The 72,089-nt window shown below is 33.3% G+C and overlaps 5 protein-coding genes across 6 annotated transcripts; 2 read left to right on the top strand and 3 right to left on the bottom strand.

Moving 5' to 3' along the window:
• Positions 1 to 6,727: 6,727 nt before the first annotated feature.
• On the bottom strand, positions 6,728 to 36,304 carry LOC129804818 (protein kinase C). The gene is made up of 9 exons (XM_055852447.1): positions 36,033 to 36,304; positions 35,355 to 35,548; positions 30,737 to 30,791; positions 30,472 to 30,664; positions 25,400 to 25,431; positions 24,789 to 24,859; positions 18,599 to 19,769; positions 14,143 to 14,282; positions 6,728 to 14,040 (listed from the first exon to the last, which is right to left on the bottom strand). Exons 1-9 carry the CDS (start codon positions 36,181 to 36,183, stop codon positions 13,879 to 13,881), a joined length of 2,169 nt encoding a protein of 722 aa, XP_055708422.1. The 5' UTR covers positions 36,184 to 36,304; the 3' UTR covers positions 6,728 to 13,878.
• A 5,957-nt stretch (positions 36,305 to 42,261) lies between these two features.
• On the bottom strand, positions 42,262 to 52,434 carry LOC129804833 (protein HBS1). Of its 2 annotated transcripts, XM_055852481.1 has the most exons (6): positions 52,181 to 52,406; positions 51,874 to 52,115; positions 51,672 to 51,765; positions 50,096 to 50,592; positions 43,005 to 43,410; positions 42,262 to 42,940 (listed from the first exon to the last, which is right to left on the bottom strand). In XM_055852481.1, exons 1-6 carry the CDS (start codon positions 52,221 to 52,223, stop codon positions 42,309 to 42,311), a joined length of 1,914 nt encoding a protein of 637 aa, XP_055708456.1. In that variant the 5' UTR covers positions 52,224 to 52,406; the 3' UTR covers positions 42,262 to 42,308. The 2 variants fall into 2 exon arrangements, with proteins under 2 accessions (XP_055708456.1, XP_055708448.1); XM_055852473.1 differs by having other exon boundaries at positions 51,672 to 52,115; positions 52,181 to 52,434.
• LOC129805492 (uncharacterized) lies at positions 46,240 to 47,586 on the top strand. Its single transcript, XM_055853447.1, has 2 exons — positions 46,240 to 46,910; positions 46,980 to 47,586. Exons 1-2 carry the CDS (start codon positions 46,701 to 46,703, stop codon positions 47,469 to 47,471), a joined length of 702 nt encoding a protein of 233 aa, XP_055709422.1. The 5' UTR covers positions 46,240 to 46,700; the 3' UTR covers positions 47,472 to 47,586.
• Positions 52,435 to 52,451: 17 nt separating the features above from the next.
• LOC129805582 (iron-sulfur cluster assembly 2 homolog, mitochondrial) lies at positions 52,452 to 53,107 on the top strand. Its single transcript, XM_055853606.1, has 2 exons — positions 52,452 to 52,636; positions 52,697 to 53,107. Exons 1-2 carry the CDS (start codon positions 52,581 to 52,583, stop codon positions 53,067 to 53,069), a joined length of 429 nt encoding a protein of 142 aa, XP_055709581.1. The 5' UTR covers positions 52,452 to 52,580; the 3' UTR covers positions 53,070 to 53,107.
• Positions 53,073 to 54,784, bottom strand: LOC129805252 (uncharacterized). Its single transcript, XM_055853036.1, has 2 exons — positions 54,525 to 54,784; positions 53,073 to 54,464 (listed from the first exon to the last, which is right to left on the bottom strand). Exons 1-2 carry the CDS (start codon positions 54,591 to 54,593, stop codon positions 53,127 to 53,129), a joined length of 1,407 nt encoding a protein of 468 aa, XP_055709011.1. The 5' UTR covers positions 54,594 to 54,784; the 3' UTR covers positions 53,073 to 53,126.
• Positions 54,785 to 72,089: the final 17,305 nt, after the last annotated feature.

Genomic DNA, 72,089 nt, shown 5'->3' on the forward strand with positions numbered 1-72,089 from the left:
AGGTAACTGTCCTCAGGGTCCTCAGTCTTTAGTGAGTGAGCATCAGTTGCCGTGGATGGTTCACTCTCTTGAAATGAAAAATGGGTGGCACCTACAGTTCTCCAAATTCCCTCTATAAATTTGTAATTTTATTTATAGGTGAGACCCATCAAGGCTTACATTGCTTTTGGTCTAGGCTGTGAATAGTATAATTCAGATTTTCAGAAACTGATCCAAATACGATTTTTTTTTATTAAAACTTATCAAAATGAATGTATTTCTGATTTATATCTGAAGTGCAAGAATTAAATAAAATTGTGGTATAGATAATGGATAAAAATTTAGTACCGTTGTTATTAAGGAAAAATTCTGGATTTCCAATAGGGGGAAGTGGGGCACCTTTAAAATTGGGATTTTCCATCTATTTTTAAATAAAATTGAGCATTATTTTGATATAATTTAGCTGCACAAACAGATCGAGAAGCTAAATTATATCACGATAAGGCTTCAATTTTATTTAAAAATAGGTGAAAAATCCCAATTTCAAAGGTGCCCCACTTCCTCTAAGGTGTTTGAAGACAACCTATTTGATTTTAAGCAAATGCCGCATTAGATCTTTCTATGATTCTAAAACAAACATCACTTAGAAGTTTAAGACTCAGGAACGGTGCTAAACCTTCAGTCTAAAACCCGTGTAAGGGAATAATCTGACGAGAATTGCATGTTTCTTAACCCTTTAAGGACGATTGGAACACCGGTGTCCCATAAAGAAAATTATTTTTCCTGACTATCTAAAGTTATTTTTTCCTTATGTTTGTACGTAATTGCAAAGTAGAAGGTTGAAGGAATCTAGGATATTTTTTGCAGGTCTCTAGCTATTTGCTATACAGTAAATTTTTAAGCTAAAAAATGACGAATTTTTAAATTCTCATCTTGAAAATTAATTTTAATTATTTTTTATACTTCCAATTTTTTTAAGCAAAACCGTTTCGGAAAAAGAAACTACAATACACAAACATAATATTTTTCATTATAGTGAAAATTATCATTCATTGTTATTGTCAGAAAAAATACTTCAATTTTTAGGCTATTTTTGGCCCTATCGCTCATAGTGGTAAAAAATACACCGAATCACACACTGTTGGATTATCTAAGGTTAGATGTAAGACTTTTTACTGATTTTGTCTATCGGTTTCATTTTTATTGCGTATTTTCGATCCGCGAAAACTATCTCGTCGTTAAAGGGTTAAACCTTTTAAAATTCGATTTCTAGCTGTTTGAAGCCAAAACGCTTCATTTGTCACACGGATAGCTTCATTCTGCTTCTTGTACCTTTATGATAATGACCAATCAAATAAAAAAAACACAAGTGTATAATTTTTTTTAGTTATTTAGTATATATTATTTATTAATTGCGACATTACATCAATATAACTTGAACCTTGAAAGGTATTATGATTTATGTGTGTTATTACATTTTTCCTCCTTATACCTTCATTTTGTTAAAATTTTCCTCTTACTCAAAGATTGACGTCGAATTTTTTTGTGAATATCTTTTTTCTTTAATAAAATAAAAAGATATTTAAAAACAACCAAAATCCCCATCATTTTACACAAAAGAAAATTTATTGAGAGTTTTTTTATTCTCTCAAATTATATTCAAATATTCTTCCCACTTTTATTTTAATTCTTATTCCTTGTTTTTCTTATTTTTTTTTTGTTAATATCTAAAATGTTTGATTTAAAGTGTATAATTTCTTTTCCTCAACTTTTCTTTTATTAAAACAGATACGTCTGTTTTATCCATCAAAACTTGCATCAAAATGAAGAACCTAATTATTTTCTAAAATGTGTTTTTTTTTTGTGTGTAGTTTGATGAAAATGTAACTTTTATAAAAATCCTTTTGAGGATTCTTTTTTGAATGTCGAAATCAAGAAATAGACAAATTTTTCACGATTCACATAATTTTAGTTTTTTTCTTTTTACTTAAAATGTAATGTTTGAAGATTTTTAGGTGTATCCTTTTTTTTAGTATTATATTAATAGCTACCTAAACAAATTTTTACTAAAATTACATTAATATTTTTTTGTGGCTTTTTTCTGGTTTTCTTAAAACACTGACAAACAGGGGTCAAAATTTTCATTTTTTTTCTTTCTCCTTTTGGGTTCAATATAATATTGTTTGTTTTCTTTTATTCAACAGGTTCTATTTTTTTTCTTTAGCCGGGGATGTTTTTTATTATCTTACTGTTATACCATACGACTGCTTTTATGTTACTAGTTCTTTTTTTACTGAAGTTTTTTTTTGTATTATGGTGGGAGTATATTTCTCTGCATATTGTTTATGTCTTACATTTATTATGTTTTGTTATTTTCTATTTTATATTACACCAAAATGGATTTTTATTTCATGATTTTTCTTCCTTTTTTTGTATAGTTATTATTTCCTAAAGGCGGGACTAGAGTTGGTTAGTTTTCCTTTATTTTGGGGCAATTGTGTTGCTTTACAAATTGCTTTAATTTGCCAAGGTCTAGATTGATTATCCGAGTATATATGAGAAAAACTCTGGACAATTAAAAAAAATGTATTAAAAAGAAAAAAAATATGAGATCATTTGGGAAATAATACAACAGAAGTAATATTTTAAAATAAAAAATCTCCAAGACTTTTTGGCAAATTGAGCAATTTAGTATAAGAAAAAGATCTTCATAAAAATTGATATTTTAATTCTTCTTTTTTTCATTTTAAAATTTCTTTTTTTTTTGGGGTTTAATCAGCCGTTTTTAGATAGTAACACAATTGTCCCAAAAGTTCCCATGCATCTCCCATTCATTCCCTTTGGTTTCTTTTTAATATTTCTTTTTTAAAGATTAGAAATGAGCACGAATGAAAGGAACATGGGTTATAGTATATTCAGTGGACCCCTGCTGAATAATCATTTTATTTTTTACTTAAATTTACTAATATTGTTTAAGATTTTTTTGTTCACTATCAAGATCTTGTTTCTTTGTTTTATCATGTTATACACACATTTAATTTACAAATAATCTTTTTCTTTCACTATTAATTATTCACTATTTTTCTTTAATCATTTCTATATTTCTTTGATTTTTTCCATTTTTTTTTTAAATTTGACAAACAATTTTTTTTTCAATAATCCATCTGTATCTCTTTCAATTCCTCAAGTTTTGTATTTTTTGCATCTTTTATTTTCTCTATCTTAAACACAGACACACTCTAACAGTTAATATTAATCCCATCGTCCACAGTTCTTTTTTCTTCTTTATTCTATTCTATAATTATTTAGTTTACATTCTTTGGCTAGTCGAAAGCAATAAGTGTTCGTCAATTTATTCGAATATTGGGTGTTCTGATGAAGATTTTTTTTTTGTTTCCAATCTTAATATGAGTCCAAATATTTGATTTGAAATTCTTTCATCGCCTTGCAATAATCCTAAATTTCTCTTAAGCTTTCTATTATTTTCTTTTTTTTTCAAAGTTTTGTTGTTATTCTTTTTCTGTCTAATTGAATTCGACTCGGTCACTTTGCAGTTTTTTTTCTTCATCACTTTTAGCAAAGTTTAATCTCAGTACTAGGATAAAATGAGGTGAGTCATCCTCTATTTAGTTTTGTTTTCTTTTTTATTTGTTGAAACTGCACTCGCATTGTAAAAAAAAAAAAATTAAAAAAACTACTGCAAAAAATGAGGATAAAAGAAATTTCAATGTTCAGAATAAATTTTCAGCAAAAGAAATTCAAAAATAGTTAAGAAGTTAAATTAAAAAAGATTGTTCAAAGTTCCATAACCTAAAATAATAGGTTATGTGTTGGATAATGCCCAACGCACAATATCTTTTATTTAGTAAGCATGTTTTTGACATTTCAATGAGAGTGAGTGAGACCTATATCTAGTCATCTCGCTCATTCTCATGGGAAATTTATAATACATGTTTACAAACAAAAAATATTGTGCGATGGCCATAGAACTCTCATTGCGATGTGAATGAAATTTCCAAAACAAACAAGAGGTTATGTTATGCAAAGTGATGACCAATTGAAATAATTACATAACTCATTGCAGTTATTTAGGAGAACAAAAAATCTTAAAACAGAGCAAAATGTTAAAAATTTTAATATGATTGATATAAGTATTCATTCGAAGAGTAGGTTATGTGAAACCTAACCTAAAAATTTAAAACATATTTCTTGTGACAACCATTGGAGAATTTTTGATGAATAATTCCCACAGAGAACAAAATCTAAATTTACTCTGCTCTCACACTATATTTAAAATCTGTAATAACTCGCTTTATTTAACGCTAGACGTTTATTATTAAAATACATAATCTTTGAGTAAAATCAGCTATTTTTGGAACACATAAAACTGGGTCCCGGTCAAAATCCCGAATTCTTAAGTGTCATAGCTACTCCCACGATTGCACCCGCGCTTGCTGGAGGCAAAGGGATATTTTCTGTGTCTTGTGAAATTATTTTACACAATATTCTCCATATAATTTCATCCCTTTCAGGATTTTGAACATTCGGGAATTTGGCTTTCGGGATTTTGGTTTTTGGGATTTTGGCTGCCACTGCATAAATCCAATTTACTATTAAAAAAAAACTTTTCTAGGTTATGTTATTTTGAGTCTGATTGGAAAATTTTAGGTTATACTGACCCCAACCTCAAAAATCAAAATTGAAATACAATTCACTCAGGGAAAACTCATCAACTTTTTCCAGAGCTTTCGGTTCGGTATCCAAGACGTTTATTATTAAAATACATAATCTTTGAAATGAAATTCAACAGCGGTCAAGTTTATCAAATCGACCGCTCAGAATAACAGACGAATATCGCGCAGAAGGCAAATTTTACAGGAGAGCGATTTGAAGCTGAGATTCTACATGCAGAGTATAGGATTTTGAAAATAACTTTGAAAATACACTGGTAAAAATAAAAGGGTCACCGATGATCCTTTAAAAGGCTCACTGTTTTGAACCCTATTTAACTCTGGAATAAACGATAAAAAAATGAAAAAGTCATCTTTGGTGTTCGCTCAGATGAGAGAAATATGATAGGAGTAATAAATTTACAATAAAACATAATCTATCGTGATAAATGTACATACAAAATTTCAAAAGATTCAAGTGAGCCTTTCAAAGGGTCAAATATGATCCATTTTTGTTGAAAAGGGTCAAATTGACCCTTTTATTTTTACCAGTGTAATTATCTTTCAAGTATAACATTCACAGGGAAGGTAGAGGGTATACAGAAGTATCCAAAAAGCGAGTAAAACGATTTTTTTTTAAATCGAGTTGTTCGACTTATATTCTGAGTCGTCGAAATGTTTTTTGAGATTCGTTCATTAATTGTGTTAGGATTTTCACAGGGCATGTAGAGGGAATGGGGCACTTTTTTTACAAGTTTCTAGAAATTATACAAAATTTTTGTTCACTTTTTTTCACTTTTCTTCTTTCTTGGCCTCTCTCAGGGTGTCTAGAAGCTTGTCTTTGTCCGCACCAAAAACAAGCAGCTGCCATGTGCAGCTTATGTTTGTCAGCACATGTCTGAAGCTTATCTTTGGTGCGGAAAAAGACAAGCCGCTACACACCTCGATAAAGCCCAAGAAAGAAGAAAAATTATGAAAATGGTGAACAAAAATCTTGAATTTCATAAAAATTATAAAAAAAAGCGTCTCCATCCCCCTACATGCCCTGTGAATATCCTGACCCAATTAATGAACGTATCTCAGAGAACATTTGATAGACTTGACCGCTGTTGAAGTCTTGGAGACCGAGCCGAATGCTCTGGAAAAAGTTAATGAGTTTTCCCTGAGTGAATTGTATTAAAAATTCACAGTAAAATTTGTGAATATGAATGGATTTTCGCTTTATTTGGAGCAAAATTAACTAAGTAATGAAACTGTGGTTATAATTTAGTACTGTATTTATCATGAAAACAATGACGTTTCCATTTGGAGTAGCGAAAAATTTCCATTTGAAGCAGGTTTTGAATTAGCTTAATTTACCCTAAGTGACTGAACATGTAAATAATAATAATAATAATAATAATTTATATGTCTTAAAATATTTATTTTTCGTAGTATATAGGTATATTTTTCTCAACTTAAAATTGTGGCATCTGAGTCTTTGAGTTAATGAATGATAATTTTTAAAGATATTAATTTTTTTAATCCCATAAAATTTTTTGGAAGAAGTAAATCAGAAAAATATGCTTTTTGATGAATAGAGTATTTTCTGTTTACTTAAAGCCCCCACATAAAGAGCAATTATCATCAAAAACTGCAATTTTGACAGAATTTTGACGTTTCAAGGCAATTTTTACTAGAATTGCTCTCAATTTGCAGAGGCCCTTAGTTTTTAAATGTTGACGATTACGAAAAACTCAATTAATAGGTTCACAATTTTCGAATCTTAATTAGAATTCGCCTTTTTAGGTAATGCTATATTCAACATAACCTCACTTTGAAACATAACCTTGCTGCGTATTAGAAAAAATCACCACAGATTTTGCTATTTTAGGCTTTCTAGGAATCTTTCTTTTAAAAAACTGGCAGTGGTTTAGTTATTGAAATTGCGGATTGAATAAAAAATAAATCAGTAAACCGTTAATGCAAATGCAGTTCCTTTACGCATATTTCCGTGCAAATATATTTGTTGTATAGTCGATAAAAATTGTATTTGTTCTTTTTTTTCATGTGGTAATGCATTACTGATGTCTCATTCACTATTTTTATGGTAATATTTATATGACAATATCTTCATTTTTTTTTTTACTTTTTCTTTTGAATAGAATATTACACCTTATTAGTTATATCTCATCAACACGAAGCAAAACATTTACACTTATGTATACATATTATATTTTATATGGGATTTTTCTTTTTCTTTTTTATCTTATGTCTCAAATAATATTTTTCTTAATAATTTTGATGTATTTTTCACTTATTCATCTCCCTTTTATCTATTTTATTTTCATCACTATTGACAACACAATATTGGTAGTTTTTTCCTTATCATTTTTTTTCTTCTCCATCAATAACATTCCACAATACATATGTGATTTTAGTGCTTTTTTTTTAGAGTTTCTTCTATGACGATTTGATTTCTTTCCTTTCTTCCCAACACCTTCATTCTCAAAAAAGGACGAAAAGGAGGGACGCTGATTGAGAAATAGGAATTCCACAGTAATTATAATACAACAAAATTCTCGTATCAGTCATGAGTAATTTGAAAATAAACCAAAATAAATTTCTCTTTAGTTCTTTTTTCTTTATCAAAAGAGGAAAATGAAAATATCGCAATTTTATCCAAAAAAAAAAATTAAATTATCTACATCTCTGAAAATTTGCGCTATTTCCACAAAAATTCATCGTCAATTACACAAGCTATTTTTTTCCTTTAATATCTGGCACCTTAAGACAATAAAAATAGATTCATTTTCTTTTTCATTTTCGCTATTACCATTGTGGACTCAGTTAATTTTCATTAATAGGATATCTCTTTAATAGATTAGATAACAAACAATAGTTTTTTTTTCAAAATAAATTCTTTTTATACTGCGTATTTTCATTTGCACTAATTTTCTTCTAAAAAAAATGACCATTAAAATTTCAAAAAATCGTTCAACATAGTATTTATCATCTCTTTTTTTTCTTTCCATTTCTTTCTATCTTCTCCCCCTTCGCTATATAAAATACTATTTTTAATGCTATATTTATAAATATTTTTCATTTCTCTTTCTTCTTGTAATTGGATTTCATACTTTATAACAAGTTGAATATAAGATAAAACATTGTGCTCAATAATTGTTTCATATTTTTTCTTCTTTTTTTTTTTAGTTTTACATGTAAATATTCTTTTTTTTTCTTTAATTTCATATAAAAGGGATTTTATTATATAAGATATATTATTCGAAAAAAAGAACTCAAAACCATCTTTCAATCATTGGCACAGAGATTACAATAAACAGATCATTCAGTTTTTTTTTCTTCGATAAATTAATACTATAAGAAAGTAATAACCATTTTAATCTCACATTTTTTTTTGTCAATTTGGTGTTATCCTTCATTGTTCTTTTAGCTTTAATATATCAGCAAAAATCAATTTAATATGATGAGGATATTTGAGACAAACTTTACTACTATTGAGCACAAAATATTTAAGATTTATATTAAACAAAAAAATAATAATAATAATAACAACCTGAACAAATCGATATGCAATAGAAGCACTTTTAAATCGAAATCTTCTCACAGTAAAGCATAATTCCACATTTAAAATATTATTCACTAAATAACTAAGTAAAAAAATAATAAAACAGGAAAATACAACAGTTTTCTCTTACTAAAAAATAGTGACTAGAAAATTCAAAACGTATCAAATACTACAATGTATTCCAAGTGCGATAGAAGCGTATACTGACTGAGAAAGATTCTTTTTTTGTTTTAATTTCAAAAACAATAACATTTCTTGTAAATCATTATCCACATGTAATTAAATATTTAATCTCTTAAAATATTTTAGTTCTTACGCATTCCCTGATTGGGTAAAACTTCATGCTTTTAGTCATTCAGACAACGCGATTGCCCTAAAATATTTAATTACATGTGGATAGAGCGTAAATCAAAACAAGTAAAATCATGTGCTATATAAAACAGCAGATTGTTCTTAACTTTATGTGGTGCACAGATCTACGGCTTAAGCCGAAATACGGCTTGACGTAATTATAATCAAAATAATGATTAGCCTAATTCCCATAAGTTTCCCACTATCTAATCCGTTTCTCGGCTTAACCAAAGAGACAGTTTGGTCAGAAACTGGTGAAAATATAATCTAATCATTATTTTGATAAGAATTATGCTAAGCCGTTTCCCGTCTTAAACCGTAGGTCTGTCCAACATATTTCCGTAACTCTTCTTCAAAGTCTCATATTTTGCAAAAAGTTCCGCCTTTTTATGGGAATATTTCATTCCGATGGAATGTAGCAGATAATAGACGAAAAAAAGAGAATTTTGTTAACAATAAAATTTGTGATCTTGTACAAGTAGGGTGAAAGGAACGTCTATTGACACTTTAAGAATTCGTCTCAGCACCTATTGACACCCTACTCTGTACCATTTGAGATATGAATTTTGAACATCTCTGTTTATAGTAAAAGGTATATTAAAGAAAAAACGTTATGTTACGCATATTTTACTAGATACATTAAATAAATTTCAATATTTTGACAAAAGTGTCAATAGGGGTTCCCTGTCGAACAGACGTTCCTCCGACCCTACAGTGTTTCCACTTTTCTTCTCTAAGTGATTTGCCTAGAGAACCGCTTGTCCCCGAAACATCGTAAAGAAAAAAGGAACTTCCAGAGAAGTCTAGTTTTTTTAAACTGTTTCCCACTGTAAGCTCCGCCTACAAAACATAGTAGTCACGCCTTCTTACGGGAAATATAGGAAAGCTTTTCTTGGATTCTCCTGCAAACCTGTGCAAACCTTAAATAACTCACTCAAAACTGCTAGATTCATTAAAACAGGCCCTACCTTCAGAGAAGTACTACGGTCAGGATGATTTTTTTTTGCCAAGAACTGGAGTGAACAGTGTTTAGTGATAAAGTAGGGGAAAGCGCGCTAAGTATCTTCACATGACTCAAGCCTCGGACAAATCAATTTTTTGTCTACTTTATTAATGGATTTGACCAATGGTTCCTTTTATAAATTTTGAGGCATTGAACTATCTATTAACATGTTATATTACAGTGGGTCAAATTTATTTAAAAAAAAAAAAACATATTGAAAAAAGGAGTTGTCCGAAGCTTGAGTCGTCCGAAAGTAGTGTGCTTTCCCCTACAGTGCTATGGAGTGTAAGAATAAATTTCCATGATCAGTGAAAAGCTCGAATCTGAGGGTTTCTTTTAGTGAGTACATCTTAAATTTTCCTTTTATACTGAGTCCCGGCATTAAGTCCTTCGGGATTATGCACCTGACGGAATTATGCACATACAATTATGCAAGTTTGCCTACTTTTGGGAGTCAATTTATGCAATTATTTTTTAAATACGCCTAAATGTATACTATTTTGCGACGCGGGAAATTTGAAAACATTTTGCTACCTTTTCAGAATAAAACTTTAATTTCTTTTATTAGGGTAATTTTTTTTTAATATTCTAACCATTTATTGAACAACTCTGGCCAAAAATTACTGTTTGTTAATGCATTTCTATTAAACAGTTGAATCTTTTTATATGAACTACTTTTGCTCCGCGCGAAATTCGTTCTACGGCTGATTTATTCAAAAGACAGCCCCTGTGGCTAGGCAAATTTTCTCGAGGCATTATGCCATTTCGCGCGTTTTTTTCGATCCTGAAAATGTGCATAATCCCGGGATTGAGTGTAGATATCCAACCACCCAAGGCCTCTATAAAAAAAAATGTTCTTCCACAAAAGGAAGAGGATTTCTTAGAATTCTTGGTTTGCCCCACGCAATTTGACATCTATTTGATACCGAGTTATCAATTAAAAAAAAAAACGTCAAGTGATTCAATTCCATATAAAAGATCGTTCATCGCCCGAGAAAACAGTTCTAGTTATACGCATTACATTCAATTTGAGGAAAATTATATGAAAACTGGAATAGATTTTTTATGCGAATGTGCTCTCCGTAGTATTACTCTGAGGCCCCGCCCGTTTTAGATTTGGCTTTTCACAGTAGAAGAAACATAAAGACAAATATGATTTTAAGCTTCTAATATAAAAATCGCATTGTGGTACGAAAAATAGAAGACTGTCAGTTGTTGAGTATCAGGAGATAAAAATAAGCTCCGCCTTCTTTTGGATTGACCATTTTTTAACTGTATAGGATTAATAAAGACAGACGGAAATCAAGTTAAACTAGTCTGTATTTTAACAAAAAAGAAATTAGAACGGAATTAAAACAGAATAGAAAAATATCTAGAAAATGGGAAAATTTATTCAAGCCCCGCCCTTTGAAATGCTTTTGTACAAATCTTTCAAATTTTTAATCTCTCCTCTGTGAAATATGACAATGAAAAGAAAAATGTTGGTAAATATTGTATAAAGATAGCGTTTCTCCCCTACAATTTTTAAGTAAGGGTCATTGAGCTAATTTTTTTGTAAGCAATGTATTTTTTGACCCGCCCACACTTTATAAAATATTTAGAAGAACGACTGTGTTATTTTTTAAATTTTCATTAGATATAAATTGCATTTCAATTATCATTTTATATGGCTTTTGAGGAGATTGCAATTCTGGAAACCTTAGCAAGCATCCTCGAAATTAAGCTAATAAATAATGTGAAGAACAGTGGTGAGGTAACAAAGCGTCGAAATATCAATTAATTCTCATTAGCCCAAGCCATTCTTCCGCTTGACCTTAAATCCGGGATTTTCACGAGGAAGCTGCTTTTTAGACCCTTTGAAATTTCACTTTTATTATATTTTCGGAGTTCAATCTCGTTGTAACACAATCATGTGTCCTTTCCTCTATTTTAGATTAATGCAAATCCTAATAAAAATTATATTACAACAAACAATCAAAATCATGGCTTCTTCTGGGACCTCTAGCCAAGAATAAGACCACGCCCTTTTTAGGTTTATATACAGCCAAAACGAAGGAGAGGATATAATGTGGAGTCTTAGTGACAGTCGATTTTTGCAAATTCAATTTTGGGTGGAGCCAAAAAGATACTGCCCATAAAATTATAAGCCACGCCCACCAAAAAATTGTATTGAAAACAAAACTGTCAAAAACGTTTTTTTTATTTCCATAAACTTTTGGCGATTTAAAAACCTAGCAGGATTCCCAGCGAGCTCCAAATGTTAACCTACTTCAATTCAGCTGAAAACATATGTATTTTCAGCTGAATTATGCTAACCTTAAAACGACATTAGAGAGGCAGTGCCATTTTTATATATTTGGTTAGCACTTTTTGTTCGAGTACTGCTGATCTATCAGCATATTTTTGCTGATCAACTCAGCAAAAATAAGTTGAAAACCCTGCTTTTTTTTAGCTAATCGTGCTCGCTGGATTTTTATACATAATACTGTGAAAATAATGAAAGTATCTGCCTCCCTCATAACAAGCTTTTTTTGCAAAATATGAGATTTAAAGTGACGGCAAGTCAAGGTATTCTTTTTAATCGAGCCAAAAAAGCAACCAAAAGTAGACAAAGAGGACTATTTAATTTCACGATATTCTTCGTAGCAGTCTGTAGACAAAAGATTTGCCATATAACATTAAAAAAAAATCTTCATTTGCAAATATCGTAAACACAATTTCTTATCAAATTCGTAACTTATATGACATTTTATTAAGCATTTCAGAATTTTGTCTGCGAAGAAAATAATTAAATAGTCCCCCACAATTTGCATTTAATGCTAATACAAAAAATATAGACAATCATCAAAAATAGCAGATTTATGAAAAATATTTCATTTTTTTTGTACTTCCTAAACACCTTATTTTTTTTTTAATTGCTTGGAATAATAAAATATTAATAGTAATAAAATCAAATGAGAGTTTTTTCTCCTAATGATGCTAAAAAAAAATTCGATTGGGATATTTTCACAAAAAAAAAAAACTTAAATTTTCTCTAAAAAGAAACAATTTTTTTTGCAAAAAAATGGCAAAAAAAAAGATTAAAAAAATAGCTAAAATTTTGTTTCTTAAAATCTCAATTGCAGGACTTATTGATTTTTTTTTAAATCCTAAAAGACAGTTCAAATAGAAAATTCATCATTGTAGTGCAGGAATATTATGTTTGTAGGTCTCAAAAAGGTGTAGAATTTTGAGAGATGTGACGTAAAATTTTTGGTGATGTGAGTTTTCTTAAAAAATTTTACAAAATATCAAATATAAGATTGAGGTGTTGAAATTTTCTCTTGATTAGTGGTATTCAGTGAGATGATTAACGCATGAACATGGTAATTTCTTTCTTTCTTGTCTATTTATTGAGATTAGACACTTTTCGAAAAAAAAGTCCAACACTACATTTAAAAGTGAAATTAATCGCTGAGAAAATGTAGTTATACTTTTTTTTTTCCTTTCAGAGTCATGCAACGGAAAACCTAAAGAATTGAAAATGAAATTTTGGCCATGTCACAAATTTTCTTGTATATATAAAGATTTTCAGTTATTACAAAATGTTACACACTCATTTAGTACGTAAAATATGGCCAAAAATACAAATCAATTCCAATCATTTTTTTTTTAAATATTTTTCTCTTTTCCCAAGTGAGATAGTTTTCCTTTATCTAAAATTTTCTTCTACATTTGTCTCGCATTTTTTTTAAAGTCCTTCTAATAAAGGATCCTCTTTGTTCTCTAGTTTTTGTTTCTTCTTTTAATATTTTCCTATTTAATCTTTTTAATATATTTTTTCTATACTGTTTTTCCATTCCTCATATTATTTGCGCTATTAATATTTTGTTTTACTTTTCATCGACTGTTTCTTGTGTCTCTAATCTAATTGCTTATATTTTGTTCTTCTTTTAAAATTTTCAAAAAAAAATCTCATTCACTTTTTTTAATAAAGACAAAATAAAAAAAAAAGACATCCTCTTTCCACGACAAAATAAAATTTGACAAATTTTTCCCCTAACACAATTTCACTAAATCCCCCCATTTTTCCACAATCAATAAGGATAAAATCATTTTTTCCGATTTCTCACAATAATTTTTTTTTACCTAACATGCTGCACATATAAATTAGTTATATAGATTTTGGTAAGAGGACGACTTCTTGCCATAACTTCGTACGTCAACACATTTTTTTTCTTTTTCAATAAAATATTCAAAAATTTTCTTTTTCAAAAAAAGAAAATACGTTTAAAAAAAAGTAAAACAAAACAAAAACTCAATTTGATTTAGCAAACTCTTCGTTCTGGACCAAAATCCGCATTGACGAATGAGAAACCAGCAAATTCATCTTGATTTATGCAACGAATTGTATCTACTGGAACAGGTGTTAATACAGGTTCTTCTTTGGTAAATTCGGCATCGAAATTTAATGCGTCTCTTGGACTTCTCTGTGATGTCCGCATTAAAGTTTATTTTTTTAATGGCAATTTTTTAATATTAAAAAGTTATACATAAAAATTAAAGAAAAAAAAGAAAGTGATTGTACTTACAATTTTAGGCCTGAAGGGGGGTCTCACTTTTCTCACTTCCAGCGCATCCCAATCAAGATCTTTGAAAAATGCATGACTTTTTATTTGATTCTCATTTCCTGTGCATCCCAAACGTCTCGCTGGGTTCTTCGTCATAAAACCTATAACAAAGATTTGAACTTAATAAAAATGCCCTGTCAACATGGAACAATGCGGCTTTGCAGAACGGATCTTATACAAAAAAAATAAATTAAAAATTAATTATTTATTAAAAATTATAACTAATTAATTTTATTGATTGAACCGCCAGACGATCCATTCTGCACCTGATTTAATGTGGGCGATGCCATATTCACAGTAATTCTTTCAAAATATAACTATTTTCCTATTCATTTATCTAAATAATAAAAAATGAAATTAAAAGATAATAGATAAATGGAATACTAGAATCTCAATTTACAAAACCATGTCAAAAAATGGTTTAGAACCTATATTTTTTTAAGCAAATTGTAATTTTTCTCTTAACTAGATAATCCCCACTTTATTACCTATTATACTTATTAAATCGTTAAAATGTTGGTAAATAATTCTACGATTGCTTGATACAAATGATTTTTGGGACTGTAGAGATAGAGCTGCAGTCGAGAAGTTTTCAGCGATAAGTTGTATTATCAATTCAATCTTCGCTAATCATAGCAATAAAAGTTCATATATTGACTGGATTATAATATCTTCTGTAGGAGTAATAAAATTCACTAAAATGAAATTTCTAGAGATTTGATTCAGATTTTTCCCAAAATGACCAATATTTCAATAATTGCCTACACACTGAACAAATTGACTTCAATATTAAAACTTCAATATTAAAAACACCAGTCTAGTCAGAGATTCACAGATCTTCTGGGATTTTCTTCCGTATTTTGTCAAGCACACCCAAAAATACCCAAGTTGGTCAGAAGATTGCTCCAGCTTCCTCCAGGAATCCCAGATCTTCTGGGATTTTCTTGTTCATTATGTCCAAAGCACTTCAGATACATTCTGTGGTCAGAGGATTTCTGGAGCTTCCTCCAGAAAATCCCAGATCTTCCACCGAAGATTTCTTCAGACGACCACCGAACGTATCTGACTGGTTTTTGAATTAATTTTCAAAAACCTGAATCCTCTGACCACAGAAGGTATCTGAAGTGTTTTGGGCGTAATATTCAAGAAAATCCCAGAAGTTCTGAGATTTTCTGGAGGAAGCAGGTGATTAGTGCTGACCAAGTTGGGTTCTTGAGGAGATTGAACAAAATACCAAATTCCAAGAACTGGGATTTTCTGGAGGAAGCAGGAGAGATGTGTCTTGACTTGGATTTTGATCTTGGATGTGTTTTTATTCATGAACAAGGAAAATCCGGCAGTTCTGTGATGTTCTGAAGGAAGAAGATTCCTGACTCCTGACCATTAAAAAATATTGAAGAAAATATCAAATCAATTTGATATTTAAAATTTCTTTGAAAAAAAAATTGATGCACTGGTAAGTATTTCCTAAATGATTTGGATTCTTTAAATACGAAACCACTATCTATTTTAGAATTTTGCAAAGATTCTTTTCTCCAGAAATCCTTTTATTAAAAATGACCAATTGGGGTAAGAAGTAACAAAAGGTATGGAGCAAAAAGTAACAAAGACCGAAGCAATTTCTGATGTCTCACGGCGAGAAGAAACGTCATTTCTGCGTCTCGCCGCTTTCTGTTTGCATTCGTCAAACGATTAGCAGTCTCTTGTGTGTTTTTTCGAAAATAGCTTGAAAAGCGCTTTTCTCGTTCAGATAGAGAAAACTGTGTTTTAAAAAGGTGTACAGGAATAAATTTCTTATGAAAATATGTCACCTAGCTATTTTTTTTTTAATTTACAAAAGCTCGTAATAAAGCAAATCAAAATGTGATAATATCCCATACCTGGTACTATTTGCCCCAGCATTTTTGAGAAGGGTCACAAAAATTACCTTTAGAAAACAGCTCGATAAATGTATTTCCTTACAAAATAGAGGAAAATAACTTTCACAAAGTTGTAGAGCAGTAAATTTCCTATAAAACTGCACTAATTAGAAATTTCTGGGGCGCTAGGGTAGCTTGTAAAAAAAAATAAAATATCCGTTTTGTTACTTTTTGCCCCAATGTCCCCTATGGTATGGGTGCCACACGAATTGTAGCGAAAGATCTTGTTAAACCAAATTGATGTCTGTGATTCTTTGCAAAAACACAACGAAATCGACCCATGGCCTCAATTCTGAGACCAAGATCAAGATCAAAATTTCAAGCAGTCAAATATTTCCATGATCAAGATTTCATATTCTGACGCGAAACATTACAATGTCTTAGCTAAGAACCAAGATTTCAAGATTTTCCACACTTAACGACACGTCACTTTTAACAAATATCTTCATTTCTTTGCCGAATTTGTTGAAATTTCGCCGTATAAATTAGAAAAATTAATTATATGTTGTATTAAATATATTACAGTCCATAATCGGGAATAAAAGAAGTGCAAACAAAACTTGTGACATGTGATAAACTTGAAAATGCTTATTCAAGATGTGATTCTTTTGCAGGTATTCTCAGGGTGTTGTACTTCGAAACGTACATCTAGAAATATGTACCATTACGATTAAATTACAAGATCAAATATAGCATTTTTCATAATCATTTTCTCTTTTTGTATCATCTCTTATAGAAATATTCCTCATCAAAAACAATTTCCACATGAAACTCTTCAAATTGTTAGTATCTTGAAAATTCCAAGCACCTCCGAGAGGTTCTTGGAATTAATTCAAGAAAAAAAGAAATTTGACGTCTTGAAATCTTGAAATATTGGTTCCAGAATTGCAAATCTTGATATCCACACGGTTTGTGTGTTGGATTTCAAGATTCCAAGGCATTTGACAGATTTGATATCTTGATCTTGATCTTGGTCTCAGAATTAAGGCCCATGTTTGGAATAAAAGGTGAGCCGTCATGAAAAATGGGTCTCATATGAGGATAACAATCGAAAAAAAACGTAGTCAAAGCGTGAATTCCGCTAATTTTGAAAAGTTGTTGAACCTTCCGGAGAAGTTTGTCGCTCTTTTAAACTTTATGGCTACTGTCTTTATTTTCAATATTAAAGGACTTCCGAGATTAATCATCCTACATTAGAAGCGTATGCAAATTAATCTTCTTCTAAAACAAATTTTCTTTTTTTTTTTTTCAAATTGTCAATAATAATTATGTAATGATTGCAGGAGTTATTTTCATAACTTTTTTGAAATGTTTTTTTTTTCTTTTTGGATATTTTGTTTTATTTCAAATCATTTTCTTTTTTAAAGAATTCTCGGTTGTTTCTTTTTATATTTACTTTGCCTTGTTAGCTTAAATCTCTAAACTAATTTTTCTTCTTTTAGATTTGTCTGAATAAAATAAAATAAAATAAAAAAAGTAACCATTGTTTGTATGGTAGGGGAGACTGGGGCCAAAAAGTCACAAATCGAAAATTTTAAAATTCAATATCTTCTAAAATAAATAAGATAGCGGCTTAAAATTTTTTCCATAGATAGCCGCCATAAGTCTTCTTCAATGTCGTAAGTTTGTTAGAATTTGAACAAGGAATTTAGAAAATAAAAAATATCGAAATTTTTAGCCCTATTTTTGAAATGTTTTTCTTACAACAGATATCAATTATTAGCTATACTTATATTAAATTTGATGCACTGGTAAATATTTCCCAAATTATCTAGATATTCTTTGAATACGAATCCGCTATCTATTTTAGAATTTTACAAAGAATCTTTTCTCCATAAATCCTTTTATTAAAAACGATCACTTGGGGTAAAAAGTAACAAAAGCTATGGAGCAAAAAGTAACAAAAACCGAAACAATTTCTGATATCCCACAGTGAAAAGAAACGTCATTACCATGTCTCGCCGCTTGTTGTTTGCATTGGTCAAACGATTTGCAGTCTTTTGTGTGTTTTTTGTAAAATAGCTTAAAATGCGCTTTTCTCGCTCAGATAGAGAAAACTGTGTTTTACCGTTTTACAAAGGTGTAGAAGAATAAATTTCCTATGAAAATATGTTATCTAGGTATTTTTTTTTTAATTTACGGAAGCCCGTTATAAACCAAATCAAATTGTGATAATATCCCATGCCTGGCACTATTTGCCCCAGCATTTTTGAGAATGATCACAAAATTACCTTTTAGAAAACGGTTCGATGAATATATTTTCTTACAAAATAGAAGACAATGACTTTCACAGAGTTGTAGGGCGGTAAATTTCCTATAAAACTGGACTAATTAGAAGTTTTGGAGGTGCTCGGGTACCTTATAAAAAAATAAAATATCCGTTTTGTGACTTTTTGCCCCAGTCTCCCTTACTCTTCTTTCACAAAAAAAAAGAAATAACATTTTAAATTTTAAAAAGGGGAAGAACTTTAAAATAAAATATTTGAAAGTAAACTTACCCTTTAAAATCGACACCGCCTCACGTGACAACCAGACAGGATACAAAACATCATCGTGGAGAATTGATTCGAAAAGATCGTCTTCGTTATCAGCTTCGAATGGCGGCTGTCCAGCCATCATTTCATACATTAAAACACCAAGTGCCCACCAATCCACCGATGGTCCATACTCCAGTTCCTGCAGAATCTCCGGGGCAATGTAGTCTGGTGTACCACAAAAAGTGGACGTTAGCACTCCATCCAAAATACCCTCTTTACACATCCCAAAATCCGCCAGTTTGCAGTGACCCTCCTGATCGAGCAGAATATTGTCCAGCTTCAGATCACGATAGATAACCCCATGACGATGGAGAAATTGCAGGGCAAGTGTCACTTCGGCAGCATAAAAAGCCGCACGACCTTCATCGAATTTTCTAGCTCGCTGAATTTGGAACATCAAATCACCCCCATTGACATACTCCATGACGAAAAAGAGTCGATCTGGTGTCTGAAAACAGGAATGGAGGGCCGTGAGGAAGGGATGCTTAGCCGCTAACGCGAGAATTCGCTTTTCCGTCATTGTGCAATCGACATCATCATCTTGAATGATAGCATCCTTCTTCAACACTTTAACCGCATACACCTCATCAGTGCCCTTCTTTTCGGCCAGCATCACCTTGCCGAAGGATCCCTTGCCCAGCACCTTGATAAAATTGAAATCATTGAGGCCCATCTTGCCCGAACGGCCAACATCGTGACTGTGATCAGAACTTTGTAGGGACTCCCTGGACTTTGTATCATCGATACTGGATTTATCTGAGAATGATTCTGAGTGAACACCACTGTCATATGACCTTTCACTGATGGCCGTTGAACTTTCACCTGGTGCCTGATTGAGATACTTTGATCGCCGCGGTGGCGCCTGCTTGTCTGGCGATATACCCATCTCATTGAGTATCTCTGCCATCTGTTTTGTGTTGATACCACAATTGTTGGCCACATTCTTCTGGCATCTCTTGTGTACATTCATACTGCACACCTCACACTGCAGCCCCTGCTTGATCAGCCCATACAGCAGTGAACCACAGTGATCGCAGAATGTAAATCTCTTGTAGTTATGCACCACAAAACGATGTGGGATGTTCACATTGAACCGTTGCCCAGTGGCTTGAGGCAGTTCTTGCTTATGTTGCTGCATAAATATCAATAAAGACAAACAAAAATATACCAAGTGTTTTGTCATCCCTCATTAGAATTTAAAAATAAATTAGAAAGCAAATCGATGAGATTCCTCTGTGATCAAGGGATTTTGGAACAAAACATTATGAAGAGGAAAGCAAGACACCAATGTCCCTTCCGGAAGCTTCAGTGATAAGGAATTAATTCAGAATAAAACTCCTGAGTATTCTAAAACTCTCTGCGTACTGCACGCTTTCGTCAGTAGCTACAGAGGCTACACAACATCGTCCTTTCTTTGCGATCCTTGCGACCATTGTTATGCGGGCTTCAAACCTGACTTTAGCCATATGGCTTAACATCTCTAATTTCTTATTAGCCAAGATTTTCTAAAAAATATGACTCAAGAGAGGATTATTAAGGCCAAATGATCCAATAGATTCAGTTAATATCCAATAAATTTGGTTGCTATTTAAGATTTTGATACCTTCGGGAGCTGCGCTAATGCCCTAGACACACTTACGACTTAACGTCATTATAATCAAAAAGATGATTTGACTAAATTCCCATCAGTTTCCCCCTAAACCGTTTCTCGGCTTAAGCCGAGAGACGGATTAGTCAGATAATTGTAATCAAATTAAGCTAACCTCTCGGCTTAAAGCGTTAGGGCCTAAATATACTCAGGCTGATCCTCGAGAATATTTAGCCTGTAAAATTTGGCAGTAGAGGATTAGGTAAAGGAAATTTATGCAAAGGACTTCTAAACGATGATCCTAATCCCTCAGTGTATGACAGTTTGCGATAACTTTTTACTGTCAAATTTTAAAGGCTAAATATTCTCGAGGGTCAGCCTGAGTCTATTTGGGCCTTTATACGAGTATTTAAAAAAAATGTGTTTTTTAAAGAAATTTCCCCTATTATTGCAGGCAGAAACGTCAAATTTTTTAAAGGAAATTTTTGACGGAAATTTCTTGTATTGTGTAGACCGTAAGTAAACCGTAAGTGTGTCTAGGGTACCCCCTGGCATGTGGCCTGTGGAGTTCAAGCCAAACCCCTTTTTTACATACAAATACGTATGAGAATTTCCGTTACCGTTTCGCGAAATATCTTAAAAGTAGGAACTGATCTATTTTTAGAAGTAACTGATCTCTGTGGAAGGATATATCCACTAGATAGATCTCTATCTAAATAACTTTTGCCTATCGGCTCTGTGAGCTGAGTAAAGGATCTGGCTTCAAATAGCTCCAATAGAAAACTTGCCATGGGGGTGGTCTAGGGCATAAACCTCTATTCGAAAGATCGCTTTACCTTAGCATTTATTTTGGGCTCCCTAACAAAACACTGGAAAAGTTTCTTTGTTGATAATTTAATTGGCATTACAGATTTTGCCATTTTTTAAATTGTTTTCTTTTTTAGAAATAATTATTTGACTTCTTGGATTATCTGAAAGCGTTCTAATCAAGATCGTGCTTCCAAGAGACATGATCATCTTTTTTATTATTATTTTATTATTTTCAGACGATTTGAATCATGATCAAATAATAGGCTACACCCATTTAGAAATTTATTATTAGTAAAGCACATATTACAGACCCTACTACATTATAGTTCAAGATTCAAAAAGCTATGCAATATTCTGGGCAGGAATTCTTGTCTTATAGAAGACTGCCGGGAAATACTTGTGACTGCCAAAGTTTAGATTTTTTTTTCTTTTTTGGCTATGTTTTATAGATTATCCAGGGGGACATTTCGTCCTTATACGACCTTATCATTTGTAATAACGGTTTTTTAAGGCCAAACGTTTAGCATGATCTAGAGAACTTATTTCTAAACCGAATTGTATCATGTTTGCGTTCATTGGAAAGGTTTTGGAATTCCTGACAAACTTGATCCAATTCCAATCGGTTATGAATCAGTAATGAAAGGGTTCATAACCGATAACTAATTTTTATTCTATATTGAATTACACTGTGCAACAATTTCAAACTTTTTTTGTCCCTGGGTTCTTATGCTATTTTTTCTATTGCTAGGTTCAAATGATTTACGAAAATACTTATCATTTTGATTTCATTTGGATTTTGCGCCTGGTATTTACGAAAAACGGTTTTTTCCGTTTTTTGATACTTGGGTGCCTATATCTCCGAATCTGCTGAACCGATTTATTTCTCACTATGGAATAATTTGTTCTCCTTTACATGCCCGATAAATCCTCTGAACAGATGAAGTTCGTACAACCGACACCAGCGGCGCTGTAGTCCCATAAATGTCAGAAAACATGTAAAAATCGAAATTTGTAGCAACTTTGATCAAGAATATCTCGAAAACTAAAACTGTCCTTAACAATCTGATTTATGGGTTTGATAGAGAATTTTATAAGCTACATTTTTGTTCATATACAACTTTTTGGTCAGATTATTTTTTAACCTCGATATTGAGGTTCAAACGAAAAATGAGCACTCAGCCAACTAAAGAAAAACTTAACTATTTCGCACATTTCGACTTTTTCTTTTCAAGTTTAGATAACCCAGAGTATTATTTTCACTTTTCTTACAATTGTAGGACTTTATTAATACTTATTTCATTATAAAATGTGTTTAGATATAATACAAGGTAATAACTCAAACAATATCTTCAGTAAGATTTCAGTGTTATTTCAATCTCAAAAGACTATTACAAAAAAGGCATATTAACTGCATATTGCAAAATTTTAAATATTTCAAAAAATATTTCTTGTTAAATTTACGTTTTAGAATCAATAAATATCTATTTTACCTTTTACATACCAGTTACATATGGAAAACTTTGCAAAAAATCCTTTTTCTAAATTCATTTCTTTTTATAATTCTTTAAAAAATTTTCCTACATTTATCTACAATCCTACAATTTTAACCTCATAATTACGCGATTTTTGTCGAAATAAATCTAAAACTAGTTTTTGAACTTGTAATTGCTACTTTATGTATATCACATATTAAAGTTTTATACAAGTTTCCAAGTAATAAAATAATATTTAAAAATTTAAAATGTCATATAAAAATCACCATAATATCGAAATTTAAGTATTAAATAATATAATAAAAACTTGTACTGCCTAATTGCGGGGAAAAAAAACAATAACACTCGAAATTCTGAAGGTTTTATTTAGTTGGCTGAATGCTCATTTTTCGTTTGAACCTCAATATCGAGGTTAAAAAATAATCTGAGAGAAAAGTTGTACATGGACGAAAATGTAGCTGATTAAATTCTCTATCAAACCCATAGAACATATTGTTAGGGACAGTTCTAGTTTTCGAGATATTTTTGATCAAAGTTGCTAAAAAGTTCGATTTTTCCATGTTTTCTGACATTTATGAGACTACAGCGCCCCTGGTGTCAGTTGTACGAACTTCATCTGTTCAGAGGATTTATCGGGCATCTAAAGGAGAACAAATTATTCCATAGTGAGAAATAAATCGGTTCAGCAGATTCGGAGATATAGGCACCCAAGTATCAAAAAACGGAAAAAACCGTTTTTCGTAAATACCAGGCGCAAAATCCAAATGAAATCAAAATGATAAGTATTTTCGTAAATCATTTGACCCTAGCAATAGAAAAAATAGCATGAGAACCCAGGGACAAAATCATCGTTGCACAGTGTTATATTACGCCTGAGATATTTAGGGCAATGTTTCGAGTGATTTATAAATCTGTTCAAATCGGTTGAGAACCGGTAAACAATAATGACGCGAAAGCTTTTTTTGAGGTACAGCATTTAACATCTAATAAGTCATGAGTTCGTGCGATTCGCAAAGCCCGGATTGCTTTACCACTCCTTTAACTGCTTGAACTCTACGGAGAGAGCAGTATATATAATCCCTCAATTTTTCCACCCCCCCCCCCCCAGTTTCCACCTTCTACCTCCCGAAGACCACTTTACTCAACAAATCTTCGCGTTTCAGACGATTTATGAGAAATGTCACGCTGTTTCTCCGTCTGTCCGTCCGGCTGTCGCCAGCTCTAGAGGCCAAACGGTAAGAGATAGAGACTTGGGACCTTCGGGGGACCCCCCCCATAAATCAACCGAATGATCGTTAACATGCCCCTCATTTCCCTCGAAAACACGTCGTTGCTCGAAAACACGTCGTGCGGTTTTGTTAATTTTTGGATATGTTTTAGAGATTACCCAGGCGAACATTTCGTCCATAAACGAAAATACCGTTAAATGATTCCTAATAACGGTTTTTAAAGGTCAAAGATTAAAAAGAAACTCTAGAGTGCGCATTTATCAAGCAAATGGGGTCATGTTGGAGGTCGTTGGAAAGGTCTTGGAATTTCCGACAAAACTAAACCGGCTCCAACCGGTTTTGAATCGGTAATGAACCGTTTCATAACCGATAAAAAAATTTTATCTGAAAATCAATCCTATTACTTTTAAAACTATTTTGGGGGATCTTTTGTGAGTTTTATGAATCGGTTCAAATCGGTTGAGAACCGGTAGACGGTAAATGATGCGAAAGCACTTTTGCGATATAGTTTACAATGTAAGCTTGAAGCCACAGGATATAATTTGGAAAAGCGGACAGTTAAGCAGAAGTAAATTTCATTTTATGGCCTTTCATAGTTCGACTTTTTAACAAACTACCCTACACCTACAAACTAAAAAAAATATGCCGTTTTTTCTTCTCAATTTAATTTTCCTACATACATAAATTTCAGGGAAGATGTACAAAGGTTACAGCTTAATATGAAAAGTTATTGAGCTCTAAAATAACTTATTTAATTGTAAAAGTTAATAAGTGGTAATAAATTTAAATTGAAGAATAATATCCAGCAGTAAATTAAATTTATAAAAAAAAATAGTTCTATTTGCTTAAATTCCTGAACAAGATAATACGAAGTATAATAATCTTATAAAATGATACTCAGAAGTCACGTCCTCAATCCATTAATAAGAATCTCATCTCTAATACTCAATTTTAATTACGAAACATAATTGATGAATTATCAAAATTGTGATAAGAAAAAAACATGTAAAGAGAAAAAAATTCTAACTCACCTCTTCCTTCATTCCTGGACATTTTGTGACAACAGATCGATGACATCTTTTGTGAACCACACAAGTACAAACTAAAAATAGAATGAGTTATTGGACTTAATCAGTGTTCATATGCAAAGTGAGATAAATTTACAAATTTAACTCAATTTATCCATCCTAATAAATCTTATTATAACTTGATGCTAAAAATAATGTCACTTTTCATGCACTTTTCTCACTCTCTTCTCTTTCTCTCTCTCATACATTTTCTTTCATACGATAAATTGCATGAGGGTATTTTAGACATGATTCATATGAGTAATGGCTCAGATATTCCTTCACATCGCTAGTACATTCAATTGCAAACCAACCTCAATTCCTTCTCCATGACTATTCTTCAACTCAAAACGCATATTAATCACATGAAATACACAACAGAAAAAAGAAAAAACCAAGAGCAGAAAGTCATGCCACTTAAAGAGAAAAAGAAAGAGAATACAGAAGAGAGTGAGCCAATATCAAAACGGATATTATCAATTGAGGGATGAAATTATAAGAAAATTGAACCCAATTTCCAAACATGACAATTTGTGAACTTTTAGACACGAAGAATAATAGCAAATAATCCATACCTTGACATTGATAGCCTTGTTTACCGAGTCCCCTGTGAATTAAAAAATCGTCAAAAACGGTGCACAAAATTGTGAGGATAAAAAAGAGGAAATCAATTAGAAGAAAAGAGTTAATTTCAAACAATTTGCTATTGACCGATATTTTCTTTTTTTTTTAGTTAAAGAAATGACCAATTCTCTTCATTATGCCTTTTCCAAAAGGGTTAATATTTGCATTACGGTTCCTACACGCTTCCGTATTATTTAGTCCAATTGTGTATATACTATGAAAATGGAAATAATTACTCTGCACGAGAGATTTGCTGAAACATGAGGATCATGTTTAGTTTTATTATTATTCTCTGTATAAAGGAAAATCCATCTCATGTGGTGTTCTAATTAATTTAAAACTTGACAATGTGCACAGTCAATACTCTTGGAAAGGAAACTTTGTAAACTTTGTACAAATAATTAATTGGATTTTTTTTAAATGCGCTTTCAAGCAATTTTTCAAATTGCATCTATGTGAATTTAATGACATTATTCACAATATAATAATATCATTTTACTGCTCGAACTCCACAAAGAGAGAGCAGTATACCTTTATTTCTAGCGATTTACCTTAACCAAGTGATCATATTTTTGTAGAATTTTGGAAGTTTTGTGTTTTTTAACGTCACGCTGTTTGTCCGTCTGTGTGTCCGGCCGTTACCACGCCTAGAGCCCAAACGGTTAGAGATAGAGACTTGCGAGTTGTGACGTTCGGGAACCCGTCATTTTTTCCCAACCTTTCCTCATCCTCTCCAAAACCATGTTTTTTGGGATTGCTCGAAAACGCGTAGTACGATTTTTTTCATTTTTGGATATGTTTTAGATATTATCCAGGCGGACATTTCGTCTGTATACGAAAATACCGTTGAATCATTCCTAATAACGGTTTTTAAAGGTCAGATAATAAAAAGACTAGAAAGCTCATTTATCAACCGAATGGGGTTATGCTTGAACTCGTTGGAAAGGTCTTGGATTACCTGACAAGCCTGAACCGGTCCCACTCTAACTTTTATCTGAAATTTAATGCTTTTAAGGTGTAGGGCAATATTTTAAGTGATTTAAAAATCGGTTCAAATCGGTTGTGAACCGGTAAGTAATTTTAAATAGTAAGACTATTTTGGGGAATCTTTTAAATGGTTCATGAATCGGTTTAATTTAAATAAGGGAAACAATAAATCGAAGACTCAGAATTCAGAATATAAGTCGAACAACTCGATTTTTTACAAAAATCGTTTTATTCGCCTTTTGGATACTTAAGTATACCCTCTACTTTCCCTGTGAATATTATACTTGAAAGATAATTATTTTCAAAGTTATAGAAATTCTATATCTAAAAAATCCTATACTCTGCATGTAAAATCTCAGCTTCAAATCGCTCTTCTGTAAAATTTGCCTAATGCAAGTTATTCGTTTCTTATTCTGAGCGATCGAAATGAGTTCTTCATGAGTCATACAAGTGGTATTACGTAGTGCGGAGAGCTCGCAACAGTTTGGAGCCCACACCAATCAAATTCATAAGCAGGTCACCTCCTAGTATTTTGTATTTGAGAGGAGATATTGCTTGCCCTTTGTAGTAAGTCACAAGCTCGAGCATTTTGCAAAGCTTGGGACTCTTCGCCACCCCTTTTTTTATGTAATGGAATTTAATGTGATATCTAATTACTTACAGGTTAAAAAAAATTATAAAGATCTCATGAGCCATTGTTACTTCTCGTTTTTCGTCTGTCTGTAGGGGAATTATGTACTTTTTATGCTACAGTGCCCGCTTCGTTATTCAGATGATTGGGAGATAATATGACAGATGTCTGCTTCGTAATCCGGATGGATTTTTTGAATTTGTTCAACATCTCGAAAATATAATACAAGTCTTTTTTCGTAGAATTAGAATTAAAGCATACATGACCTCAAAATTATTTTAAATGTAACCGTCGATAACTCGTCCGGATTACGCCGATCCGGATTAGAGAGCGGGCACTGCAGTTGAGCTTTTTTCGTCATTTCAGACGAATTGGAAAACTCAATTTATTGTTTTATTTTTAATAAAATCTTAGTGATATTTTACGAATACAGTCCGTGTTGGTCGATTTGTTTTATAAAATTCATTTTATAGAGAATCACTTTTTCGGAAAAGTTTTCCTCAGATTCGAACAATATTTGGCATATGACATTGCCAATATTACAGAATTTCCTTTCTTTTGGCTGAAATATTTTCTGTTCGAATTTCGAAGTTTGTAGACAGATTATCAACATAGTTTGAGTATTAATTTTATTGTGGGGAAAATCAGAACAACGATGATGATAATATTTTTACCCGTTTATAAAATCCTTTTATGAAATTACTAAAACCTCTCTCGACAATATCTTTTAAATTTTATAACTTTGTGCGAATTTTTAATATAAATTATTCAAAAATCTGAATTAATTATTCTAACATCAACAACATTTTGTGCAAATGAAAACTTTTTACCCGAGACACATTTGCAAAATAAAAATTTCGGTTGTGAGCACAATTAAATCAATTACCGATACTTTACTGTTTTACTACCGATTGGAAACATTTTGACTGATGCAGCCATATGGGAAATTTCAAGATCTTTTAATTAAATCCACTCTTCATCAAATTGGTTGAAAAATAAACCCAATCAATGGAGCAAAATTATTTTTTACATTAAAAAAATCAAAATCGCGAATTTTCCGATAATTAGTAAAGAATTCTGAAAGAAAATTTGAAAATTTTAAAGAAAATGTATAAATTTTTCATATACTTTTCCCATATAGTGAATATTTGGTGAATCAATCAATACAATTTCAGCCTTTGTGGTCCGAGGTGAAATCCGATCTCGTCAGATCGGGCCCAAATTTAGGATTTACACGTTTTGACACTCATAGATCACGAATATTATGTGTTAAACATCGATTTTCGTGGACGTCCTGTGCATCTCGTCTTTCGTATAACCACTCGAGAGAGAACGGAAAGAGATATCGAAAAACGGTTTTCGGCACAACCGCTTGTCCGATTATTCGAAAAATCGATTTTCGAAAATTTGATGTCGAATATTTCGAAAACCATACGATGCCTTTTCTTTAAATTTTAGTATGTTGTAGCTGATGTCGAGCCAGTTAAGTTCCAAAATTCAATTCACAATCGAATTTTCAAATATTTCGTGTTGGAAGGATCCCGAGTTGTACGCATTTCGAGGGCGCCTGTAAAGAATCTCAGCTACCATAAGCTTATCTGGGGTTTTCACTGGTTTTAATCATAATATATTGAACCTGAAACTAAATTTATGACCGTGATCAGACAAAATTGGTCACTTTTGTCTTTTCAATTCGGCGATTTTATAGATGGAATCAGAATTACAAACATCTAAAATACCATTTAGTTTGTACAACACACCATTTCCCAATACTCCCAGACACTTTTCATGCGAATTAATAACCGATCTTTGCCTTAATCCTTATAAAAAAAATAAAGGTATTCTCACAGTCTATTTACATTTGATAGTGCAAAGTGAAATTTTATGCAAATTACTGTTTTTTTATACTCTTCTACAGCGTAGGGTGGAATAACCGGCTATCGCCATGTTTAGGAAAAAATTAAATTCATTTAATCATAACTTTTGAATCCTTGTTACAAGATAAGTCAAATTTGACACAAAGTTACTTAGATGTATTGGCTCTAGATACGTGAAAACAATAATCCTAGAACATTACGCTGGACTACTTAAAAAACTGATTTTTATTAATAATGCAAAAATAACCATTTCGTCGCCACTTTTTACCACTTTTCGCCAGTTTTGTAAAATTTGTAACCACTTTTCGCCACCCACTTGAAAAGAACCACACTCGGTTATTTTAGGCAATGCTATGAAAAGAATACATTCACCATTTCTCTTTCCTTGTGATCACTTTATTATTACTCTCTTTAAATGATTTTTCTTCACTTTTATTTGAGAAATCAAATTATGGGGCTTTTGCAGAGAGTAAACAATGCAGATTTGACAACTGAGAATGTACGAAGTGAAGTTAGCGTCGCCTATTGAAAAGATATGGCGACAGGTGGTAAAATCAATTCCAGAATATTACCACTTCTCGCCATGCCTCATTTTTATACAAAAATATATAAAATGAAATATTAATTGACTAAATACAAATTTTATGTATTCCACAAGTGCAATTAAATATTCAATAGACAAATTATTTACCCAAATAGGTATTTTTGGCCTGATGAAAATTTGACGACACTTAGTACATTTGGTAAGAGATGTTGGATTCGATGCACTTGCTTAAAATATTGCTCTAAAAAGTGATCAAAATCGTGAATCCAAAACGAATAATTAGTATTTTTCGATTCTATGCGTAGAAGCAGAAACAATACAAAAAAATTGCGACTCATTTATTTCATAAATTGCGAAAAATAGCGATTTCAATGTAAGTGGCGAGAAGTGGGGCACTGGCGAGAACTGGTGATTCCACCCTAACGGCCACTAGAGAAATATATGTCAATATGGACATAAATTTCTCTAGTGTGTAGAAGCCATAAACTCTTTCAATATACATATATTAATTTCGAATATATGTGTAGATAATTTATATATAGTTCTCTTTTTCTATTAAAATTAAATTTAAAAACTTTCATTTAAATAATGAAATAGGTGAGACTGTTAAGAATCTCACCTAATATTTAAAAAGCTAAAAAGTGATTTTCTGATGGATTTTTAAGTTTTAAAAATTTGTTATATGAATTATTCAAACTGAAAAATTAACCATTTGGTTTGGAATCTTATCAATTGAAGAGAATTGACCAATTTCTAACACCACACAATAACCCATGAAATGAAGAGAAGGTATTAAAAAAGACGGTGACCAGAATGACATAAAAAATTCCCAAGTAATCACAATGCCACTGTTAGAGACGATTTATCCCAATTTCCCTGACACATTGTAACCCCACAAATGTGCCAGAGAAAAAGAATGTAATGTAGAAAAACAACATAAAAATAAAAAAAAATATATGAGAAAGTGCATCTGCTGTAACTCACCAAATAAATTCTCGGCAATGTGAACAAAATGTTGGCTGTCTCAAGAATGTTGCCATGAATTTGTGTCCATTGACTTGGTGGACACGCCTTCGCATTGCCCCACGTCGTCGATTGAAGCCAGCGCGCTCCTTGAACTCCCGACCCCCGGACACAGCGGCCACTGGCGCTGCTCCACTCTGTGAATTGTTTTGATCTGCCGGAAAGATTACTAGATTAGCCATTGCATCTATGATGGATTTCATTGGACCCGGAATTCCTTACTCACCGTGCCATTTCAGTTCAATCAGCACGTGTATCTTACCCTGTGGCTCAAGATCGACCTGTAAGGAGTGAAAATGGGAAAGAGAAGTGAGAGGGTATTTTTTTTATTTTGTGAGACAATTTGTTGAGATATCGTCTGCTGACTGCTGAATATCAAGGTCTTGGGAGTGATTTTCAATTCTCTCACCCACCCACCCATCGGGGGAAAAGGTGGTCATGTCCAGGTGCTAAATGCAGTTTATAGCACTTTGGTGATTTATCACACAATTGACGCCTTAAATCTACCGATAAATTTTATTGAGGGGATTTTTTTTTATATTTGCAAATCTTAAACCCTTTGGAGACAAGGAATCTGACCAGTTATTAAAAACGATCTTTTTTTGTTCCTTGCAGTCAAAATAGATTACATATTTTTTAAAAACCAGATAAGTCCACGAATCGGAGAATTACTTTAAAAAATTAAAAATTTACTATTTAAAAAAAAAATAAAAAATCTGAAAGAAAAAAATGTCATTTTGTTTGTTATGTGTCAAAAAATGTCTTTTTTTACAATGGCCTCTACATACTAAAGAAATTTATGTCCATATTGAAGAAAATTGCCTACGCTTGTGTAGGAAGTACTCTCAAATATGGACTACCTACTCAATTCTTCCAAATTAAGAAAAAATAACATCTATGATAACATTATATTTAAAAAAAAAATATCATTTCTTTTTCTTTCAAAATTGGCGAAAAATTGGCTAATAAACTAATCGCTCTCATTCTGAGAAAAATCGTATATTTATCCTCAAAATGAAACTGTTCTAAAATGCCTTAGCTTTGTATCAGTTTGCTGCTAACGATCGACGCATCATATGCTACTATTACAGATACAAAGAATCTGCATCTATAGGACATTGTCATTTCGAAGTGACGATTTTCTAAAAGAATTCCGTTTCCGATAAAAAAATTTTATCTGAAAATCAGTCCTATTACTTTTAAAACTATTTTGTGGGATCTTTTGAGAGATTTATGAATCAGTTCAAATCGGTTGAGAACCGGTAAACGGTAAATGATGCGAAAGTACTTTTGCAGTATAGCATCTTATAAGTCACGAGTTCGAGTATTTCGCAATGCCTGGGATGCGTTGCCACCCCTTTTAGTATGAAAAATAATTATTTAGGAATTGTCCTGTATATTTTGAAATAGTCAGTACCCAGGACAAATTAACGGAACACAATTATCAGATGTGATTTCTTTTAATCACACCTATTGTTATCCTCCGATTTTCTTAAAGTGCTCATATCGAGCTGAAATTCACAGAGAATATACATATGTTTTGAACATCCCTGATGCCGAAAATCATAAGTCGATAACTTCTAAGCCGGTGCTAAGCCTAGATCAGCTTATAGAGGTGCGATTCCTTCATTGCAAATTTGGATTGTGGCAAACTCTAACGATATTTATACATAAATAATGCAAATTTCGTTTAATAATTCTTAAACTGTATGTAACATTATTATCGTTATTAATAAGGAAAATTGAATGAGAAATACATAAAAGTATCTGAAAATCTTTAAAGTCGATTAACTCGGAAACTGAGAGATAGATTCGTCAAACTTTACATCCGTTTAGGGCATTCTTTAGGTTTGAGATGTAAAAAAATCACTTGAAAATGAGGAAAATTGAATGAGAAATGCATAAAAATATCTGAAAGACTTTGAAGTTGATTTTCTCGGAAAGTATGAGGAATATAGGCCTCAAACTTTACATCCATTTAGAGCCTTCTTTATCTTCTTTAGGTTTGAGATGTGAAAAATTTCACTAGTTTGTGGTTAATTTCGGCAGCAAGACAGCATTAAAGTCCAGTGAGCATGATTGGCTATTATAAGTAGCTTTATTATGAACTTTTTATCATTGATTTGACTCACATTTTTGAACACTTCCACCAAATTTACCACATTAAAAATTGTAAATATGTCATATGACATCGTCATACTATAACAGAATTCCCCTGCAGGTTCATGAAAACGTTTTTGACAGATTTAGACTAAACTCCTCTAAACATTTTGACCAATTTTCGTCAAAAATTGGGTTATTGAAAGAAATCGTCTTTACTGCTGTAACTGGAAATAAGAAAATTCTGATAAAAATGCTTTTTCTATGAAAATGCTCCCAATGCGTCCCAAAATGTTTTGATTGATCTGAGCAGTTTTTCTTCGAGTAAATTTTTATGTTCATGTCCCCTACACACTGGAGAAATTTATGTCCATATTGCTTTTGCTTCCTTTTCATTGCTTCTACACTGCGAAAAAAATGGGTTGCGATTAATTTTTGTCCTCGTAACTAACATTTTTAGGTGTAAAAATATATTAACATTTTTTATTGTTAATTTTAGATCTTTTTAAGTGTAAAATTAACATGAAAAAGAAAGAGTAACTTTAACCCCTAATACACATAAAAAGAATAATATTTACACCGATTTCGGATCAATAATGCAGGGTAAAATTAATATTTCCGAAATGTTATTTTAACTTTTTCGTATTTCTCTCAGTGTATTAAAAGGGATCAAAAGCTTAAATTTTCCTTTGAAAAATTTCTTTGAAAGTTGTCTACAAGAAAAAAATTCTACACAGATTTTTACGAAAATATTTATATCAAAAATTATCTAAAACTTGTCTATATGGGCATTCTTTTTGTGGAAATTTCGTTTAATATTTTATATGAGTTTTAAAATCTAATTTAAACTCAGTCTAGATTAAATTAGATTAGATTAGATTAGAGTAATAGACCGAAAATTTAATGGAAAATGCTTTTTAGAAACTCAAAAACTTGTATGAAAATTTTCTTTCAAAACCAAAAAATAATGCTAGGCGGTAGTGGGGCAGCTTTGAATTGGGCTACCTTTGAAATTTTGCATTTTATCCCATTTTTAAAAGGAATAGAGGCTTATTATAAATGTAACTTAGCTTCACAATTGGTTAGTGATGTTGAATTATAGCTCAGTAAGGCCTAGTTCTATTTCAAAATAAAAACCAGAATTTTAAAGCTACCCTAATTCAAAGGTGACCCACTTGCCCCTAAATTTATTTTGATTATTTTGGGCAGCTGTGTAAAACTTTAGAAGAGATTCTTTAAAAGTTTTCTATAAGACTACGTTGTAGCTCTTTTCTGAGAAAATTTAATCAGAAGCTCCCTCAAAATCCTTCCAAAAATACATCTTGAAATTTTTGTTTATTAAATATTGTGCAACTTCCTTTAAAAAACCAAAAACCACATAGGGTAAAATGAGGTGATTTGGAACGATTTACATTTTGGGACACTTGAGATTATCTTACTCAATTGAGATTATCTTACTTAATTGAGTGATTTTAGATGATTTATTCCTGGGCAATTGTTATCCGAATTGCTGTCGGGAATGGATCTTTAGTAACTTTAGTTCTTCAATTACTTGGGAAAAATAGTCCGACAGAGATGAAAATACATTTTGTTATTGTTTTCTTGCTTCGCGGAACGTCATGCAAAATTTTTGCTCAAAATGGCGGACGGAAAATGCGACATCCCGTCGAATTTGTTAAAATTGGCCTCTTTCCTCTTTCCTGATTTGAATTCTGGTTGCCAGTTTTTTTTTTGGATAGTTACTCTATCTAAAGCAATAGAGTTTGTAATGAATTAATGCACAGAATTTAAATTCAGTGACCGTTAAGACGTGTGTTTGAGGGCGAATCCCCGCGCCCCCATAATAGATAAAAAAAATTTTTCTTTTCACAAAATTCATCTATTAATCTGTAGGAAACTAATCCCAAAATAGAAACATTCTATCTCAACTATTTCTGGTACATTGACTGAATGGGTTAAGAAGAAAAAAGAACAGATTTCTTTCCTTTGAATCTCTAAACTTAATTATTTTTCATTTTATCCTTTTTTTTACAAATAAATTTGTTGAATATCGGCGGGGGTTACGGTATCTCCATCGACACGCCCTTACTTCTCAATTTCGATCATGGGCAGTAACAGTAAGTCGTGTAAAAAAAAAATATTTACAAAAATTTGAAAATAAAATTTATTATTCGTCCTTAAACTCTACACATTGAGAGAACTTTGATCAAAAATTGTATTTTGACAGAGTTTTGACGTTTCCATCTCAGTGCAGTCAATTTCCTTCAAAAAAGCAATTTTTGACGAGAAGTGCTCCCAATGTGTAGACGCCTTTAGGGTGTAAAATTAGAAAAAGCATGTTTATAAAGTCTATCTTTTTTTTATTTCTTAGCGGTTTTTGAAATTGTGGTCTATAAGATTTCGCGTGATAAGCTAAAACGTCCTTGGAGATAACAACTAATAAACATCTGGACAGAGCCACGGCGTAAAGATTGCAACCTTTTGCCAAGCACACGATTTCCTATCTGTATTTGCTAAGTGTACACCACGATTCTCTTGGATCCGCTCTCCCGGCCAGCAAGAGACCTTATCATCTCACAAATGTTAATTACTTTGAAAAGCATACTATTAACTGCTTGTGCTGAGCAAACAACTGCTATGCAGTATTGTTACACGCATTTTTGCCACCACCTCCGCAGTGACCAGGAGATAGGTGTTCGTACAAAACAAAAATAGGAGGGGGGGGGGGAGTAAAAGATAATGACCCAGAAATCCTGCTGTTCCTTCTCCCTGTGGGTCAGATCTTCGAATGGGATGTTGCAGTTGGCCACAAAGTCATCCGGCGGAATAGCTGCATCGTGAAATACTGTCAAGCTGAGATTCTTGGCATTGTGCACTTCGTGGACAAAATACTCATTCCAGACGGGATCGAATGTTTTGGGCTTGGTAGTGGAGTGGTCTGAGAAAAGAAGAAAAAAAAAGGTCGTGAAGACATTTGGGTTATTATGGAGTTGTGTGTTGGCTGGCAATGTTGAAAATTTTCACGCATCGTATTTCCCCGGAGTTTTTCCCAAAATCCCACCAATTGCCCTCTTTTTCACCTCAAATGGGGCATTTTGCCCACATTTTCGACGTCTGCCGTGTCGAAATGGGCTCAAAAAGTGCATTTTTCATGTGCAATGTGTGCCAAGGAAAATTGTTGGAAAATTCCCCATACAAATTTTCTTTGGGCCGCCATTACTTTTTCAAAAGAAAAATGTCAATAGCAGGGAGACATTGGGGCTGCAAGGAGGAAAAACCTCTGTGCACTTGCCCTTGTCCAAGACCCACTTTTGTCCCACTGAAAAATCCAATTGGATTGACTTGTTTGAGCAGTCAATTGGAGCCCCCCTGTCCACCCACAGCCCACCCAAATGCACTCAATTGAACAATTGATGGCCTACCTAGGTGATTTTCATCAATATCTATGGAGACATAAGTGTCGATCTTTTCCACTTCTTTATTCCCAAAAGTCATCATATGTCGCGTCTGGAAATCCGTTGGCCGCAGACCACATGCCTCACAAACTTTTATCTTTATCGTGCCCGTAAACATTTTCACTTCATTTGCAATTATTCCACATTATACACGACTTTTTCGCCACTAAAAAACAATTCGAAATCCGAGGTGCAATTTGACATTCCCTCTCCGCCTCTGCTTCAGACACTGACTGCCAGCGACATTTTCTCTTCTGTGGAGAGCACATGAACTAAATTGAAACGCGGGAAGACTCCATTTAGAAAATTTTAATAATTTTGGCGCCAATCCAGGACCTGTTTGTATGACTCTCCAATTTCTTTAATTTTTTTAAGTGAATTATATTTTGAGAGAATAGAAATCGAATAAGTAATTATAGATAGAAATCTACTGAAAACGCTAAACTTCATGCATTTACTACATTAATTAAAAATTAAATCAGAATAACATGATGAACTTTATATGGTGAGGAAGGGAAGGGCCCAAAGGGCCCAAAGACTCGGGATGATCCTCAATTTAATGTAAAATATGACAGTAAAACGAACGCATAAAACTATCATACACTATCAGGATTTATGCCCTAGACACACTTACGACTTAAGCCAAGAGACGACTTAGTGGAAAATGATGGAAATGTAGTTTGACCATTATTTCTTATAATTACACTAAGTCGTCTCTCGGCCTTTTAGGTCTGTCAAGGCCCATCCTCATTTTTCGGGATAATCCTTAAGCCGATCTCTGTATTTAATTTGGGCTTCAGGATTATTGATTAGAGAGGCCCTCCTTCTAAACATTTTACTGACAAGTTTTATAAGCTAAATATTCTCGATGATCTGAGTCTATTTAGGCCAAGCTAAGCCTAAGAACCTGCTTCAAATGGAAATTTATAATGATTTTAACTTATCAATAAGTTTAAAATACTACACTTTTTCACTTATCAGATTATAAGATCGTGACATAGATATTAATGGCATTGTATAAATGAGCAGTAAAAAGTTAAAATTGAGCAGCAACAAAAAAAATTGAAACAATTCAAAAAAATTATCGACCAAATTTTGGCAAAGGGAAAGTAAAAGGCTGTTCATTCTATCTGCAACTATTTTAAATCTTAAATATATAAATTAGACCCATTTTTGTAAAGATTTAAGTTTTTTACTGAACATAATTAGATATTTGCTCATATTTAATTTTTTACTGTCCATTTTGAAATTTTCACTGCTCGTTTGTTGTTTGCCGATATTAATGTTACAAAAATTTGGTTTCTGTCTTTATTAAAATTCATTAAAATTTAAATTATATTAAAATAATAATAATTGAAATACATAATACAATCCCATTTTGTACCTAAAAATTGTAAAGGGAAATTTATAAATAAAAATATTAAAAAAAAATTAAATTAAATTGAATTCCGTTTCGAGCAGGTTCTGAATCAGGCTCCATCTAAAGATAATTCGTTTCATAAAATTAAAAAAAAATGTAAAATTTGTATTTTAAATTTGCGATTTCAGAGGAGTCATTATTTGATTTCAAATAATCCTTATAAAATTAAATTAAATCAAATAATAATTGAGGCCTACCTTGGAATCTTAAGTAATTTGAAAAGGGACAGATAATCCTAACCGGCTTATGTAGGTGAGATTCTTAACGTGAGCTAACTCGGAGTGCATGCAAATTCGATTTGGAGCTGAAGTTGGGAGACGCCATTCAGTTATCTTGAATCAAATTCGTGAAATTATACAAATTTTGTATTTAAACCAAAATATCAAGGATTTGGATGAACTGACAGAAAAGTGTTATATGGGTGAAATGTAGACCAGAATGTTCTCTATAATTTTCCCGTAGAACTTGAACTCATCGATTACTCAGAAGCCAAGATAAGCGAGGTTTTTTGTTTCTTAACTCGTTTTTTCATCCAGAGTTCCCCAAGTAGTCATTTGTTGAACTTCAACTATATCAAAGAATTGTTGTATTTTGTGGGACTTTCCATTTAAAACCCTATTTTAAGTGTCTTGGTGGAGTAGAGGCAGTCAAATTGGCATCTGAGTGATTTCAAAGCGTTATTATAGGAAAAATCAATTTTTTCACACTTAAACGGCAAAATCGGAGTGATAGCGTAGTCTGAGCGGAAAATGATGTATGGACGAAATGTAGAGACAAATGTCCTCTACAATTATGTTGAAGTAATCATCAAAATCGGTTCAGCGACAGTCGAGATAATTGAGGTTATGTGATATTGAAATTGGTTTTTCGACTGTGGCGCCCCTGGTGTTGGTCCCACGAAGTTCAAATATTCTAGAAAGTTGTAGCATTTGGTGAGATCTTTCGTTTAAGCCCTCATTCATCAAAATCGGTCACATAGAACCGGAGATATGATTTTTTGAATTTCGTGAACTTTGACCCCTCATATCTCCGGTTCTATTGAAACCACAGCGCGCATACGCACCATTTTGGAAACGTCCTAGACTGGACTACAACATACTAAAATTTCATTAACTTGCACAATGCCGTTTTTGAGAAAAGTGACTTTGAATTTCGATGAATCTTGACGCTATCACAGCGCCACCTATGGTGACTTTTTGAACTTCCATCTGAAAGTGCTCATCGAGACGAAACCAAAAAGGTAAAATTTAGGTCGCTATGTTAATTAGAACCGGAGATAGAGGCCGGTCAATGTTCGAACTTTGACCCCTTATAGCTCGGGTCAGGGGTTATGGATCGACTTAAGGTTTTTTTTGTTTGATAGGTATAATCAACGGCTACAACATACTAAATTTTCAGCCCGATGCACAATGGAATTTTTGAGTTATTTAACTTATAAGATTTAAAAATTTTCTTTTTAAAAATAGCGCCCCTAGCGGTGGTTTTATGAACTTGCGATGTTAGAAGGGGAAGTGGCATTTCACGAGAGCTTTCCAAAAAGCCCTCACTTTTTAAATTCTGACAATTAGAACCGGAGTTATGGCCATTTTAAGAAATTTTTTTTGGACCCTTATAGCTCGGGTCAGGGGGGTCGGGGAACCTTAAGTTTGGTATTGATGGAAAGCTCTAAGGCCCAGCTATAACATACTAAAATTTGAGTCCGCTGAATGCCATAGGGGCGGAGCTATTGAGAAAACAAAAAAAGGGGGGTCTTCAAAATGGCGGAAGGAGGGGTGGGGGGTGGGGGGTCAATGCACCAAGTTGCAATTTTCACCCGATATATAACCTTTGCCGAAAACCGCAAGTCGATATCTTTTTTAGTTTAGGAGCTATTAAGCTCCAAAGAGCGGCCGGCCGGCCGGCCGGCCGGGAACGTAACTTAGCCACATATATATTCGGAATCAGGAAGTGGCGAAACACATTTTGGCCAAATTTGAGGTCGATCGGACGACATGAAATTTTGTTAGGATTATAGTAGGTGAGATTGTTAAGAATCTCACCTAATACGTGCTACATTAGAAATTTGTTATCTTATTATTTATAATTATTATATAGCTAATACATTAAAAAAATATTTATTCTTATTTATTCACATAAGTGCAGAGTTAAGTTTTTTTCGAAAATAAAAAATATCTATTTGATATCAAACTATTAAAACGCTTTAATTCCTCAAAGTGAAACCTTTTAAATAATTTTGATATTCAAAAGAAAAAATGTGTTTTTGAAATTTTAATATTATAAATTTATATATAATTATCTAACTGCAACCATGCAACAGATGAAACCGGATGAAATCGTATTTAGGTATAAATGGTCAGTAAAAATCAAATTTTGGTTGCCTGAGTTCCTTGAAAAAATATTTTTTCGGTGATAACTGTTGAGTACTACTTGTGCATACTAAAAATTTAGAACAAATTCCAGCCTGTAATGTTAATCACAGTCCATTTTTTAGTAATCAACTATCTACCGGAGCTTTTTGAAAAAAAAACCCGAAAAATGGACTACTGGGACTACTTCAACATATCGATTCATCAACTTACCATCGTGATAGGATCCCTATATTATCCTTGAACATGGAAGAAATTTCATACATAAAACGTTGCCTAATCATTATTTTCATTATGATTACGATAATCCGTTATGATTACGATAAGCTTTTTTAAAGTTTATTTGCCAAAACGAATATAAACCATATTTAAACTAACTAATATTTAGTTAGTTTAAATATGGAGTTAGTTAGTTTTTTTTTTATTTTTGGATATGTTTTAGAGATTACTCAGGCAAACATTTCGTCCATATACGAAAATACCGTTGAATCATTCCTAATAACGGTTTTTCAAGGTCAAATGTTAAAAAGTCATTAGAGAGCGCATTTATCAAGCGAATGGGGTCATGTTTAGGCTCGTTGGATAGGTATTGGAATTTCCTTTAAAACTGAACCGCTTCCAATCGATTCTGAACCGGTTATTAACCGGTTCATAGCCGATAACTAATTTATCTAACTAATAACTAATGATATATGAATCCGTTCAAATCGGTTGAGAACCGGTAAATGGTAAATGATGCGAAAGTACTTCTGAGGTATATAGCATCTAAGTCACGAGTTCGAACATTTCGCAAAGACTGGGACGCTTTGCCAACCCTATATTTAAATTTCATTTGATGTTCTTCTTAATTTAAACTTAAAGGTTTAAGTTCTTAAAATGGGTATTTTTTGTTTGTAAAAATCTTTGTGCAATGTTGATTTCTATGGCTTATACAACCTGTGAAGGAGTTTTCCATCGTTTTGCTCTGATGGTTGGTCAGCAACATTAAGACGGCGATGGCCGCAAGGAGAGGTGGGAATTGTCTGAATCAAGATGAATACACTGAGAAAATAACGAGGGTGCGATTAACTTTTTTTCCTCATAACTTTAACACTTTTTAGGTGTAAAAATATATCATCAATTTTTAATGTTAATTTTAGACCTTTTTAATGGTAAAAATAACAAAAAAGGGTAACTTTAACCCCTTAAAGAGCATAATATTTACACCGATTTCGGATCAATACTGCACGATAAAATTAACATTTCCGGAATGTTATTTTAACTTTTTCTATTTCTCTCAGTGAATAAATACAACACAATGTAAAACTGCGCAGCCAAATTCCTAGATAGTTAAGGGAGCTCGGAGCAAAATTAGCCAGCAAATAAATATTTTTCTTTGCCTATAATTTGTGAAAAGCTTGTTTAAATCAGACAGATACACATGTTTCAATGAATAGAGAGGGAGCTACATACTCTGAATAAAAAGTATAGTTAGCTCAATATTCTTTTTCAGGAAAATTCCACTATCTAATTTTATTCCTGACTAATTCAGTCCTATGGTATCCAATATTGCCTCAAAAACATGTATTTTCGTAAGTAATGCATGTATGAAACTACCCCTCCCTCCCCTACCTTTGTAATTTATCCGAAATTAAATTTATACAAATTTTTAAACTTTCCACTTTATTGCTAAATTAGGGCAAATCACATTAATCCTTTAAGGACGAGAAGGTCAAAAATCGAGGGTCAGAAAAAATAATTTTTTCTAACTTTTTAGAACAAAATACAGCTTTAGAACACCGTAAGAAAAATTTCATTTTTGGGTCACAGGTGGCCCAATCGTCCTTAAAGGATTAACAATAAATTGCTCACGGTATTTCGTTAATTTACGCATTTCCATTGGAATTCTTACGCGAATTCTCGATTACTGTATTACCTTATCTCATACTCGGTGGCACTAGGTGAAAATAATAGAAAATTGAAGAAATTAAACGAAAATGCGATAAAAGGTGAGCAAAAAAATACTGTACAATTAATTTCTCTTAGTTTTTTTTACTCACCGTTTATCGAATTTTCGTTTTATTTCTTCAATTTTTTTGTATTATTTTCACCTGGTGCCACCGAGTATGAGATAAGGTAATACGGTAATAGAAAATTTGCGTTAAGAATTGAAATGAAAATGCGTAAATTAACGAAATACGTTGAGGCTACAGCGAGCATTTTATTGTCAATGTGATTCTGCCCTTAGTTCGTTATTCGTTGCTCATTTCCACATTAGTGATGCCTAATCTGTTCGTAAAATGGGAATATTCGGAAGAATGATAAGATGTGTTCGACGTTCGACTTATTCATTATGGAATGGAATCATTGCATTCGCGGACTGACTGAAAAAAATGAATTTCATGAAACAGGAAGAGAAAAAAACAAGAAGTTCTTCGGGACTCGCCCTTTTATTGGTCCAAAAAAAAACCGGACAAATCATTTAACAATGTCTGTGATGAGACCTGCAGCAATGGTGACTCCACCCACTCGGAGCATGATCCGGCCAAGCTCCTTGATATCTGAGTATTTCTCCACACAAATGGCCTTTATAGTCTCAATCTCGACGAGAGCGCAAGAATTATTGCCCAAACATCTAGGATTTTTCTTGATCACCTCTCCAGATCCCTTATGCAGCTGAGCCTTCAGCTTTACGATGCTGGCCGGCTCAATAGATGACTGATGGTGCAACAGAACCGGAAAGCCAATGGTAATGGGCACACGTACATTGAAGACGACAATTCTAGCACGAATTCTCTGCGCCACTGGCACAGGATTTGCCATATCGCAGAGCATATGACCCACTGAAATGTTTGATATATCTGCCCCAGACAGCGTGATGCTCACCTGATCACCAGCAAAGCCAGAATTATGAGACACCTCATCAATCTGAATTCCCTTCACTTGAGCCTGTTCCCTCAATGGACACACAAGAATTTTGTCATTGAGACAAACAACACCCGTTTCGATGCGTCCCGAAATGCACAGCCCGGATCCAGTACCCTTGAAAATATCATTCACAGACATCCGGAAGGGTTTCTCAACTGAACGTTCTGGTGTTTTAAAATTATCTGCAAAAAAAATTGGGATTGCAGACCAAGAAACCACAAATGCCTGAAACAAAAAAAATCTCACCGATAACATTAACGAGAGTTGGTCCAGAATACCAGCTGAGAAGTTTATCATCTGTCGGCGTCTTCACCAAGTTCTCCCCCGTTAGCCCAGAGCATGGAATATAGGTGATATCGCCCTCCTTGAAGCCTGCCTGCTTCAGGAATACCTTCAACTTCCCGACTATCTCATCGAAGCGCTCCTGAGACCAATTTGCCGTGTCCAGCTTATTCACAACAACTCCAAGCTGACTCACGCCCAAAGATCTCACCAGCAGGGCATGTTCTCGCGTCTGACCACCAGACTCAAACCCCGTTTCGAATTCACCAGTTGTAGCATCCACCACTAGCAGAGCTACATCTGCCTGCGTTGCACCCGAAATCATGTTTGGAATAAAGTCTTTATGGCCAGGAGCGTCCAACAATGTCACCTTCAAAAGATCAGTTAATCACATAAAAAATTTTAGAAAATTTGAAATTTAATAATGTTTGTACATTATTTTATTTCATAATTTAAAAAGAACATCTTTCATTTTCTTTTATTTCAGTATTTTTTTGCAAAGTATTTCATGTAAAATATTGTTAATTGGGATTTAATAAAACATTTAACATTATTATCTTAAAATAAATTTCTAAGACCACAATTTGCAATACTTAAGTGAAAAGGAAATATTTTTACTAACATTTTCTCTTTATATTTTGCAAAAAAAACTTTTTGTAAACTTCAAGGGCCTATATTATATAGAATTCAAAAAACTACTTTTGTGTTCAATTTTTAGGAGGTAATTATTTTTAAATATTCAATTAAATGTATTTTTTAAAAACAAACCAATTTTGTAAAACTATAATGAAAAGCGAAATAGAACATTTCATTTGATCAGAATTCGAGCTGTAGGGGAGACTGGGGCAAAGTCACAAATCGAAAAATTCAAAATTCATTATCTTCCAAGGTAAAAAAGATAGTGGCTCAATTTTTTTCTATAGATAATCTCCATAGACCTTCTTCAATGTCGTAAGTTTCTTAGAATTCGAACAAGGAATTTAGAAAATAAAAAATATCGAAATTTTTAGCCCTATTTTTGAAATATTTTCCTTGCAGAAGATAACAATTATTACCTACTTATTTTCCAAAATTGATGCACTGGTGAATATTTTCAAAATAAATTAGATTTTTTGAATACGAATCTGCTAGCTATTTTAGAATTTCGCAAAGGTTCTTTCCTCCAGAAATCCTTTTATTAAAAATGGCCACATGGGATAAAAAGTAACAAAAGGTATAGAGCAAAAAGTAACAAAAAAGCGAAGCAATTTCTGATGTCTCACGGCGAAAAGAAACGTCATTATCATGTCTCGCCGCTTGCATTGGTCAAACGATTTGCAGTCTTTTGTGTGTTTTTTTTCTAAAATAGCTTGAAAAGCGCTTTTCTCGTGTTCTCACTTTTCTCTCATATCGCGCATTTCGCGCATATTTTCTATGAAAATATGCGCTCTAGGTATTTTTTCAAATTTACGGAAGCCTGTAATGAAGCGAATCAAAATATGATAATACCCAATGTCTGGTACTATTTGCTCCAGCATTTTTGAAAATAGCCACAAAATTACCTTTTAGAAATTAGCTCGATAAATATATTTCCTTACAAAATAGAGGAAAATGACTTTCACAAAGTTGTAGAGCGGTAAATTTCCTATAAAAGTGCGCTAATTAGAAATTTTTGAAGTGTCCGAGTAGCTTGTAAAAAAATAAAATATCCGTTTTGTGACTTTTTGCCCCAGTCTCCCCTAAGCACTCCTTAGATCTCTGTAAAAAATCTTAGATATCATAAGGTAATATGGGTTTATTACGGTTATAATTCAATATAGAAAAATTATTTCTTCCAATAATTGAAGACTTACTTTTACATAAAATGCTCAAAATTTTAATTTTGATAAAAAACATATTTGAATATCGAAATTTCATCGACAACTGAAATGGGGATTTCAAAATACGTACATATTTTGCCATGAAAATTTCGAAAATCGATATTTTTCAGCGCCCTTAGTGGTAAACGCTTGAATCTGTAATGTTGTGAAAACTTATAGCATTTTCACGAGACCTAATGACTGTTTGGCGGAACGTTTCTCAGGAGTACACAGGCTCAGGAGTTTTTGGGCGAAAAACGGAAAGAGATATGAACAAGCTGTTTTCAGCAATGATTAAATGTCAGACGAACGCCATTAGCGTTGACACCCCAATTTCATCCGATTTAATCGAAGGTCAGATTAATCGAAAAATCGATTTCGAATATTTCGAAAACTAGACTATGCTTTTTCTTTAAATTTTAGTATGTTGTAGCTGAGGTCGAGACCTATCCAACGGTGGGTCGCACTCCTCTCTTGATGTCCCCTGACCCGAGTTATAATCAAAAATGTCTTAAAGAATCTCAGATACCATAAGCTTATCTGGGTTTATCACTGTTTTTTTTTTTAATAATATTTAGGTAAGCCCCCATCAGGGCTTATACGATAGTTAGGATTTGATAATCATGTGATTTGAAAAAAGTATCATTAAATGCTAAAACTTTTCAGAACATCCCAACTTCATGAGACCATAGTTAGGGGCGCAGAATTCGAAATTCCGAAAATTCAAAACTATTTAAAATAGAAAATGACATGTGATAAGCCCAGATAAGTTTATGGTAGCTGAGATTCTTTATAGGGGACCCCGAAGTGCTTGCAACTCGAAATACTTGAAAATTCGATTGTGAATTGAATTTTGGGAGTAAAGACTCACGTTGAGCCAATGTTATTCATTTCTGCCTCCAAGAACAGTTTGTTTACTGTTACCTTTAACATGGCTTGTATTTTTCCCCCATTCCCCTCTAGTCATCTTTTCGTGATTACTCGAAAACACGTCGTGCGATTTTTTTCCGTTTTGCATATGTTTTAGAAATTATTTAGGCTGACATTTCGTCCTTATACGAAAATACCGTTGAATCATTCCTAATAACGATTTTTCAAGGTCAAAGGTTAAAAGGGTTCTAAAAAGTGCATTTGTCAACTTATTGAGGTCATGTTTGGCCTCGTTGGGAAGGTCTTGAAATTTTCTTGGTCTTGGAATCGGTTCATAATTAATAACTAATTTTTATCCGAAATTCAATTTATATGTGACTCTTAGTTATTTTGGGCATTGTTTTCAGTGACTTATAAATCGGTTCGTTCAAATCGGTTGAGAACCAGTAGACGGTAAATAATGCAAAAGTATTTTGAGCGACAACCCCCCCAATTCTGAGATAAAGAAGCCTAAAGATTTAACTTAAAGCTTTAACTTTGACATTAAAGATTTCAAATTCTGAGTTATAGGTTTTTTGGATAAAATAGCCTTTAGCGCCACTAAAGAAATTTGATTATCCAAAATGTCAAAAAAACACGTTCAGTTTTAATGTGTTGCATCAGTTCTGGTTTATTGTCAATAAAAAGAACAATTTCCACACCTCCTCCTCTCTTCAGTGTTAAAATTACCCTGCAGTGTATCAAATAGAGTTCAGGTATTGTCGAACTTATCGACTGTTGCTCCGGTTGCTCCATCCACCATCTAAAACCATTCAGCAAAAGGCACAGGAAGATACAGATTTCCCAGTTTTCGACTTTTTTTCTGGCAAAAATGAACGATTCAGGTCAATTAATTTCAAGTGGTAAGTAATTCAAACAGGAAGTGGTTGTAGATAAGAGACGAGGTCAATTTATGGTTCCAGGAGCTTCATCTGGACCGAAGAAGAGAAAGAGGGGCCCCAACACACTTCTAAGCCAAAAGGAGTACTTTGTAAACTTTGTCCTGGAGCACAGAGATACTCTGGACTCATTAAGCGACAGATATGATCCCCTTTGGTCGAACCTCACGGAAAAATTGAATTCTATGGGGCCACCCCAGAGGAACACCGCAGACTGGCAAGAGGTATCTACAGATTGAGGTTATGTTGTATGTATTTTCACACTCAATATTTTTTCTTGTTATCATTTTTAGAACCTAAAAAACTGGGAGTATCAAATCAAGCACAAGGAGCGTGTTCTCAAGGCTAGCACTGGAGAAACTGGAGGTGGTGGGCCAAAAGCAGAACAGCAGCTCTCTCACTTGGAAAAAAAAGCTCTACAGGCCTTTGGAAAAATAGCTGTGGATGGGGATCCTGATATATGTGTTCATACTGGCCACGACAGTGTACCTGATCCTCTGGATCCACAAGAATCCTTCACTGATACCATGGATTCTTTCGGGATACCACCGCGTGAACAGAATGATCCTCCATTGACGACAACTGTTGCTAGAAAGAAAAAGGACACTCTGGAAGTTCTTGCTGATGCTTTTGCAGAGCATTTGGAGGAAAATAAGAAGAGACGTGAAGAGGATAAGAGGATGAACACGGCAATGATGAATGCACTTACCACTGCTGCCGAAGGTATTAATAATCTTGGAAAAGCAGCAGTAATTCTGGCTCAGAAATTCACAAAGGATGACTAATGACAAACTTTCAACATTAATGACTTTATTTTCCAAGAATTCAAAAAATGGAAAGAAATGAACGTGATAACTTGAATTTACCTTGAATTAAAAAATTTCTTGAAATAATTGTTTCTTTTTCTAGAGTGATGCACAATACTCTTGCCTCCTCCTCAGTCCTTCATCGTGATAATTTGTCTGTAATATATTTTCTTGTGTTTCATCTGGTTCAGGTTCTAGCACAATCAAATCGTTATCATCTAAATGCGATTCAGGGTAAAATCCTCGGAGTCTGCTGTAATTGTGTAGAGCAAAGCAGGAGTTTATTATTTTTCCCGCAGTTACAGGATAATAGTGCAGCGTTCTATGCTTCAACATACATCTGTATACGGATTTTAATACACCAAAGGATCTTTCAATGGTGTTGCGAGCGGCTTTGTGCAGTTTATTAAACTTCTGCTCTTGTCGGGTTGTTGGATCAGCAATTGGGTTAAAGAGGACTGGTTCCAGTGGATAACCAGAATCCCCAATTAGGAAGTGGTCTGATCTATTTTGTCTCATAAGTCTGCGTACTGGTGAAACAAGCCATATACCACTGTCGTGTGTACTTCCTGGAAATCGCGCATTGACAGAAGGGAAAATCATATCGGCGTCACACGTAGCTTCAACATTTATGCTGTAATAGATCTTACGATTACGATACAAGCGTGCTGGTCTTATAGGATCAACTGTTGGTGGCGAAATTATTGCTATGTGGACGCAGTCTATACATCCAATCACATTAGGTAAATTGAATCGATTTTGAAACACAGCAGCTTTTTCATTCTTCTCAATAATAGTGATCGGAAATCGAATATATTTTTGAGCTAAGTATCCATCCATTATACGGGAAACTTCATTGATGCAGCGAGATACAGTGGGCTGACTTACATTATGAAGGTTTTGCATCCCAACTGCAGTCTGATATGAACCAGTAGCAAAAAAGTTAATCGCAATAAGGACTCTAATATGGAAGGAAATTGAAGAGTGTCGGCTACTCAGCGGCTTCAATTCCTCAATTAGATCGAGAATCAAATATTGGGGAAGGCGGTAGTTTTTGATGAACTCTCTTTCCGGAACATCAAAGGGATTCGATTCATCTCTCAAATACCTCATTCGTGATCTCTGCGCACGACTAAAAAGGATATTTACTTAAACCAGTCCTTGTCAATGTTATTTCTCTTTCTAATTAGTACTTACGCAAGATTTTTCTCCAATATTTTGTTCAGGAGTTCATTCCTGATAGCGTGACATACAGCTGCTTCCAATACTGAATCCATTGGCTTCAAGAACTGAAAATAGGCAAAAACATGATCAAGTACATCACTCTCCATATATCTGTGTGATAAATTAAACTCACCTTTATGATTAAACACACTGTTTGAACAATTGTCAATCTCAAACTGAGCAGCACTTAAAGGTTTAAAAGGTCCTCTCGACCAGCTTTAAAATTAAAGGCGATTTATAGACATTTGACACCTTTAAGTCTGTAAAACTTTAGCGTAGAATTCGAAATTTACAGTCTTAAAGGTTTAAATAAATTTGACACTTTAAAATTAAAGATTTTTATCAGAGAATACGAATCGGTCTTTAAAGGGCGATTTAAAGATTTAAGGCTTAAAGATTTATCTCAGAATTGGGGGGAACATCTAAATCACGAGTTCGAGCACTTCATAAAACCTGGGACTCTTTGCCAACCCTTTTTTATTTTATAACTTCACAAAATCGAAAAATCTTGCGTTATTCGACAAACATTTTGCAAAATAATCTTTGTTTCCGCAGTATCCAGTAGAATTCTGTAATTTTCGTGTCATTGTCACGCGTGAGTTCGAATCCTGGCAATGTCAATCGAGCTTTTTTGTCATATGAGTTCGAAAATGCAATTCACTGATTTTTTAATGAAATGCCTTTACTTAGTTAGTGATATTATGCAAATACAGACTGTCTTGGTTGATTTGTTTAACATTCATTGTCATTTTAATTGCCAAAAATCTCAAATATGTGACTTCTGACATTGCCACGTGAGCTGAAATGGCAATGTCACGGCTACAGAATCGCATTTTCGAAAAAGCTCTCCTAAGATTCGAACCCAATTTGTCATATGACATTGCCAGAGCGTTACAGAATTCCCCTCCAGGAGATGCAAGGTTATAGGGTAAATGTGCCAAATTCCGGCCAGCTTGCAATTTCGGCCACCTTTTTTTGTTCCTCGAATTTCCATGAATTTTCAGTTTTTACATACTGTAGATACAATGCAAAAATAATAAAAAATGACGGTTCGACGAACCAGATGATGTGAAAAAGGCATTGGAAGAATTCCCGAAGGACAAGGAACTATGAGAATGAAGGTGACCGAAATAGGACACCAAAGCCATGTCTATATTTTTATTTATTTTAAAATGTATTAAGAATGATTTTAGAGTAAATAAAAACGGTAAACTCTCTACAATGTTCTAAGCAACACTCCTTAAGTAGAAGGAATGAAAAAATCAATTTCTATTAAAAAAAACAAACTTGAGACTATGACGCTTGCATGCAACTATGCCGAAATTTGGCAAACTTACCCTAAGTACAATTAAAAAAAAATTTTAAAAATAAAAACTCACAATTTTGTTGTCTGTTTCAAATCTCGAGCTGCCAACGTCCATTGTGATGCCCCTGGTTCTCTCTTCACCCGTTTCATCCAGCACCCAAGCATACATGAAGCTGGATTTGCCAACCTTCTTACTTTCCTGCTCGTACTTGTGCATCATGCGTTGCGGAACATTGCCCAAGTCGAACAGGAGATGCCCCATCAGTGTACTCTTGCCTGCATCCACATGTCCAATCACCACCATGTGAATGTGACTTTTGCCGGACTTTCGCTCTTTCTGGTACATCTCCTGAGCATTCCGGTGGCTTTCTTTGGCACCAGCACGACTCGGTGTCCTGCCCTCATCACCGATCTCGGGCGTATTGCGTCCCGACACCACGGGAGACTGGAGATTCGGGGAATTCACTTCGAAGCCACGCTTGACGTTGGCTTTGTCCGTCGTGGGGGTCACAGTGACCGTGGGTGCTGCTGGGGGCTTTGCAAACTTCTCCAGCAACCTTGGGCCCACGCCTGCAGATTTTATTTTGTTTTGGAAGGGGAAAAGGCAAAAAGTGCTAATAATCGCGCGCAATAAAGTCATCCGTATTTTAAAAAATTGTCTTTACAAAAATATTATTACTTAAAAAAAAACTATGATTATTTACAACTTTTTTTTTAAAAGATAAAATATTATTTAAACTATCTTCGTAAAAATTTTAAACAATAATCATCCGGAGAAGGAGTTGTGAAATTAAATGGTTCAATGGCATTTTTCATCTCAAATTTCATAGATATTTTGGGAATATGACTCTTGCGGAATTTTCTACACAAAATACTGCCCACTTTGGAGGGCTTCCTCGTTCTCTGCTTGAGCTTCTTCCTCAGCAGAGGCGACAGGTCAATTTGGCAATATTGTGTAATATTAACCGCTAAGAGATTAGTATCGATATCGCAATCTACAAATTGAGGTTTAAAGGTTTCTGATTCAGGGAAATCTTCAGTGATTGCTGGTTTTGGATCAAAACTAGAATCTGTGGTTATCAAAGCAGTTGTCAGGTCAATAACCCATCGAGAATTCTCCATAGGTTCTGCTGATTTTTCATCCAGGGATAATTTATCTATGGACAAATCATCTACCCTGGGACTCTTTTCTACAGAAGGTACTTGCAATTTTGGGGATATTTTGGGAATGTTCGATAGCTTGGGTAAATTAAATTTGATCCCAGGAGATTTGGTAGATGAGCCCTGGGCAGTATTGAGTTTGGGCAATGAAAACTTCTTTGTGTTATTTAATCGCGAATCAAGACGGGAGTTGATCAAGTCTCGGAGATTATTGAATGTTTGGGGAGTTGTATTGGGCACTGGATTACAATCTTACCTTGCATAAGAATCCATAGCAGAGTACATGGAAGCAGAGAGAAAAGGGCAAAATCAATTAATGCTGAATACCACATAAACTCAGGGAGAAAAGGACAGTTCACAGTTTGATTGGACACTAGTGGACACGAACACTTCATCAAATAGACTGAAGGTGAGATTCCCAAGTTCTCTCACTTAAATACACAGGGTAATTTCACCATTTGATTAAACTTTATCACCTGTTCACTCACCTTTTTCAATGGCTGGGCTCGATTCCTTTTCGGTGATTTTCGTTGCTGTGGCACATGCAGTTGTAGTTGGTGGATTGAGAATGCTGTCCAGAGACTGTGCCATATCGTAATTGAAGCGCATTATTGTCTCCACAAGCCTCTTTTCTGTCACAGAATCCCCCACAATACTCCGAATCTCATCCATCACCGACATCAATCTTACCATTTCGTCATCTGGCAATTCAGGCAACTGGTAGCTCTCAGAATCCCTACGTTCCTTCTCATGTTCCTCATCATCTTCCCTACCCTCATCCTCCTCCTGAATATCCCTGTTTGATGCCATAAAAGTCGCAATACTTTGCTGCCCGCGGGCACGATCATAGATCCACTGTTGAGCATCTGTAGGCGAAATGCATCCCTCGTCGTCCACCGAGTGGCCAAATACATCATCGTAGCCCTCATATTCTGCAGAAAATTCCTCAATTTGCCGGAGATTTCCACGGGAAAATTGCAAAAACCTAAAAACTCACCCTCCTTGTAGTCCATTGACCTAACATTTCTATGACGTGACATTTTTCCTCCTAGTTTTTTGTGTCTATTCCAACAAATTCTCAACAAATTTTGATTCTAGTTCACAAACATTATATACACCAGACACACCTGTACACCTTTCAACTCAATAGAACATGTGTAACCCGGTAAAATTGTATAAAATGTACAAAACGCACGCTTTTGGCTAAAAATCCACACTGTCACTGAAACTCCATTTTCGAAAATCAGTTGTCATCTGTTTTCGAAAATGCGACGTCATACTCTCCCGGAAGGTCTAACGCGCAAAACGACTGCGTAAAATACAGTTTTTCACACATTTTCTTTAAATTATCTCAAAACTGCAGTGAAAAAAAGCTACCTGGGTGTTTAACCTTTCCAATGGCATTGCACATTCGGAAAATTATTTTTCCATTTGCCAGGAATACCACTCTGAGGTTTGTTGTGTAATCTTTCGATCATGTTTCCGGACGCTCAATATTTTGTTTTTATTGCAGATCCCTGAGGTATTTTGCATCAGAAAATGCCAAAATAGATCCCAATTCTGCCCTCAAATTGACAGATTCGTGTGTAAAGAGACTGCGAGAGATCTGCATAGATGGTTCATTTCTCAGGGTGTCTGTTGATGGTGGTGGATGTTCAGGTTTTCAGTACAAATTCGACTTCGATACCAAGCTCAACAATGATGATATTGTCTTTGGACCAAAGGAGGCGAGAGTTGTTATTGACAATGTCTCCCTGGATTACTGCGCCGGAACGACACTGGACTACAAAGAGGAATTAATAAGGGCTGGTTTTGTGATGGAGGGCAATCCAAAGGCAGAAGAGGGATGTTCCTGTGGAGCCTCATTCTCAATTAAAATTGACTAGAAATTTTGTGATAAAGCAATAAAATCTTATTATATAATTTTTCTCACTTTTACTGAATTAGTTAGCGAAGGTTTCACCAAAGGGAAAGACGATTGTCTTCCTCTGAGTGTAGACACTGGCGAGATTCTGGCATTTAACTCGAGTGCACGAAGAGAGTATCTCCCGGAAACGATTCTTAATGTCGTCAGATCCCAATTTAATGAGATTGGATTCTTCCAAATGGGCATTTTGAAGGGCACTCATTAGACACTCAAAGTGATATTTCCCTCCAATGATCAGCGATGTCGATGGATAGTTGCAAAAAGTCTTGAGATCATCCGGAGATATGGCATTATTGCGTCCGTAACGCTTTTGGAAGAGCATCTTCTCCAGAACTGCAATCTCGGATCCGTAGGTGAGGCCTCCAAAGACAAACGAGAAGGGAATCTCAGGAGTAAACTTAGCCAGGCAATTAATCCAGACACTTGGAACCTTGACGCAGCTGACAATCTCATAGGCAATAGAGAGCTTTTCACACCAAATCGAGACACTTCCTCCATTTGAGGCATTCACCATACCAATTCCTTCCTTAACTGTCCTGAATATATTCATCACAACTATGGGAGCAATGTCACTGCCTGGTTGATCAAAATAGGATCTATTCTGCCCCAGGACAATCGTTGGTTTCACTTCTTCAGCATCACCAGGGTTATTGCATATCTTCAGATGCATTTTCGAGGCAGTGGAAAGGGCACTTCTGAAGCTGTCTTGAAAGTCCTGCGAGTTTACAAAGATCGGATGATATTTCTGCAATTTCGACTGAAGCAACTCCATGAAATTCTCCTCAATATTTTCCTGCACCAGCAGATTTCTAATCCTCCAGGGGGATGTGTTGTCACTGAAAGACTCAGCAAGGATATCCGACGCGGACTGCAAGTCACTAGATTCCGTGACAAATAAAGTTCCAAAGTGTTTCTTGTCCTCTTGCAGTGGAGCAATCTCTTCCTCGTTGATTGTTTCTACGGTAAATGCAGCAGAGAGAAACTGAAATGTGGCATTCCGGGAATTATCCACCCTAACGTGAATCATTTCACTAGCCTGCAAAGCTGATAAGAGATCGAGAATAATCTCAAAAATTGATAAGTTTTTGGTCCAGACAAATTCCTGGCAAATCCCAGGAGTTCTGTAGGAAAATTTCCCGTAGAATTCAACAATCTCGAGAGCCATCCGGAGTTGATTTTTCGTCACATTCCTGGGAGATACTTGGGCCAATTCTTCCAGTTCGGCAATTAAATCTTGATTAGCTTTGATCAAACTGAGGACAGTGTCGAAGGTTTTATCAGTAAATGCTGTTAGTTTGTAGCCACGAAAGCCGGTCTTCGACTCAGCCACATCCTGAGCGTCAGAGAAGACTTTCTGCAAGAGAAAATCCTTTAAATTATTATCCTAAAATCCATAAATACTTAAAAAATTTACCTTTGCCTTTGCACTGACTTCCTTATCAAATTCCATGCTGTTGAACAATTCACAAAGTGATTGAGCCATTGAACTTGATCAATTTACAGAGAGATGCTGTACACGTAAGCACAACTTCCTAATTCAGTTAAAAAAAACACGCTTAAAATGTAATATTTGGAAAAATAAGCTGATAAGAAAAAAATCTAGTGATAACGAGGAATTAAGCCATGACAGAAGGAGGCAAAATCGTGGCGAACAATGGAGCCGCCAGGTTGTTCAGATTGAGCTTTTGAAGTGGAGGCGCCTAGTGATTGCAAATGGAGGCGCCTGGTATATGAAAAGATTTTCACAAAACATCGTAAAAAGAATGTTTTTATACTAAAAAAAATTGTTGAATTTATCCCTAAAATCGATCAATTTAATAGAAATATTCACAATTTTTAAAAATTTTCTAAAATTTTTGAGATATTTTACTTCATTATGATTAAATTTTGAACTCAAAAATCTGTAGGGGAAGTGCTCATAATTTTGGACAGTCTGCATATAAGCATCGATATCCTAAGTTTGAAGTGCCATATTTTCAATACTAATTGACTTTTCTTGTTACTCTCTTTTCAGAAGGATTGCTTAGAAACTTGGCAAGCTATTTATCATCTCATTTTTACTAAAATTAGTTTTAATACGTTTAAAAATGAATTGATATGTAGAGGTGAATTTGACTCTTATTTTGGACAACTTGGTTATTAATTTTTACAACTTGTCTGTAAATTTGGACAGATAATCCGCCTCAACAGGATGCCCATTGTTCTTCATTTTATGAACCAATCTTACCAAGTCCTCTTCCTGGTCATGTAAGGGAAACGTGGAATGTCACAAGAAGCCCAGAAACTTTCCATATCATTCATTAAAGTGAGTTGACTTCGGTACTCCAAGTACGTGCGGATTCGCTCATTCCCTGCCCTTTCCGGGAGCCTTTCAAGGCATTTCTCACTGCATCTCTTTCGTAGAGATGATGCTCCTTTGTTTCTCCAGGCATTTGTCCAACCTAGTCATCACAAAAGCTAAAACTTCACGAAATTTCGTGAGAAAAACACCTGTCCAAAATAAGAATCATCACCTCACTGGTGAATGTCTTAAAAAATTTCCCATTTTTCACACGAAAAATCTAATTCAGAAGGCAAATCTCACTTCAGGTCAAATGTACAAATCACCAGTAACGTGAATCAACACAATATTCAATGAATATTCAATAATATCAGTCAAAAACAGCGAACAAACTTTGTTAGTACTTCACCAAAACTAAATAAGACTGAAGTAAGCCACGAAGTTCTGTCATATTTCTCGTAAGCAATTGCTCACACTGAATTTTCAACAAAGCAATTTCAACTCAAATCATATTCAAATTTTAACGTATTTAGTGTTAAAATATTCCAAAAAGAACAAATATTTAGATAGAATTCATTATTCATCAAATATTGGAATAAAAATCCATCATTTTAATCAATTTATATTTACTGTCCAATGTTATCCTCAAAGTGTCCAAAATAAGAAACTGGACAAAATTATAAGCATTTCCCCTATATACAATTCTTGCTTCAAAAGTGGACAAAAAATAAAAATATTTCAATTTTTCTTTAAAAACCAAAGAAGAAAGAGCCTGGAAGATGATAAACGTTTTACATACTGAATTGATTCTGGTGAAAAATTACTGTATTAGAGGCAGAAAATTCCTTGAATTTATGAGAAAAAATAAATGTTGTAATGGCCGGAAAGTCTTCTTGGCTTCAAAGAATTCACTTTCTTAACCTTTCAATTTAAGCAGAATCATGCTGGATTACCAGGATGAGAATTGCCCCATGGTGTTACTTTTTGAGGACCTGAAACACTTATGGATTAATAGATTAAACTTAGACATTAAGAAAATTTATTTATTCCTAATTAAAGATCTTGTAGTGTGGTGATAAAAAAGCTTACGATGACAAAAAGACAATTTCATTGAGAAAACGTATTAAAAGGATTAAAAGCCAAGGGTTATGATAAGATTAATTATGATCACGTTTTGGAACGTTTCCCCAATTAATCATACATTACATTTTGCATGAAGTAAACACTTGTCAACAAAGTAGATCACTTTTTATCATTTATTTAAAACCTTAAAAATAAAAAAAAATCTATTGACTTGATAAAAGATTAAAGTTCTAGTGCATCAATTGAATGTGAAGTCGTCTTCAGACTAGATGTCAAGAGCAAAATCTTTTTGGTCTGTAAAAAATTCAAATTGGTCAGTAAAAAATAAAATATGGTAAGTAAAAAACTTAAAAAAAATCAGTAAAAAATTAAATTTGATCGGTAAAAAGTCAAATTTGGTCAGTAAATAAAAAATCAAATACGGTCGAATCAAATCAAATCAGTTTTATGTTTTATGTTTTATGTTTTATGTTTTATGTTTTATGTTTTATGTTTTATGTTTTATGTTTTATGTTTTATGTTTTATGTTTTATGTTTTATGTTTTATGTTTTATGTTTTATGTTTTATGTTTTATGTTTTATGTTTTATGTTTTATGTTTTATGTTTTATGTTTTATGTTTTATGTTTTATGTTTTATGTTTTATGTTTTATGTTTTATGTTTTATGTTTTATGTTTTATGTTTTATGTTTTATGTTTTATGTTTTATGTTTTATGTTTTATGTTTTATGTTTTATGTTTTATGTTTTATGTTTTATGTTTTATGTTTTATGTTTTATGTTTTATGTTTTATGTTTTATGTTTTATGTCGCAACTACTATTTTCTGACACTACAATTGTGAAATTAAACAGTACATATCCTAAAGAATTTTACCTAATATTAATTCACAAAATATCTAGAATATTTCTGCCAGAATTTCCGTTTATAATTCTATGAAGTTTATCTGCAAATTTTTTGCTTAATTTTTCTTATAATTCTCACATTTATTTTAATCCTTGTAAATTGTAATTGTAAATAATTTGGAAAAAAGTAAATTGTGAATAAATTAAATTGTTACGTACAATATTTTCTTTCAAAATTTTATCAATAATAAAAAGATTATAAAGAGATAGCAAAGCGTACCACATTTGCAAAATACTCTAACTCACGAGAAACTGAGATTCTTTACAGATGACCTCGAAATGCGTGCAACTCGGGGTGCTTGCAAATCGGAATGCGTGAAAATTCGATTGTGAATTGAATTGAATCGCGTCGAGCCAATTTCATCCATTTCGACTGCCGAGAACAGTTTACTCGACGCGATTCTTTACCCCCAAAATTCAACTCACAATCGAATTTACACGTATTCCTTCCGAATTGCAAGCACCCTGAATTGCACGCATTTCGAGGTCACCTGTAAAGAATCTCAGGTACCATAAGTTTATCTGGGCTTATCACTGGTCATTTTCTATTTTAAATAGTCTGAGTAAAGAAGGCCAACAAAAGAAAGAAAAGTTTTTTTTTTTAAATCGGTAAATAAAAATTGGAGATAGAGTTCGGTCCATATGGATATAGTAAGGGTCGGGGTACAGTGGATTGGGGTAGAGAATGATGGGATTATCATTACAAAGATCTTGCACTCAGATACAATATATCCAATATATGCTAAAATTTCATCTAAATCCGCTGGAACGGTCTCGACCTCAGCTACAACATATTAAAATTTAAAGAAAAAGCATCGTCTAGTTTTCGAAATATTCGAGATCAATTAATCGAAAATGTCGAAAATCGATTTTTCGATTAATCGATCCTTCGATTTAATCGGATGAAATTGCGGTGTCACAAAAGGTTGTAGTACTCCACGAGGGCTTTCCAAAACACCAAAATTTTTCCAAATTCGATAATTAGAAGCGGAGATATCACCATTTGAAAATTGAATTTTTGACCCCCTCTAGCTCGGGTCAGGGGGGTCGGAGGGGGACGGATGGACGGACGGACGGACGGACGGACGGACGGGACGGGACGTCCACGAAAATCGATTTTTAGCGCATATGATATTCGTGATCTATGAGTGTCAAAATGTGTAAATCCAAAAATTTGGGCCCGATCTGACGAGGTCGGATTTCACCTAGGACCACAAAAGCTGAGATTGTAAAGAATCTCAGCTAAAATGGAAAATTTTTAACTTGGGGAACATTTTCAAAGCTTAGCACTCGCATTATTAAAAAGGACAGGGATTTGTAAACTTTGCTACACTATGCGTGTTAACGATGTAATGATTAGGCTTTGTGAAATGTTCGAACTCGTTTCTTAGAGCTATAGGAGAAAGTGCCCATGCTTTGTACGGTCCCAAGCTTTACAATGACTAAATTTTTCCTGTTTCTGAATAAATACGACTCCGCAATATATTTTAAAAACAAGACATTTTCCCCTAGTTTTTAAAATTTAGAAGAGATGAGTCACATTTATTGAAAAACATACAAAAAATTTTGTCATTGTAAAGCTTAGGACCGTGTAAAGCATGGGCACTTTCCCCTACCTCAAAAGTACTTTCGCATATTTTTGCCCCAATTACCTATTATTTAAAGTTTTTAGGTTGTTTAATTCATTAGGAAAGAGTGATGTTCACAAGAGTTCAAGGATTTGGCAATTTTTTTCTGAGCAATATCTTTTTAAGTTTACAGGTTCACAACCATTTTAAACCGATTTATAAATCACTCAAAACATTGCCCAGAATGACTAAGGAGTAATATAATTTAATTTCGGATAAAAATTAGTTATCGATTATGAACCAGTTCATAACCAATTGGAATCGGCTCAAGCTTGTCGGAATTCCAAAACCTTTCCAACGAGCTTAATCATGAACCCCTTTTTTTGATAAATACGCTCTCTAGAGCTTCTTTAACCTTTGACCTTGAAAACCCGTTATTAGGAGTAATTAAAAAAGTCTGCCTGGGTAATCTCCTAAACGTATAAAAGAAAATCACATGACGCGTTTTCGAGGAATCTAAAAAAAACATGGTTTTAGTGTGGAAGGGGAGGGGTGGGGAAAATGAGGGATATGTTAATGGTCCCAGGTTCGACTTATGAGGGAGTCCCCCGAAAGTCTATTTCTAACCGTTTGGCCTCTACAGTTGCCGACATCTGAACGAACAGACGGACGGACGGATGGACAGACAAACAGCATGACACCATTTCTCGTAAATCGCCTGAAATGCGAATGTTTTATACTGGATTATAATACTGCGCTCTGTATGGAGTTCGAGCAGTAAAAGTGTAAAAAAGCATTATCTGGCTGCTTATCCCTTTTAATGTTTGGTTTAAAAATAAATCATCCGCATTGGCTATTGTATCAAAACCTGAACATCAATCTTTTTTTGAAAGTGTTCAAAATTTTTCTTATAAACGAATTCAATTTTTTTCAGATTTTAGAAGGATCATTTCAAATTTTAAAAATGAAATTGTTTACGAAGCGAAGAGTGAACAATCAGAACCTTTATATTGAAGTTTATTTGCATCAGCTAGAATAGTATCTGCAAAAATTAAAATAGCTTAAAAAATATAGAAATAAACCACATCATTTCTTATTCTCAAAATATTACATATTCCATGGCAATAAATTTATCTTTGAGCTCAAATATCAGCACGAAATGGAGCAACTTGAAAAATGACTGGCGTCAGACACACTTTCAATGGTATTTTCATAGCGAAATATTGAATTATAATTTCTTGAGAGTTATTCTTCTCAGCTAATAGTCTGGCTGAAGAAGACAATGCTGATATCATTTCATAGCCTATGATTCAGATGATATGAGAAAGAGTGGAATTTTAGTGGTGATATAAATTACGTTATAACGATATTTTCTAATATAATGGTGTGAAATGAATGGTATTTAAATTTTATTGCCACCACACAAAAGGAGATCTTTTTTTATTGGCTCAAGAGGCTTCTTTTCACGTGGAATATCAACAGTGTATCAATAAGATGGTGAGTCTTGGAGATGTTGAATTTGACGGTGGATAAGCGCAAGTTCCGTTTCACAGATTGCCACACAGTGTGTGCTCATTGTTGGGGCATTTATATGAAATGTATTTTTTGTGAGATAATTTTAAGTGCAATAAATAATTTGTCAGTTACTTTTAATCGGACAAATTGTCAGCGGAGTGTAATTGCAAATCAATTTTGTTCTATAAAGTGTGTTTGGGTGCTGGGGAGAGCCGTCAATGACGGGGGGAGCACCAACAGACAAATATCACCGAGACAGTCAAGAAGAGAAAAATGAAGAGGTGGTTGGTGATTTCCAATTCAAGGATATTTTATTGGATTTTGCATATTTCCTCGCGTGTATTTGTCACATCGTTGCACAATAAATATATCAGGCAATGGTGCTGGGTTTGATTTCGATGGCCACAAGTTCACTCTCCAAGGAGGGAAGGAATATAAAGGCACAAAGGGTGTGATAGCGACTGTCAATTTTGTACAAGATACACAGATCGTGTGCTGGAAATGCTGCGGAAAAAAAGAATTTATTCACGTTTGTGGATCTCTCAGCTTTGGCGCGTCTCTTGTCTCCTCGTCAATTATTTATTATTAACAGTTTTTCTGTCTCCACTGACTTATGTATCTGTGTTAGCAACTGGCGTGAGCGCGCGCGCGCTCAATAAACCGGAAATGGTTGGACGGGCAAACCATTGATATTGATGCAAGAAGCTTTCGTTGATGTTCACCATCTTTTAGTCACTAATTCTTTGTGCTTATGTTTTGAAATACGCTGAATCATTTTAACTATCTATTTACGGTTACTTAAAGAAACCTTCTTGGTGCTTTTCTCTTCAAGTCTGGGTTAATTAAATATTTCTAGGCAAACTCTAAGATCTTCTGTTTGATTTAAAGGCTAATGGTGCTTTGTACATCAAAAACACTATAAAAAGAATCAGAATTCAAAGCTTTGAGAAGTTGAAATTAAAGGAAAGTTAAAAGAAGTATTATGGAATATCTATCCATTTTTTATTGCATGATTGAATGTGCTTTACTCTTAAAATATTCTTAAAGAGAATATAATTTAAAATTAAAGAGCTTTAGAAGATAATACAACACAGTTTTAGAAGATTGATTTAACTTTTAAATCTTAAATATCTCAGAAACTTTATCTTGAAATAAGGATTCCAATTTAATTATTAACCTTTTAATGGATTTAAAAAAAAAATTAGAATTCATTTGATAAGCTAAGCATAATTTTTTGTCATTGTGGCGATGTATATGTCTTTAACTTTTGCTCTTTTATTTTTAGTGGTCAATGATATATGAAAATGTAAAATAGAAAATTATTTACTAAATTGAGTCTGCTATTGTAATCTACTGATAAATTATCCAGAATGAGTTGTAGTCTTGTCAATTTTAATATTCAAAATAATTATAAATTTTACCATTTTTTGTTATAATTTCTGTATTCATGACTGTATACATTAACGTATATATAAAGTTTAATTTTAGCAGTTGGATCAGACTCAATTAAGCGATAATTTGAAAGTTAGTTTTCTTTAAAAAATGTATGGATTATGAAAAAAAAACTATTTCTCTATCATATTAGAATCTATGTGCAATCTGTCTAATTTAACTTTTAATAAAACTTCTGCGTATTGGTGGGTAAAATTGATTATTTTACTTATCGTTATTATTGTTTTGAAAGAATTTTCCATTGCCTTTTTACTAACCAAAATACTAAGTTACTGTTCAAAATCATTTGTGTTTCTTTTAAGAAATCATAAAAGTTAAAAAAAATTGCCTGAGAAAGTCTTTTTGACAACCATTCAAAAATGGCTTTAGCTAAGCCTCAAACGATTAGAGATTTTAGAATTTTAGAGGAATCTTCAAAAAAAAACTGTCTTTACAAACTTGCAAAAATTCTTTGCTTTACTGCCACACTTCCATTATTATAGCTTTATTGAGATTGAGTAAAAATGTTATAACTCTTTGTCGAAGACAAATATGACAAATATTAAATTATGGAAAAATATTAAATTTTAATTACAATTTATAAGTTATATTGAAAATCCATGTTAAAAAGAGTATACTTAATTGATATGTTTGTTCGGTTTTTTCATTGTTTTTTTTTGTATTCGAAAAGTTATTATTAGTAGTTCTTCAAGTCTGGAAGAACTTTATGGAGTGTTTAGTGCGCCGGTTTTGTGGTAATAGCTGTAATTGCTATACTATCTGTGAATATTTAAATAAAAGTGTGAAACTCTTACGGGTGAAGAGATCAAAGCTGATGGTAAGCATCTTTTAAATTCTTTCTTTGCTCTTTGTCCAAAAATTAATTTTGTATAAGTACCTTCACATTTTTTTTATTCAAGCGTCGCTTCATACATTGGTTGAGTGTGATTCTTACACAATTATATCTATTTTGTTTTCTAAATATCTAATCCAAGAATATCCTTCCAAGAAATGATTAATAATAATTAAGATTTACACTTTCAAATATTTAATTAGTTCTTAAGAAATTACTGGGACCGTATTCAATCTGAGAAAATCTTTATGAAATATAACACCAAAAATTTAATTTGTTATAAATAATTATCTTACGCAAAATTGTCTAGCCAAAAACTGTTAAATTCTTTTTGGTTTAATAGAACATAGAACACTAATGTAAACATTAAAGCTTTTAATATTCTAATCTTCTACAATATTTTTTTACTACTCGAACTCAAAGAGAGAGTAATCATATAATTGACATTCTATTCAAATTGTCACAGTACTGGAACTTAAACAGTAAAAGCTATCAACTTCCGATATTCGGTGACCCCCAATAAAGAAAACATTATCTCCAGAAGTATCCTTACTTTTTCCTTCCACTCCCTCCACCCTTCCAAAACCATGATTTCTGTACATTTTTTTCAAAATTGGCACAAGCTTTTACTATGCTTGCTAATAATGCTTTAAATATAGTCTAGATGAAGAATTCGTTCAAACATACCTTTATAATCAGGAAATTCGCCATTTTGAATTATTGAAGGTCAAAGGTCAACCTTTTTGGTTGTAGGGCCCATTTTCTAATCGATTTGGTTATATATGGATTTCTTAGAAAGGTCTTGACATTACTTATTTGGCTATATCTGTCCCAATAGGTAATGAATTGGTTAAGTAATTGAATTGTTGTGAGTTTCAGCATTCCGCAAAGCTGGGACACTTTTTCATCTCTTTTTTGCTAAAGAGGAAGGTTAGTTCCTTGTATTTCTAAATGATATACGTATTTTTCGAGTAAGAAATACAGAAGAGCAATTTGTATATTTGTATATAATAGAGGATGCTGATAGGTCATGATACGATTTCTTTAAGTGCCAAATGTGTTCTTTCTTTTGACTCTTTGTCTATCGAGCGAAAAATTGTTCTTTTGTAAAATTGCTGTTAATTTATGTGAATATTAGAATAAGACAAAGAAATAATATAACCTTGTGTTTTACCACAATATTATTTTTAGTCTTTAGAAAGCTCCTAATTGACCAAAACTTAAAACAAATATTGTTTGTTAATCTCTTGAAATCAAATTCAACTGAAAAAATCTCTCTAAACATTTGATACTTTTTTTTTCTGCGGAAGTGACTCGTGTAGCTTTTCATCAATGATTGTGTTTTTTTGTGCTTTTGAGTTCTTTGGTGCTATTTTTGATCATCACAGATGCAATATTGTGAAAAAAGTGTAACCTACGCTTTTGAATTTGAATTTTAAGTAACGCACGCCCACATCAACATAATGCTGGAGACTTGAATGTTGTAAAGGCACCAAACACCAGATGATATTTGTACTTACATCCGAGAAAATGTATTGGCTGGCACTTTTTTTCCTCTCCTCCACATCACTGGGTATTCAATTATTATTTTATTGTTTTGCAAATGTCTAAAGGAATCAGTAAGAGTGAATGAGATGGAAGAAGGTGAAGATGGGAGGTGGGAGAGTGTGATGTATGAAAAAAAAAGATAACGATGAAGAAAAGCTCCAAACAGTTGTACAATTTGTGCACAAATACACAATCTTCAATCGAAGACACAGACAAGATATCACGGTGGACGCAGAAAAAGTGTAAAAACACCTTCTATTCAAGAGACACACGATCGACACTGATTTTGTATTGGTTTTCATTCATAAATTTGTAACTTTAAACGCGTGACTTAACAACGATCTTGCGTAGGATGGCTTTCGAAAGACCAGAGGCCAAACATATATATATGCACTGTGGCACAACCATATAGCATCTGAGGCATATAATACAATTTGTTGGTATTTTATTTGCATTTAAAACCACAAAAAGACGTTCATTGAGAAAAACCAAAGAGGCAGAAAAAGGTGCTTATTAATGAATTGAACACTATGTGAATGTGTAAGCTTTATGTAGTAGAGAAGAAGATTGGAGTGAGGAGAGTAAAATAAAAAGAATAAAAAAAAACAGTGTAATTTGGAAATCGCCACTAAATCTGGGCGAACGGTGTGTGTTTTAATGCATGAGGCGCCGAGGCTCTTGGCGACAGCCAACCACACGCTAATTAATTGTGTCGATAATGTCATTCCTGATTATCACACTACGTCTTGGGTGGACTTCATTCACCACACAACCTTTAAGGCTCATATCCAAGACCCTACCCAAAGTTATGCACTCTTGTGGCATAATTGGCAAAAAAAGCGTCAAGCCAGAGAATGTGAAATTGTGTGCATTATGCATTAATGAATGAGTTTACGAGAAAGCCACTTCAATCCCAGAGGCAGGTTGTTAAATGGTAAGACACAAAACAAGATGTTTTGATGTGTCTCAGAATCTCCTTCTTAATGGTGTTTTAACACGGTTAAAAAAAATGCCTTTCTGCACCCACAATTACATGTGACTTAATTGCTGAAACTCCATCGCTTTAATGGGCATTAGTGGACTAAATTTGAAAGCTGCTGCAACGGGTTTTTAAAGCGAGCTTTATAGTGTAACTGGACAAACACATTAACACAGAAGTTTTGTGTGATGGCTGTGCTTTACCATTGTCATCCTAATAATACTTCAGTGACGGTTTACCTAATTTGTAGTTATATATAAAAATACATTAAATTTCATGAATTTTCTACTAAACCGTCTCTCGGCTTAAGCCATAGATCCGCCTAGGCTATAATCTCAAATATAAACATAGAGCCTATATATACATTTTGATGAACCTTAAGGTGAAACTGAGAGTATTTTCATTATTCCAGAGCTCTGCATATTAAAACCCTTAAATAAAGGCATAGCCAGGCTTTTTGTAATGGCCTCTACACACTAGAGTAATTTATGTCCATATTGAAGAGTTTTCCCTACACAAGCATAGGGAATTTGCTTCAATATGGACATAATTTCTCTAGTGTGTAGAGGCCATAAGAGACGGGCCAAATTTGAAATTTCCCTAACTGGCATATAAGAAAGTGATATTTTTGGAGGTTTATCCTCGAAATAAAAACATTGTTCAAAAAAAGAATAAAAATATTTTTACATACTGGTTTTTAAAGAAATTTTGTTCTTTGATATATTTTTGCATCGATTTTGAAGATTGTGACGGATTTCAACAACGAATACAAAAACGCTCAAAGTCATGACTTTTTTTTTGAGAAAATTGAAATTTAAGTTGAAAATAATTTCCTAAAAGAAACATTCTTAGACCAAAAGAGCATTCAATTACATATTTAAACTAATTATACAACTTTTAACAAACTACATAGATTTTAATTTATATTATCTTGACTGAAAAACCTAGACCATTCTGTAAACCTGACGAAGAGCACATCAATCTTTGAAGCATCTTCGTAGAATATAAAATATAAAAAATTAAGAAAGTATACTCTTTCCGTCTATTTAAAAAATTATTCTGCAAAATATTATAGAACACTTATGTGTATGTGCTGGACTGGACAAGCCTACGGCTTAAGCCGAGACACGGCTTAACGTAATTATATAAAATAATAGCCGTACTCACTATGGCGTTGTTATATTGTAATCTGTAATCTGTAAAGGGCTGTTAAGGCCATCATCGTGAGTGGCAGTCACTTTGACGTTTCGTAATCTTGTTAAGTTTTTTTGTTTACATTTTGGTGTTTGTCGTCACAATGAGTCGCAAGTACAATAAACAGCGTTTTATTAATTTCTTGGAGCAGGAGGCAAACCGCGATCTTTTGGATGTGAATGTTTAAGAAGAAAGGCAGGTAAAAAATTGACTTCCTACGAAATTACAATTTTTACCCTATGAATTTTTTTTTGATGACCGGCTCAAACCAAAACACTGCACAAATTCTGAGGTTATGTCATTTTTCATTCAATTTTAGCTTTTTCTGAAAGCTCCGAAAGCTTTCGGAAAGGCATGAAGTTAGCCGCTAGTACTTAACAAAATAAAATTTTTACGAGATTACAAGATTACGCACCCCAGAGTCCATTATCTCGTTATGTTCTCGTAATGTATTTTATGAATGGAAAATTGTAACAAGATTACAGATTACGGAGATTACGAGATAACAACGCCATAGTGAGTACGGCTAATGATTAAACTACATTCTCATTAGTTTCTCACTAAGCCGTATATCGACTAAAGTCATAAGTCTGTCTATGATATTACACAATGCGACTGCAATAGCAGTCTGTGACACATTTAGCACTTATGTCACAGCAGTTTACTAAGGCCGTAGCTTCTGTAGTTCAATTACTCATTCAAAGTTATCTCAGGCTCTTAGTTATAAAAGTAGTAGAGTAACTGTACCAAATTTCGGCATATTCCATGCAAGCTCCAAAGTTTTATATTTGAAATCTAATATTTTTTAATATAAATTGAACTTTTTTATTACTTCTTTTTCAGGAGCGTTACTATTGGAACCTTGTAGATAGTTTATCATCTTTGTTTCCTCTAAAATCATCCTTAAAATATTTTAAAATGAATAAAGATATAGGCCACCCGGATTCTTCCAAAGTTCCCGGGACTCTTCCAAAAACTTTTTCACATCATCTGATTTGTCGAAGCGACATTTTTTGTTTCTTTTTTACATTGTATAACCTCCTGAGTACTTATGCAAAAACTAAAAGTTCATGGAATTTTGAGGAACAAAGAAGTGACCGGAATTTCAAGCTGGTCGAAATTTGGAACAATTACCCCAGTTACCCTATAAAATTTTCGAGTTTTTGTATATATTCTTTTTATATATTATTTACTAGAATGTAGAATTTTTTAGGTGTTTAGAAGTTGATTCCACACTATCTTATTAAATAAACTTCTATGTTAATAATGTTAATGTGTTTTAGTGGTTTGTGTGACAGTGTCTCTAAAGTGTAATAAAACTAATATTTTTAAGACGAAAGCAGTAATTTTATTTAAATGACATTTAAATGAGATGAGAAGAGTTTACTTAAATTATCGAAAAGTAAAAGTAAAAACGGTTTATTACTAACATTTCTCATTTTTGGAGAATTATGCTAATTTATTGTATTTTTATTTTGTTTAATTTCATATTCAGCATTCAATTTATACTTCAAGATTCTACAGATTGGTGCAATTTAACCCATAAGTTTATTTTTAGTTTTAACCATTTTTTTCTTTTCTTGTAGGGGAAACTTGGGCATCACTCAACCCGGGGTAGCACCAAACACTAATTTTTATTTCTAAACTACTTGGACTTATCTCGACGATTTCTTTAGTGGGCAAGGATCCTTATATTACCTATAAATTTCTAAAAATCCTGTCCTCTGAAGTTGAATATCTGATTAAAAATTCACAGTGTTTGGTGCTACCTCGTGTTTGGTGGTACCCCAGTTTTCCCTATTTTGCTTTCGTTTTCTTTTAAGTTTGAAATGTTGAAATTTTTAGTTTGAATTATGGTTTTGTAATACCAAATGAGCGCTACGTATAAATTACTTATAAATGGTGAAATTTTATAATTAAGTTTTTCCAAATCAAATGTCTCCAAAATGCTAAACCTTGAATTAATAACCACAGAAATTTCTTTCATATACTTTCTTTACTACATAATTTAAAATTTAAGGAGCGTACAAATAACAAATTAAACTTGTTTCTAATGAGGTATAATACTCCGAATTGAGGCAGTTTAAAAATATTTGTGTACATCAATCTGTGCTTTATATTTTAAATAGTATTCTTCTTTCGGTAATTTATAAGCCCACTAGAACATCCTGTTTAATAGACACTCCTATTTCTAGTCATAGCCGAGATATAGTCGGCATAAGCTTAATTGTGAATTTCATGCAATTTCAATATCTGCGCAATTGCAATGTATGAATATGCTGATAAATCTCTCGAAGGCTTAGACATAGAGACTGACTCCAATTTTAATGATTTCCAAAGTGTGATGCTGAAAACGGTGGGGAAAAACGCATGGGCAGGGTTCGTCGCTTAACCTCCCAGCTGAATCTTTCATTTTGCATACAATCCTATTTAAGCTCATAAATCATATAACTGTAATTTCCATTTTTCAGTTTTCTCCACTATTTTTCATCTCCATCATCTGCATGTCATGTTCATGAGCATTGCACATATAGTCACATGTGATGCCTTCCTCCAGATTTTATGGTGCACTTCTGCGTCTTTTGCCAAGGTGATCTCTCCACGTCCAAATCCATTGGATTTTTTACTGTGCCTACGACAAATGAAGAATAAATCTGATGTGTGTGATTGTATCCTGAGGAGACCATGTTTCGGATACTCAGTGTTTTGTAGCCAAATTCTGACCAGAGAGTAACTAGAAGTGGGGAAGGAGATGACAAGATTTAAAATGTGATGAAAGGTATGTTTGCCCATTGAGATATTTTGTGTGGTTGAGTAGAGTCCGGAAGAGGGTACTCCTGAGATTGAATTCCCATCTTAAATACCACATCTCCCTGGGAGTCTCAGGGCTTCCACACAGCCTATAGGATGAATTGTATACGTTGAAGTGGCAGTAGCACACAAAATGCACACATTTGAGAGTCATGCGCTTCATCACTTTCTTATAGCTGAGGAAACATAAATCTTGAGAATCTCCTCGAAATCTCAAGATGAGCACAAAACTTACAACAAACTTGTCTATATCTTTTTTCCACACATTCACCTACAATTACATGACATCTCCTGGTACTTTTACTGCAATTTCTTCCTTCCCATCCGTCCTCTATAGCCTCATCTTTTAATTGAATTAAAATTGCTTTATGATTGTCACCATGATCATTGGAAGTAAACAGAGTGAAAATGCCTGGTGCTGGAGTGCCCAGGAGAGCCAATCGAATGAATGAATGTGAGATTGAATGAGTTGTGCAATTACTGTTTTATAATAAATTACTCTCGTACACCAGTCATTCATTCATTCGCCCATTCATCCAATCTGCCATACACTCTGTGTCTGCTCACCTATTGGAAATTTTTTCATTGATGAGACCAAAAATGTGTGTCTTCTTTTGTCCCATCCAAATTCTCTTTTCATTAGCGTGTCAATTCAAGGAAATCTTTTTTTCAGACTGATCTTCTTTCTATTACTTTTTTTTCGCTTAGTACACCAGAGAAATCTCTGAGTCAACATCACCTCTGGATCAGGTATGGAAGAAAATCTATTCTGGCATGAAAAATAGTAATTTAATTTATTATGTCCGTAGTTTCCGGTGAAATCATCCAGTGTGATTTCATTTTCTGCACAAATATAAAGTTTACATGACACTGTACGAGATGCATCATTTGCCTGAGTTTCCATTATCAATTGCTGGAGCTTAAATTATATAGAGTCTTCTAAATGGTAATTTACTTGACACACCTAATTTCATCCCACAATCTTTCTCTCAATTTGTTGCCATTTTATTATACATGCAGCATCATATAAAATCTTACACGTGTATAGAACTTCCATTGCTTGTTCTATCCAGCCCAGATGAGACATATCCCATCCTCCTTTCCCATTGATACTTTGAGACAAAAGCCTCAAAATAGACAACACCTAAATTGGTAGAAAAAATTAGACGCTATGGGGAATATTGTGATGACAAAAGCAATTTCAGGTAACAAAGGAGGAAAGAAAAAAATTGCTAATTGGATTTACGTTGATTGATAAAAGTGTTTAGACACAATGTCGATCATCACAAAACAGGGGCTAACAAACCATGTTTGGCTGAGAAATATTAGCAAGTTTTTCCTAAGCTCATTCATTATTTATAAGATGAGTGTTTTGTCCCAAAAATTAAAATGACGTGGTTTAGTGTTGATATTTTATAAAAGGCGCCATTTACAGCTGATCATTCGCCGTTGATTTAAAATTGTATTAACAAATTACAACCGGCTCGGAAATATACAATATATTTGTTTACCTTTGTATCGGTTTTGCAACCGTTTTAACAGTGTAAATTTAAATTCGAATGGAAAAAGTCTTTATCCATAGAAAATCTGTTATCTGGGCAGAAAATCTATCGAGTTTGATAAGGCAAAATTGGTTTTCTACTGACAAAATGCTTTTGTTTTATTTGCCAAAATCGATTTTTATGCTGAACAAAATTGTTTTCTTTTCTAGCTTATCAAAATCGCTTTTTTACTTATCAAAATTATTGATTTCTAAATTTTGATAAGTAAAAAAGCGATTTTTGTAAGCTAGAAAAGAAAACAATTTTGGTCAGCATAAAAATCGATTTTGGCAAATAAAACAAAAGAATTTTGTCAGTAGAAAACCAATTTTAGGAAATATTTTACTTATGGTAGTCCCAAAAAAATCGAATAAGAAAAAAATAATTTTTTTATTGATTAAAAGTGATTTTTACTGACCAAATGTTTTTCTACAGATCATACATGATTTTTTACATACCATTTTTTTAATTTCTGACTAAAAGATATTTTTACTTGCCGTTTTTGACAAAATACTAATCATATCAATAATATTTTTATGCTGGTCCAATTTAAAAAAATAAAAATAAATAAATATACTTACAAAAAATTATACTCCATTACACTCAAACGGTACACACAGAAAAATGGAAAATTCTTAAACAGAAACACCCAGGAATTTAATTTAAAATCTCATCCAATGAGTACCAATGCCTAATTCTAAATCCTTGATTATTTAGTTTTAGTTGCAATTTGCAAATCTGTAGGCATTTTTTATTTTCCAGCTAATGGTGAACTTAAGTTCCCGATCTCTTAACTTGAAATAGCTAGAGATTCTAGCCCATTTCTTTCGCTCAGAGCTTCTAAACTTAAACGCCTCGGGGATTCACGTCCAATTTAAGTTCCCAGGATCTTATATGTGTAGCTCAGAGGCAAAATGGCACATATCCTACGCTTTAGCCATAGGATATGTGCCATTTTGCCTCTGAACTCCACATATATTCTTAAATTTAGAGTCAAAGTTGCAATAATTGTATATAAATAAAATAAATGCTTTGGTTGTAAATCTATAGATATAGAGTTATTAAGAATGTAATAGTCTATGTCTATTTACTTGAGAAAATCGAATTCCAATATTTCTATTTCTATATTTCTAGAATCTTCTAGAGATTTCACCTTTTGGCATTAATCTCAAATATCTCACTGACATTTTTTCATTGTTTTTATTTTTTTCTGCTTGACAAATTTTTATGAGATAAATGTAAAACATTGTCAGTTATTTCCAAGATTTTCATT

Source organism: Phlebotomus papatasi, chromosome 1 (assembly GCF_024763615.1).
Source record: "Phlebotomus papatasi isolate M1 chromosome 1, Ppap_2.1, whole genome shotgun sequence".
In the NCBI taxonomy this organism is placed as follows: Eukaryota; Metazoa; Arthropoda; class Insecta; order Diptera; family Psychodidae; genus Phlebotomus; species Phlebotomus papatasi.

What these genes read in the sequence shown, in the direction of transcription:
- LOC129804818 (XM_055852447.1), bottom strand. Translation starts at nt 36,183, where the DNA reads ATGTTTACGGGCACGATAAAGATAAAAGTTTGTGAGGCATGTGGTCTG. An exon ending in ACAAGGCTATCAATGTCAAG is followed by an intron (nt 24,860 to 25,399) that starts GTATGGATTATT and finishes TTCTATTTTTAG; the next exon opens with TTTGTACTTGTGTGGTTCAC. An exon ending in CCCCCTTCAGGCCTAAAATT is followed by an intron (nt 14,041 to 14,142) that starts GTAAGTACAATC and finishes CGGACATCACAG; the next exon opens with AGAAGTCCAAGAGACGCATT.
- LOC129805492 (XM_055853447.1), top strand. Translation starts at nt 46,701, where the DNA reads ATGGTTCCAGGAGCTTCATCTGGACCGAAGAAGAGAAAGAGGGGCCCC. An exon ending in ACACCGCAGACTGGCAAGAG is followed by an intron (nt 46,911 to 46,979) that starts GTATCTACAGAT and finishes TATCATTTTTAG; the next exon opens with AACCTAAAAAACTGGGAGTA.
- LOC129804833 (XM_055852473.1), bottom strand. Translation starts at nt 52,223, where the DNA reads ATGTCACGTCATAGAAATGTTAGGTCAATGGACTACAAGGAGG. An exon ending in TTGAAACAGACAACAAAATT is followed by an intron (nt 43,411 to 50,095) that starts GTGAGTTTTTAT and finishes GATCTTTTGAAG; the next exon opens with GTGACATTGTTGGACGCTCC. An exon ending in AACTCTCGTTAATGTTATCG is followed by an intron (nt 42,941 to 43,004) that starts GTGAGATTTTTT and finishes TTTTTTTTGCAG; the next exon opens with ATAATTTTAAAACACCAGAA.
- LOC129805582 (XM_055853606.1), top strand. Translation starts at nt 52,581, where the DNA reads ATGGCATTGCACATTCGGAAAATTATTTTTCCATTTGCCAGGAATACC. An exon ending in GCCAGGAATACCACTCTGAG is followed by an intron (nt 52,637 to 52,696) that starts GTTTGTTGTGTA and finishes TTTTTATTGCAG; the next exon opens with ATCCCTGAGGTATTTTGCAT.
- LOC129805252 (XM_055853036.1), bottom strand. Translation starts at nt 54,593, where the DNA reads ATGGCTCAATCACTTTGTGAATTGTTCAACAGCATGGAATTTGATAAG. An exon ending in AAGTCAGTGCAAAGGCAAAG is followed by an intron (nt 54,465 to 54,524) that starts GTAAATTTTTTA and finishes TTTCTCTTGCAG; the next exon opens with AAAGTCTTCTCTGACGCTCA.